The 72,089-nt window shown below is 33.5% G+C and overlaps 4 protein-coding genes across 4 annotated transcripts; 1 reads left to right on the top strand and 3 right to left on the bottom strand.

The window, feature by feature from the left end:
* Nucleotides 1-26,019: 26,019 nt before the first annotated feature.
* On the bottom strand, nt 26,020-29,048 carry LOC131653358 (cytochrome P450 716A67-like). The gene is made up of 5 exons (XM_058923470.1): nt 28,716-29,048; nt 27,767-27,984; nt 27,442-27,686; nt 26,898-27,285; nt 26,020-26,691 (listed from the first exon to the last, which is right to left on the bottom strand). The coding sequence occupies exons 1-5, from the start codon at nt 28,990-28,992 to the stop codon at nt 26,260-26,262; spliced, it is 1,560 nt and encodes a 519-aa protein (XP_058779453.1). The 5' UTR covers nt 28,993-29,048; the 3' UTR covers nt 26,020-26,259.
* Nucleotides 29,049-34,401: 5,353 nt separating this feature from the next.
* Nucleotides 34,402-37,254, bottom strand: LOC131653357 (cytochrome P450 72A68-like). Its single transcript, XM_058923469.1, has 5 exons — nt 36,912-37,254; nt 36,224-36,441; nt 35,855-36,099; nt 35,337-35,724; nt 34,402-35,142 (listed from the first exon to the last, which is right to left on the bottom strand). The coding sequence occupies exons 1-5, from the start codon at nt 37,186-37,188 to the stop codon at nt 34,711-34,713; spliced, it is 1,560 nt and encodes a 519-aa protein (XP_058779452.1). The 5' UTR covers nt 37,189-37,254; the 3' UTR covers nt 34,402-34,710.
* Nucleotides 37,255-47,563: 10,309 nt separating this feature from the next.
* LOC131653356 (cytochrome P450 72A68-like) lies at nt 47,564-50,277 on the top strand. Its single transcript, XM_058923468.1, has 5 exons — nt 47,564-47,976; nt 48,129-48,346; nt 48,438-48,682; nt 49,110-49,497; nt 49,669-50,277. The coding sequence occupies exons 1-5, from the start codon at nt 47,700-47,702 to the stop codon at nt 50,098-50,100; spliced, it is 1,560 nt and encodes a 519-aa protein (XP_058779451.1). The 5' UTR covers nt 47,564-47,699; the 3' UTR covers nt 50,101-50,277.
* A 4,311-nt stretch (nt 50,278-54,588) lies between these two features.
* Nucleotides 54,589-59,680, bottom strand: LOC131653355 (cytochrome P450 72A68-like). The gene is made up of 5 exons (XM_058923467.1): nt 59,300-59,680; nt 58,922-59,136; nt 55,765-56,009; nt 55,282-55,669; nt 54,589-55,149 (listed from the first exon to the last, which is right to left on the bottom strand). The coding sequence occupies exons 1-5, from the start codon at nt 59,568-59,570 to the stop codon at nt 54,718-54,720; spliced, it is 1,551 nt and encodes a 516-aa protein (XP_058779450.1). The 5' UTR covers nt 59,571-59,680; the 3' UTR covers nt 54,589-54,717.
* Nucleotides 59,681-72,089: the final 12,409 nt, after the last annotated feature.

Here is a 72,089-nt window from a genome sequence, read left to right as displayed (position 1 = left end):
TAGTATTAAAGTTAGAGTTAATGATCCAATTCGGTACAAATTTTGCGTTATGTTAAGCAATCGTAGATGTACTTATGTAAAAGTAGCATCTATAAGGCCAGTCAATTAAAATTTATGTACCATACTTGCTAGATAAATGATAAAGATCATTCTCCTAAAAGAAGTAGCACAAGTCAAAACAAAAAACAAGAGGGATCTAGCATAAGACAAGAAGATTGGTTCATTACTTCAATTAGTTTCTTCATGTTATCTTGAGACAAATTTACTATCAATCCAAAGTACCTCAAATGATCAAGTTATCACTGGAAGGTAGATTTGAAATGATAAAAGTTCATCAAACATCAATCTAAACCTAAATCAACAATATGAATCCATAATCATCCATTTGATCAAAACTAAAGAAAGAAGGAGGTGAAGAGGGAGGCAACCAAATTGAATCACAATATTGATCTAACTTATCATCAAGATCAATCTCCTGTCTTGGTGCATCAATGTGATAAACCTATCATTAACTCAAAGTACCAAAATAATTCATGTAATCATTTAATGGTAAGATTGAATTAATGAAGGTTCATGCAAACCAAGTATCACCCAAAGTCCATTGATATTGATGAAAATTTTGGTCAAATAAATCATGATCCAAGTCAATAAAAGTCAAAAAATATTTAAATGATAAAGAAAACAAAATAAAAGCATTAAAATATTTTTAAAGTCAAAGGATCAAGAATATCAAATAAATATCAAAGGAAAAATTCAAAACAAATATCAATTAATCACATAAATGATCAAGAATATTATAGAGAGTCAAGAAGAATCCAAGGATCATTGTCCAAAAAGTTAGACTCATCACCAATCAAAATTGATGGAAAATTAAATTAAGAAAGTAATAAAAAATTAAGGATTAAGTATGCTTTTGGTCCTTATAAATATGTCAAATTTCATTTTTAGTGCCTATTAAAAAAATGACACATTTTAGTCCCTATAAAAAATTTATGCATGCATTTTACTCCCTGCTATTTTTTAAAATGTTGAAAACTGTTTAATTACCCTTAAACTTTTAAATTTTTGAATAATTTTTTTTTATACGTGTGTAGAATACTATAAAATATTTCTTTACCAAATTATAGAATTTTTTAAAATGAGAAGAATTAAATACGAATTTTTAAATTTCAAAAGATAATGATAAAAGTAATGCAAATCTCGACTTAGAAATCAAATTTTGAGTTCCATTTTTTCGAGGAACTTTTTATAATGTTCTAAACATGTCTATAAAATAATCACTAAAAAATACACATCAGTTTAACAATAAGGACTAAAACTACGTGCATAATAATTTTGTAGTGACCAAAACATGTCATTTTTTTAATAGGACCAAAAAGAAAATTTGATAATTTTATAGGGACCAAAAACATATTTAACCCAAAAATTAAAGAGAAAATTAATAAAAATATATCAAGTAAATAATCATGAAAATTATGGAAGGTTAGAAAAACCCCAAGTATAATTGTCCAAAAAGTTGGACTAAAAAAGGTTTCAAAATGATGAAAATAAATTTTTTTAAATCAATTAAAAAATAAATAAAGAGATAATAATAAAAAATGTGAAAAAGCATTTTAAAAACTTGAGAAAATCACATAAGGTAGGAAAAACGCAATGGGCCCAGGGCCGCCCGATACGTTCTCCAAAGGGGGAAAATGCAATGGGCTCATATCGCGGGTACCTCGACTGCACTGCTCACGATGACATCTGTTGGACGCCGTTCACCAACTACCGTGTTGTTGTCCCATTCAACTGCATCGCGTTACACTCCGGATGGTTGGCATGCGGGGCCAACACCATGGTGAGGTATCTGCCGGAGCGATGAATGAGACAGTTTGGACGTGTGCAGATTGTAACATCCCGAATTTAATTAACTGACTAATTAAATTAAATAAGGATTTATTTACTTAATTTGGACGAAGTTTGATAATTAATTGGATCGTCGGTGTTATTGAGAAACATGTTCGGATTATTAAGTGAAGTTGGAATTTATTCGGTTAATCGAAGAATTAATAAAGTGGAGTATGTAGAGAAATAATATTAGAAATAATATTATTATTGGATTTTATTTATTTGAGATAAAGTCGGATTTAATTGGATTAATCGGAAAATAATATTAAGGGTAATAATATTACTTATTGGAGCATAATTATTTATTTGACTACTCTATTTTATTAATTGGGCCTATTTATTGGAGTGATAAGCAATTGGGGGGGGGGGGTGTTATTAATTTTTAAAGCCCAATATAATAAATAAAGATAGTAAGAGAGGAAACAAGGGGTAGAGACATCATTTATCATTTTTGCTGGTTTTTGAAGAATAGAAGTGGAGGAGAGGAACAAGAAGAGGAACTAGGGTTTTGGAGGAGAAATCAAGAGGTAAGGGGGAGAATCCCTAATCATTATGGGCTAGTATAATGGGGTGATTGGTAAATTAACATAGTTATATTTATTCATAGTGAATCTTATAAATATGTGTTTTGATTTCTATTGTTATACTGGAATTGGAAGAGGAATTGAATGTTTAACCGAAAAGTAATACTGGGAAATGAACACCCTGTGTTCATATGCTTATGAAAATGAAATAGACATGTACATGTAGTATAGGTTAATGAACCGAATGATGTCACCACAAATGTTGATGACCGACGGCAGTTGCTATGCAAGCGAGAAACGTGTCGTATTCCATTTTGTTGCTTTTCCTTTATTTCATTCGTGGCTGCCAGTGTTATTTTGATTAAATCTAACATGAACCATTAATACATTCACTTGCTAGCTGATATTCAAGTGGAAAGTGGGCCCTACTTCTAGTCAGTAAATGAACATGCTATTGATGTTATCTCTTGAATCCAAGTGAACAATATGAGCCACCACAATATTGCTTTGTTTTCCATATGTTTATTTTATTTTCCGCTACTGTGCTGCATAGAAATAAGAACCAGCACTTGAGAATGGGAACATGTTGGTGTCCACTAGCTATTGGTCAAAGAAAAGTACCATGATTCATTTGTTTATTCTCCTTATCCATTCCTTGGGCTAATGATGTTGATCTACTAAACAAATCACACGTGAACACCAACAACACTTCCTTGAATAGTGCCGCGGTAGTTGTATACTACTTAGTGATGAAAGTGGTACCAATTGTTTATATACTACCTCCCCTCAACTGTAGCGTTTTTTTAGTCTTTAGGAATAAGCATATAAGCTACCTTAGCATAGAAAAAAAAAGAAGAAGAAGGAAATAAAGAAAGAAAATAAACAACACTTGTGTATGTAAGCATTATAGGTATATGCTATTGACAGGTTCATATATATAACCTTATGGATTACATACTGTAGCGCATGGAAGGCCATATTGGTGGCCATTGACCCAACTAAATATGTGAATCCCTTTCACACTTCATTCATAGACACATATGATAAATATAGTTAGATTAATTAGTAAATAGGCATGTTTGAATGGATTGACTTTTATGCAAGATAATATGTTCCTAATAAAAATAGTAGTTGGACTGTATTTCTATTATGGCCCTATAATTGAAATTTAGAAAATAGCTAGATGATAAAAATACTAAATGTCTTGTTGGCTTAATATGCAAGCGAGTAAACCACATGAAATTGACAAATTGAGAGTTAGCCTATGATGGTGTTAAATTAACAGTGTTAATTGAAATGGCGAATTGGAATTGTGTGTTGACTATTATATGTGATTAATGCTTATGCGATGAGAATGTTGTGTACAATATTGTGGATAATTCATTGAGTGAATTATTGTGATATGCTAAATATTAAGATGGTAGAGATGATCTTAATTGCATATGTTTAATTGCATTGTACATACATTCATATCATGGATGCCTTGAAACAAAGGTGGTTTGCTTTGAAACAAAAGCGAGGCTTAGATTCTAGAGTGAATCGGAGGCGGTAAACTATATGTTTACGTTTGGTGGGCTTTGGTCTTGTCCGGATCGGAAGCGTGGCTTGGATTCTAGATATTGAATCGGAAAGCGGTGAAACTTTGGGTTCACAATTCGGTACCACATGCATAGCGTCACATATCTTGCATCGAGTCACATTAGAGTTATGTGATAGTTGATTGTGTGCATGTGATAGTGTTGTGACATGTAAGTGAGATTGATAATTGAAAATAAGTGATGTTTGAATATATGTTTGGTTAAATACGTGACTATGTGACTATTGTAGATGTGCACATAATTGAGAATATAATGTTGGTATTGAATTGATATTTCCCTTGTACGTATTGTTTACTTGTTAACATGCGAATTATATATTGTCTTATTATTATTTATATAACTATGTTTGATGTAATCAACTTCTGGAATTATTAATTTAACCATTGCATTCCGTTATACTTTCTTCATAATGGTTTGTATTCTCACCCTTCTGTTTTAATGTTGCCCTCGTTTGGCGACATGCAGGTTCTGGAGTTTAGTAGCCGCGTGTGACTTAGCCGGAGGTTCTTCCTTAGTTATTGGAGATTAGGTAGTGAGTCGATGCTCTGGTCATGTAACACTGGGTAGACTAGGTGTATTGAACTCATGTTATGTTGTGTATGTATTATGCTATGACTGGTGAACTTATTTGTTAGTTACATGTCTTTTGAGAGGCTTACAAGCCAAACCTTTGATTATGTTTTATGTTGGATTGAGACTACTAGTCGATGTATGATCATGGTATGGGACGTGAATCATTATAAATCACATGAGTATCATATATTTCCGCTGTGAATGCATATCCAGGTTAAATTGTGATTTGATATTGAGTGTTATTAAAAATTACCAGGAGTATTGTGCTGTATAGATAAATGCTGTCAGTTTTTTTAAGGTTTTTTTTTAGTTCTTCTAAAAGCATCAATGTGACGCCCTTTTGAATTATATGCATGTTATTCTCTGATTATTTGTAAATATTTTGGGGTATAAAAAGGGGTGTTACATTAGTGGTATCAGAGCATGGTCGACCAGTTGGTCAAGGTTATTAATGTCTTTTATCCTGTTGTATTTGATTCGTGTATCTGACACGATCGATACTATTTTATATGGTTGTTTGGTTGTTTAGGATGATGGCTACAGGAAGGAATGTTGACATTAATGTTGAGGAAATGATGAGGTGGACTGGTGCGATTGGACAAGCGCCGCAAGAGAATGTCGGTTATGGAGGAAAGGATGAGTTTCGTGCTTTTGGAGACTTTCAAAGGTGCAACCCGCCGATCTTTAAAGGAGGGTATGGACCGGACAAAGCGCATGTATGGATGAGAGAAATTGAGAAGATCTTTCAAGTCGTGAGTTGTACTGATGTACAGAAGGTACAGTTTGGTACTCACATGCTGACAAAAGAAGCTGACGTTTGGTGGAGTAATACTGTACGAAGATTTGAAATAGAAGGTATTGAAGTTACTTGGACTCTTTTCCGTGATGCATTTTTGGGAAACTATTTTCCAGAAGATGTGCGTGGAAAGAAAGAAGTAGGGTTTCTACAGTTGAAACGAGAAGGAGAACAGTTCCGTGAGAAATCGTATGATGACATGAGGGAACAATCTGGTCTTGACAAGAAGCCAAGTGGGGGAGGAGCTTCTATTCCGATTAAGTGCTACAGGTGTGGCAAGACGGGTCACAAAACTGTTGATTGTGGAGTTGGTTCGAGTAGGATTTGCTATAGTTGTGGTGAGCAAGGACACAATTGTGCCATGTGCGATAAGCCAAAGAAGGAGCAAGCGAAAGGAAAAGTGTTTGCGTTGTCTGGTGTTGAGACTACTTCTAAGGATAAGTTAATCTGAGGTACGTGCTTTATTATTGATAATGGTGCAATGCATTATTTTATTCTTTGGATTGTGCTATAAGATTGGATTATGTTTTATCTATTATGCATGGGAGTGTAGTTATTGATACAACTGCTGTGGCTTTGTTTCTATTTCTTTTACGTGTTTGAATTATCCGTTGAGCATCTTGGTAGAGATTTTGGGATTAAATTAGTTTGTTTTCCGTTGGACTAAGTTGATGAGAATTTTGGTATGAATTGTTTGGAGTTGGATCAATTAATTGTAACTTTAAGGGGAGATTTTGAATCTTGGTGTTTTAAGTGATTTCGAGTGAGAGTTCTGAAGGAACACTATTATAGTTTAGTAACGGTAGTTTATGTTTCATTATGATTGTCGATTGTCTATTGACAAATTGAGGACTTGATCACCCTTAATCTATTGTCGATAGGAGACGATATCGTATTGAACGAGATAGACTTGTCTTACTAACTTGGTAGCATGTAAAGCGACTAAGGAGAAGTTGAAGAGTAGATTTGAGGAACTGGTTGAGAAGAGGTTCTATGAGGTAATGTTTCTTGAAGACATTTGATTCTAAGAGCGACGATGATCATGTTGAACATTTAAGGATTGTGTTGTCGGTGCTAAAAGAGAAGGAGGATATGTAAAGCTTTCTGAATATGAGTTTTGGTTGGAAGAAGTGAATTTTCTTAGATATGGGACTTCGAGTTGAGGTGTGTTGATGCAGATATCGATAAGTGGTAGCTTATGCTTCAAGGTAACTTAAAGTTCATAAGGGGAATTATTCAATGTATGTATTGGAGTTGTTACCTTTGTGTTTGTTTTGGAATGTAAGAGTCATTGTTTGTGTGGATCAAGGTTTGATGTGTTGAGTGATCACAAGAGTTGAATATGAGGTAAACAAGACGAGTAGAACTTTGAAGGATTTAAATCTTTGGTTTGAATTACCATCCTGGTAAAGTGAAGATTGTGTCCGATGCATTGAGTAGGAAATAGTTTTATAAGTTATGTTGAGGATTCAAGAATTAGAAATCGTTAGAACGATTTAGAGGGTTGAGTTTGGTTGTGAAGCAACGTCTTCGTGTGTTAAGTTGATACGTTGAAGCCTACTTGGAATATTTTGACAAGATTTTAGAAGGTTAGAAATTGGATTTTTTTTTCAATTGGTTGACAAGATGATATTGATTAATCAAGGAAAAAGTAGTAACTTTTGGATTGTCGAGAATGGTGTCGTGAGATGTTGTGATCGAGTTTGTATTCCTGATGGTTAGAATTCGGACAAAGAGAATTTTGGATGAGGAACATCGTAATGATTTGAGTATTAATCATGGTGTTAATGATGTATCGAGGTTTGAGGAAATGTGTAGTAGTAAAGTATGAAGAGGGATATACCGGAATTGTGTATTTGAGTTGGATTTGTCAGGAACCGTTTCATTTGGTGCAACATTTATCTATTTTCGAGTGGAAGTGAGATAGTATCTCTATGGATTTTGTTTCGAAATTGCCGAGGCATCGAGTAATTGTGAAGTGAGGTGGGTCAGTGTGGATAGTTGACGAAATGTGCTCGTTTTATTCCAATGAAGATGGACCATTCGATAAGAGACTTTCTAAGTTGTGCATCGACAGGATTGTGTGTTTGCATGGTATTTTCTTCGGATGTTGGAATGACATCTTTTGAAGCTTTGTGTGGTCGTAAGTGTAGAACGTCTTGTATCGGTATGAATCGAGAGAGGGAGTGGATGTGGTTTTGGTGTTGAGATGGTTGTGTCGACTGAATTTTCGAGGACGAAAATCTTTAAGTGGGGGAGAGTTGTAACATCCCGAATTTAATTAACTGACTAATTAAATTAAATAAGGATTTATTTACTTAATTTGGACGAAATTTGATAATTAATTGGATCGTCGGTGTTATTGAGAAACATGTTCGGATTATTAAGTGAAGTTGGAATTTATTCGGTTAATCGAAGAATTAATAAAGTGGAGTATGTAGAGAAATAATATTAGAAATAATATTATTATTGGATTTTATTTATTTGAGATAAAGTCGGATTTAATTGGATTAATCGGAAAATAATATTAAGGGTAATAATATTACTTATTGGAGCATAATTATTTATTTGACTACTCTATTTTATTAATTGGGCCTATTTATTGGAGTGATAAGCAATTGGGGGGGGGGGGGGGTGTTATTAATTTTTAAAGCCCAATATAATAAATAAAGATAGTAAGAGAGGAAACAAGGGGTAGAGACATCATTTATCATTTTTGCTGGTTTTTGAAGAATAGAAGTGGAGGAGAGGAACAAGAAGAGGAACTAGGGTTTTGGAGGAGAAATCAAGAGGTAAGGGGGAGAATCCCTAATCATTATGGGCTAGTATAATGGGGTGATTGGTAAATTAACATAGTTATATTTATTCATAGTGAATCTTATAAATATGTGTTTTGATTTCTATTGTTATACTGGAATTGGAAGAGGAATTGAATGTTTAACCGAAAAGTAATACTGGGAAATGAACACCCTGTGTTCATATGCTTATGAAAATGAAATAGACATGTACATGTAGTATAGGTTAATGAACCGAATGATGTCACCACAAATGTTGATGACCGACGGCAGTTGCTATGCAAGCGAGAAACGTGTCGTATTCCATTTTGTTGCTTTTCCTTTATTTCATTCGTGGCTGCCAGTGTTATTTTGATTAAATCTAACATGAACCATTAATACATTCACTTGCTAGCTGATATTCAAGTGGAAAGTGGGCCCTACTTCTAGTCAGTAAATGAACATGCTATTGATGTTATCTCTTGAATCCAAGTGAACAATATGAGCCACCACAATATTGCTTTGTTTTCCATATGTTTATTTTATTTTCCGCTACTGTGCTGCATAGAAATAAGAACCAGCACTTGAGAATGGGAACATGTTGGTGTCCACTAGCTATTGGTCAAAGAAAAGTACCATGATTCATTTGTTTATTCTCCTTATCCATTCCTTGGGCTAATGATGTTGATCTACTAAACAAATCACACGTGAGCACCAACAACACTTCCTTGAATAGTGCCGCGGTAGTTGTATACTACTTAGTGATGAAAGTGGTACCAATTGTTTATATACTACCTCCCCTCAACTGTAGCGTTTTTTTAGTCTTTAGGAATAAGCATATAAGCTACCTTAGCATAGAAAAAAAAGAAGAAGAAGGAAATAAAGAAAGAAAATAAACAACACTTGTGTATGTAAGCATTATAGGTATATGCTATTGACAGGTTCATATATATAACCTTATGGATTACATACTGTAGCGCATGGAAGGCCATATTGGTGGCCATTGACCCAACTAAATATGTGAATCCCTTTCACACTTCATTCATAGACACATATGATAAATATAGTTAGATTAATTAGTAAATAGGCATGTTTGAATGGATTGACTTTTATGCAAGATAATATGTTCCTAATAAAAATAGTAGTTGGACTGTATTTCTATTATGGCCCTATAATTGAAATTTAGAAAATAGCTAGATGATAAAAATACTAAATGTCTTGTTGGCTTAATATGCAAGCGAGTAAACCACATGAAATTGACAAATTGAGAGTTAGCCTATGATGGTGTTAAATTAACAGTGTTAATTGAAATGGCGAATTGGAATTGTGTGTTGACTATTATATGTGATTAATGCTTATGCGATGAGAATGTTGTGTACAATATTGTGGATAATTCATTGAGTGAATTATTGTGATATGCTAAATATTAAGATGGTAGAGATGATCTTAATTGCATATGTTTAATTGCATTGTACATACATTCATATCATGGATGCCTTGAAACAAAGGTGGTTTGCTTTGAAACAAAAGCGAGGCTTAGATTCTAGAGTGAATCGGAGGCGGTAAACTATATGTTTACGTTTGGTGGGCTTTGGTCTTGTCCGGATCGGAAGCGTGGCTTGGATTCTAGATATTGAATCGGAAAGCGGTGAAACTTTGGGTTCACAATTCGGTACCACATGCATAGCGTCACATATCTTGCATCGAGTCACATTAGAGTTATGTGATAGTTGATTGTGTGCATGTGATAGTGTTGTGACATGTAAGTGAGATTGATAATTGAAAATAAGTGATGTTTGAATATATGTTTGGTTAAATACGTGACTATGTGACTATTGTAGATGTGCACATAATTGAGAATATAATGTTGGTATTGAATTGATATTTCCCTTGTACGTATTGTTTACTTGTTAACATGCGAATTATATATTGTCTTATTATTATTTATATAACTATGTTTGATGTGATCAACTTCTGGAATTATTAATTTAACCATTGCATTCCGTTATACTTTCTTCATAATGGTTCGTATTCTCACCCTTCTGTTTTAATGTTGCCCTCGTTTGGCGACATGCAGGTTCTGGAGTTTAGTAGCCGCGTGTGACTTAGCCGGAGGTTCTTCCTTAGTTATTGGAGATTAGGTAGTGAGTCGATGCTCTGGTCATGTAACACTGGGTAGACTAGGTGTATTGAACTCATGTTATGTTGTGTATGTATTATGCTATGACTGGTGAACTTATTTGTTAGTTACATGTCTTTTGAGAGGCTTACAAGCCAAACCTTTGATTATGTTTTATGTTGGATTGAGACTACTAGTCGATGTATGATCATGGTATGGGACGTGAATCATTATAAATCACATGAGTATCATATATTTCCGCTGTGAATGCATATCCAGGTTAAATTGTGATTTGATATTGAGTGTTATTAAAAATGACCAGGAGTATTGTGCTGTATAGATAAATGCTGTCAGTTTTTTTAAGGTTTTTTTTTAGTTCTTCTAAAAGCATCAATGTGACGCCCTTTTGAATTATATGCATGTTATTCTCTGATTATTTGTAAATATTTTGGGGTATAAAAAGGGGTGTTACACAGATGATACCGAGGTCACCGTTTGAGGTTGCTCCCGATACAGTTACCCGAGTGGAGCTCACTGCTATATTTGAGGATTGGGCGCATCAGTTGGTTCCGGATGAGTATCAGCGTATGGTGGCCACCCAGGAGTGGCACTGTATAAAGGGGTACGTGACATGGTTCTATCGGGTGTCACATCCTCCTATGACACCTGACGCTCCCGGAGCTCCTAGGCCAGCACATGAGGAGATCTTGGAGAACCAGCAGACCGAGGATGACCATGCCACTGATCTCCCGATATGCCAGCGGATAGAGATGCTTGGGTGGGACGCATTGGACCGAGGTATCATTGAGCACGGCGTTCCAGATGTAGTTTCCATCATGGAGAGGATGGTTGGGGACGCGGCCGGTGCGGCGGCATATACAAGGCAGAGGAGGTCCCAGGGAGTTACGATTAGACATACTCAGTAGCAGTTGCCTATTTATTTTTTATTCTTGACTTTTTTGTATACGAGTTGTATTATTTTGACATTTACGTACATTGTTTTATGTATATATAATATTAGTATTTTATTCCAATTTGTGTGTTATATTTAGTATATATCAAGCACTGTTTACATTAAGCATTGTCGTTTAATTTTAAATAAGGGACTAACCATTGTTTAGAAAACAAAAAAATAACTTCCTACATATTTCAGAGATGCATCTCCGAAAACACCAAAAAAATGTGAAAATGGGTGTTTTCGGAGATGCATCTCCGGAAACACCCCTAAATTGGTGTTTTCGGAGATGCATCTCCGAATTTTTAAAAAATCTAGAAAAATAAGACTCCGAAGATGCATCTCCGAAGTTAGGGGTATTTTTGGGTTTTCAGCAAGGGTTCTCCCCCAGAGGGGTCTATAAAGAAATTGTCCCTTACTATACATTCCGAATGTAAGGTTTACTCGGGTTTAGCATGCCTCCTATTTGCACCCCTGGTTTTTGAGCCCAATGACGCTGCCTATTGGATTTAGATCAAGGGAATATAGCTAACATCCCCCCTTTTTAGGCAGATTTGAGTATTTTCTCCATGTTGAGCTTTATAACTTTTGCTTAAAAAATTATTTTTGGTTCAAAAAAATTGTATAAAAATACATTTTAAATACTATAGTATGTTAGGATAATTGTTGATATTTTTCCCAATTTTTTTTAATTGTTTTGATATTTTTCTAACCCATTTATTTGCATGTATGCCTAGTTGATTAAGTTTTCTTGATTGATTTGTTTGAGAGCTTAAATCATTGTGTTTTGAACTCAATTTTTGGTTGTGACCAGATGCTTCATGTATGATCTTAAGTGTGGAATTTCAAGTCCAAAAAATATGTTTTGCTTGCTCAATTGATTGGATGTTTTTAGGCTCGATTCCTCCTATTTGTTATGTATACTTGTTTGTTTATGACAACTTTGAGGGATTGCATTTATGAAACCTTAAGGTCTATTTTTCTTGAAATAATGGGCAGGTCTTGAAGAGACTTAAATGACCTCTGATTTGATTTTTGAATCATCATCCTTGCCTTATTCAAGTCATTCTTGTAATATGATGAATATTTGGTTTTGGCCTAGTCTTGTGGCACATACTTGTTGTATTGACTTGAAAACTTGGGAAACCTTTTGGCGTGGTATCTTAGAGGTGTTGACAACTCTTTAGATGTTTTTTTCTTGACTTGATTGAATTTCACTATGGTGAACATGCTCCTAAACGGATTTCTACTTGATGCATACTTGCTAGACCTAAGTGATACTTGTTTGTACAATGAATGCTTTGGTTTGAAACTTGTTGGATAACATGAAATGGCATGAGATCTTGGACCTATAATGTGATTGATGTGGCTGCATTGGCTTGATATTCTTTGGATATCCATTTTCCCTAATCTTCATCTCATCTCAAGTTAACAAGGTTAGGGATTGTTTTGATACATGATCAATAATTGTACACAATACTTGGTGTGTGTTTTCCTTAATGCTTAAGCTTTCTTTGTGGAATATAATGGGGGTACCAATTCATGTGTTTTCTACTGCCCCAAGACTTTTTTCCATACATTTGTATGCTTTGAGACTATTCTTAAATGCCATATGATTGTCGCTTGAACAAATGTTGATACATGTTCTATTTGGACACAACTTATGGGCTCCATTTTTGTGTAATGTCATGAGATCTTTATACTTATTTTAAGGCTTTCCAATATGTTTTTTTCTACTTTCCAAGAGTGACTTTCACTCATCCATATGCTTTGACACTTCTCTTATGCATTAAATGTTTGCCAACTTGACAAGTCATGTATACTTGTCTCTTCTCCCACCTTTTGTGAGTGTTTGTATGAGATCAAGGGGATTAGAGCCTAAACCTTGGATAATATGACCCTTAAGCATTAGGGAGGTCTATTTAGATATACACTTTGCAATTTATCTCTTTCATTCAGTCGCCTACACCCTTTACCAATATGGTCTTCCCATTAAATCTCTTTAAATAAGATCGTAGTGGCTAATATTTCTTCTACGTTCTCAACCACAAGCTTTCTGGAAATTTTGGGTATTTATTTGACACGCTAAAATGGTTCGCGAATTTCTCGCACAATTCCTTCCATGAGTCGATGAACTTATCCCTCAAAACTTGAAATCATGACATTGTGTGTGTCTTTAAATTAAGAACAAATATTTTACATTTCTATGGGTTACTTGCCCTGCAAAGGTTTGGGTGGATATTCACCAACTCAACATATTCGTTAAGGTTCATTATCCTGTCATATGTTCCTTTCTCTAGAATTTTATAGAACACTCCATGGACATGATATTCATTTATTCTCATGGTGAAGGTATTTCTACTAGGAGAGTCTTTTTTCCATGGTTTCATCAAACATAAATGATGGCGACGAGTTCTCATGGTGCCAGTTATGATGGTTACAAAATCTAGATTAGGTAGGTCAACATTCTTGTGGTGTTGGAGAGCGTGTTTGGGTCTTCAGTGTCTGCGTGGTTGGTGATGATGAAATTATTTTTTATGTTACTCATCATATTAAACCCCCTTCATACCTTTCGATAGTGATAGTGATCGGTGGCCAAGATCTTCCATCTGAATTCTTTGGATCCTTTTGCTTGTCTTTTCTAATGTAATTGAATTCCTATGAAAGACAATGAACAAGTCCTAAATTTATTTCCTTGTTTACAGCAAGGGTCGACGAGAATTATAATGGTGAAGTGTTATCGTATCTTGGTAGATTTGGAGCATGGTTAGTGGTTTTTACAAGTTTATTTACCGTTTATTTTACTTATCTTTGATTTATGTCGTTAAGCGTTTCATTGCTTTATTCTTCATTTTATGCTTTGGTTTTATGTTTTAGTGTTTTTATGCTCAGATGGAGAAATCAGGATAAATCAGTGCAAAAAGTGCAAAATCAAAAGAAATATGAAAGCTACAGGGGTTCTGACACGGGTGCCCGTGTCACACGACACGGCCGTGTCAGACCTACTACATAAAAGGCGTGATTTGAAGTAGGGGACAAAAGGTGACACGGGCGCCCGTGTCAAATGACACAGTCGTGTCAACAAATACGCTAAAATTTTTATTTTTTGGAATTTTAAGTGGTTTGGATCCTTAAGGGTTCTTTAGACATTTTGCAATACTGAGGGATGACCTAATACTATTTAAACCTTATTTAGAGAATAAAGAAGGATCTTTGGTACACGGAGAATTATACGATTGAAGCTTATGCAATTGGGGAAGAACAGAGAACTTTCATGAGCAGGAGCGATTGAAGATCAAAGTTCATCATCCATATTTTAATGTCTTTATTTGATATTTATGTAATTTCTTTGAAGCCTATGAGTAGCTAACCCCCCCCCCCCCCCAATGCTAGGGGTTGTCCCTGATTAACATTTGTAATGACTTTGATTTCCCTGATTAGCAATTAGGCTGAACCGCCATTGTTAGGGTTTTTGTACAATTAGACTATCATAGATATTGCCTAGGAATAGGGATACCCTATAGTAACCATAATATTCTTGATAATTCAAAGGCTTGATTTCATCATAATTCGCTATGGAATTAGGAGCAAATATCCTTAAGAACCGGTAATTGATAAGTTAGAATTTTTTATTAAAATAAGGATTCAGAGTTGTTACATGATAATGCACACACCTACCCTGACATGTTACTCATATTTTGCCAAGTTAACCCTTTACATTTATTTGATATTTAATTCATAATTTTCCAAACCAAAACCCCAAGGGTTTTGTTTAATTGAATTGAAATATTACTCTACAACCTCATGCAGTCTTTGAGATCGATACTTTGGGATTTCCCATTTATTACTACATTGGCAAAATAGTACACTTGTTATTTTATCGATCAGAGCCTCATTGGAAAGGACGGAGGAACTGAAGTCATCAACAACAAGAAGCCTTTGATTACTATATGAGATGATGAAAATTCGGTAAACTTTGGTGGAGGCAAAGGAATTAACTTTTCTCCGTGTGACAAGGACTTAGTTTGTTATTCTTCTAGCCTTGAGTCATTATGACAACTTCGGTTACCTGAGACTAACATGGCCTAGTTATCAATGCCATTGAAATTAATATTCATTTATTCACCATTGGATCCTTTTTTATTAGTAAGGTGTGTAATGGTGAAAAATTGAGACTGGAGCCATTGATTTGACTCAACTTGTATTTTAGTGATGGTCGCCACCGTGCTTTATTGTTTATAAAGGAAATGGGAAAAGAACAAAGTAAAATCGAAAGAAGTTTTTAAATCAAAACCAATAAAAAAACATAATTCTTAGGTTTGGGGGTTGGTTGTATAAAGTGAAGGAATTGACACCCTGTGTATCTATAGTACTCTATAAGAACCTTTTTGAAATATGTATATTAAAGTTTATTGTTAGCATTTGGTCTGTGAAAAGAGTGGGATGGTGAGAAAAGAGTTTTATTATGCTCGACAAGACATGACATCTTGGGCCTACATACCCCTTTTGTGAAATAGGGAAGTCAGAGCATTGTAATCCCCCTTAAAAGGAAAATAAAGAGACAAAGTGGCAAAATATTTTTGAGTGCTAAGTTTTACAAATACAAATCATGTTTTTTTGAGTTGCTAAGCTTTAGAAATGCACAACAAGTTTAAAAGGGAGATAAGCTTTAGAAATGTAAAGCATGAGTTTGAAATGCTAAGTTTTAGAAATAAAAAGCATAAAGTAAATAGAAGGAAAAGATGTGAGTACCTTGACAATTTTACTCAATACTACATTCCTTTGGATTAATGACACAAGCAATATCAATGAGGAATCAAGCAAGCATAACATACATCTCAAGCAAGCATCAACGATGAACATCTCAAATAATATGTGTGAGATATGATATATGTATCATGAACACAATCACAATATATCAAATATAAATAAAGGAATAAATACATTCACAAGTAATATTAAGTATAAAAAGTCATGAATAAAAAGGAGAACATACCTTAACAAAGCCAAGCATCAACGTCATAATCATATCAAATATGTATGGATATGGGTGTCTATGAACACGTGAATGAGTATGTATGGGCATAATACTCTCATGGATAAGTATAAACATGTGGTAAATTATTAACAATGGATATCAAGTCAATCAACACAAAGGAACCTATACAAAGTATATATGTACACATAGTAGAGACACTACGTATATGTGAGCTAAACAAAGTATGAATAATCAAGAAATCAAAGGGATCATATCAATATATATCAAGTATATGAACATGGTGAGATCAAACAATCATTTGTTCATGATAACCATAATTAAGCATATAAGATTAAATCACAAAGAATATGGCAAGTTTATCATGGCATAAACAAGTTTGAACATCAAGGTATGCTATCAAATTCAAGTCAAGGTCAAGCATGGTTAGGGTTTAGAACATTAAGGGTTTTCACAATGAAGTTCATATTTAATCAAGCTTTTTAATCATTTAAAAGAATAATCCATGGTATAAACAAATAAGAAACAAAGTTTAATTTGTATAAAAGTTGTTAATATTAACAAGACATCAAAAATAATTGATTTAATCAAGGTATAAAATCAAACAAAAGTATTTAAGAAAACAAAACATATTTAATGATTTTTGAATATACTTCATAAGTATTAAATATACTAAATAAAAATAAATATTTTTATGATTTTATATGTTAGAGGGAAATAAATTAATAATCATGTTGAAAAAAAACTAAATCAAAAGGAATTATAAAAGAAATAAAAAAAGTAAAATGGTAAAGAAATGAGTGATAAAAATTTATTTGTGACCAAGGAATATTGAACTCAGGCCCTTAAGGTTACCACATTACAATTATACCACTGGGCCATCGTGCAATTAGTGTTAGTCATGTGCATTCAGTTCAATATGTGTTAAAACAAGTAGTAAATGCATAAAAAAGAAAACTAGCACAAAAGTCTGGGGCGAGGTGTATTTGAACCCCAGATTTAAAGGCGACGGACGCACACTCTTAACCACTAAGGTGGTGATACATTCGTTAGTTTAAACATAATCATTTGATTATATTAAAAAAAGACCTGAATTAAAAAAAAATGGTGCAAACAAACTTCATCTGTAACCCTGGTTCAATTAAAAAAAACTCAAAATCGTACTTCTGATTCAGGCATCCATCCACAAAAATGTAAAGACCAAACTTTCTCAGAATTTCATAACGAGTTTAAAAATGTAAACAACATAAATATATTTTAACTGTAGCTCTCTAATTGTAAAAAAGCCCAGAAAATCCTAGAAACTTCAAACAAAAATTAAATGGCATATAACATCAATCAATGGCAGATAAGTGGAGGCTTTCACTCCTCACATCATAACAAGTAGAATGGTATTGAGAAATGCTAAAAATGATACTTATAACTATGAACTCGGTGAAAGAAAACTTACCTTTGAAGTGAAAAATGGATATGGAGTTAGAACACTTCTCAATATAGCTTGATGATCCCTACATCTTCAGTGAGGTCCCAAGAACGTGTTGCAATGCTTACTTTTCTTTGAGAGTGCCTCAGTCCTTATGACCACCTAAAGTTGTAACTTTGAAAAAGTGAGTTTTGGAGATGTTGATGGAGGTTTTACAGTTGGTGTTTAATGCATACAAAATTTTCTATATGCTATATGGAATCTGTTTGGATGGTAATGTTATGAGAAACTTACAAGGGTAATGAATTTCGAGTTTTTTATTTTTGAAGATTCAACAATGGAGTTTTTATGTGAAACTTGGTGTGTTTGGTTGTGAGGCAATGAGCTCTATTTATAGAGGTTTCAAATGGATTATAGAACTGAAACAAACTGATCTCAGTCATGGTTCAAGGCTGATTTGCTTATTTGGTTTCTACAAGTTTCAAGAAGCATGGCTTGTCTTTGAAGAAAGTATGGAGTGATTTAGGGAGATAGGCATACTTTTGTTGAGCTTAAGGATTAATTCTGATGTTTATGTGAAGTAATATCCAAGCAAGGCCAGTTTAAAATACTTTAATCAAGAGTGGCTGAAGAAAGGTGATATTTATGGAAATGGCTATGAAGCTTTTTGGCAAAATCTTCCATATATGGCATGTTCAAGTGGATAAAGCTTGGATTAGTTGTGTAATGCACCAAGTGTTGAAGTAAATCACACACTTTGCTAAGATTTAGAGGATCCTTAGGTCTGCACTACAAGATTGTGAAGATTTGATTGGATGAACATGATCAAATTCGCTTGAACTTGACTTGAAAAACAACTTCAACATTTCAACCTCCTAAATTCGATTCTCCTAGCTCAAACATGATAAATTCATGCTCTTGAACTTTTTGTAAAGATGAGATTACATACTTCAACTTTCATGTTGGTTGCTAGAAGAAATTCAACTTGGATCCTCATGAAAATTGGCCAACAAAAATTGGAAAAAATTTGTTTTAACACTTGGAACAATTTGACAACTTTGAAACTTCATTTTGATCAATTCATAACTTCCAATCCTTATGGTATTTTTTATTGATTCTTTGGACAATTTTGAAGTATGAAGCGTCATTTTTTAGTAGAAACTTAGGCATGAAAAATAGTGACTTGTGGAAGAAGTTATAAGCTTCCAAAGTAGGTAACTTTTCATCTTTTGAAACTTTTTGTTGATTTTCTTGATTAAACTTGATCAAATGATTCCATTAATCATATTTTCATGATCCTTGACCTTGAAAGTACATGTTTGACCAAAAATCCCAAAAGTCAAAGTTGATTTTTGGACAGTTAACTTCTACCAATTAAACTGCAATCTTTCCAATATCAATGAATCCAGCTCCTCTAGCCAATTGAATGTCATAAGTGGGATATAATGAAGTACTGGAGAACCTTGTCCTTGAATCATGTTTTAATCCAAAAGATCATACCTTGACCAAAAGTCAACCCTTCCAATGCAAATGAAGTGGGATCTTAGGGTCAAAATTTGGGGTATGACAAGGTGGAAACATTGGAGATCACACATATGGTGCAAAATGATCTATGAAGTATCAATTAGGTTCTTCAATGAGGTTGTGAACCATAACCAAATTGCAAGTTTTAATGAATGTAGCTATGTCGGATGCTTTGGTAAAATGACGCGAAGAGGGGGTACATACAAACATTGTGATGCCAAAGTTAGTGTCGCCAAAAACTAAAAAATATCTAGAGTTAAAAAATGAAAACCTAGATGTGACACCTTTGTTAGGCCTTAGAATAGGATTCTAGGGTTTTAGAAACCTAGAACCTTTTACTTTAGATATATGTGAGATAAGATATATGTCGAAAGATATTTCACTATATAGTATGGCGGGTCTTCCTCTTTTAACTCCTCTAACTAGGTGTCCTGATAGAGAAAGTTTATTATAAGTTCCACATTGCTAGAATCTTATTTTGGATAACTATTTTAAGAGTGACATCATGGGTGACACCAAACGTGACATCATCATCCTTTAAAACTCAAACCCCATGATCCATAATTGGCTTTGGATATGTTACCTTTCCTATTTTGTACCTTTGGTACCTTTAATGTAAATTAGGAGATAAATGCATGATTTAAAAATATTTAATTAATAGAAAATGAATAATTAAGTGATATATAGTGATAAAGTCACAAAGTCATAGAAACTCAAAGACAGCCAATTCTTTCTCTCTATAATCCTCCTATCGATATGATTGATGGAAAATTCCGTATTGGGCTTGATCGAATCTGATTATGCTTTGGCTCATATCAAAATATGACCTACTTTAAATGTTTTAGAAATTTCTTTTCTCACCTTTATGGTGTGGGACACACATATGAAAATTCCAAAATACCCTTGAGTATTTTCGGAGATACATCTTTGAACGCACCAAATCCCATTTTTTTCAAAATTTAAATCGAATAGACATATCCGAATACATATGAGGTTAATTCTCATATACATCTCCAAAGTCACCTTTCTTCCTCAGTAAATAAAGCTGACATTCGTTTTTACCAACAAAAAAAGTTCGAAGATGCATCTGCGCATATTTTTGGGGTAAATTCGAAGATACATCTCTGAAGTCTTTCCTGGATGTTTCTTGCAAAAATATTATCATAAGTCTATAGATTTTTGAATCCAAAGTCATCTTAATTCGATTAACATTGCCATTATTTGATTCAAATATCAATAAACATGAATATTATAAAATAGAGTGATGCGTTAATTAAAAAAAGTCAATCATAGTACAAAAATTATTCTCAAAGTATGGAAAAACTACCAAAAATATCCCAAAATACAATCAAATGCATAATATACTAAGTATGTATAATCCCAATCGCTTGGATCCTTCTATGCCAACGTAACCCAAGGCATTACGTGCCTCGGTAATGGATTCTCTCAAACATTCTAGACTCTATGCACTTACATGTAATCCGCATAATATTCTGACAGATAGGCAATACATTAACAATATAGTCATCTCTGGCCTTCTCATTCTCTAGGATCTCCTCACGAGCATACCTATGTGGACGTACTGGAATGTCTGGTGTCATGAAAGGATGTGAAACAAAATAGAACCAAGTCATGTTACCCTCAAGAGAATGCCACTGAGATGTGGCTTGCACCCTTAGATACTCCTTCCATACCAGATGGCTCTTAAAATCTTATCGAATGTCATCTAGATGTTAGTGGATAATGCTCTAAAGAGAAACCTCAAAGGGGGCCTAGGAATGATATGCATGTACTTAAATTTTCACATGCAGCACTTTGGCAGATACCTGCAGATGATACTACTCCCACATGTCAGTTATCTGAGGTATAATGAAATATGGTCAAACGGAATTTTGTCCCAATGAGAAGTTTATGGCATCCATTCGATGTCATAATGTTGATTCCGGTTAATATAGACACAAAATGGTACAATAACATTCCTTATGCGGTGAAAGTGGGCAAGGATTCATTCCATAAAATGAATAAGAAAAAAACATTAGTAACAAGTGTAAAAAACTTATTTTTAAATTAATAATGGCTATGGAAATTACCATCAACAGTGTGCATGAGATTGTCGTTTGCTTTGTCCTCCAAAGAGAACCTTCGCTCATCTTGGAATACAGGTATACCAAGCATGTGGCTCTCCGGTTCCACTCGTGAATGGCTATCAAGTCGATGAATTACTTAAGGTATGCCACATCTACGTAGGTTGCACATTTTTCCACAAACATGGACGTGCCAACCAAGAATAGGAAGTAGCATCTCAATGCAAACTCCCTGTGGTATCCAATCTGTAGATCATTATCGTCGGGATCATCGGCCAAGAAAACTTAGCATATGCACCCCTAGTGTTCTCACACTGCATCTGGGCTTCCATTGGGTCAGCTCCCAAATAATTCACTATCATATCCACTGTCTCATCGCGTTTGATGCTAGAATGATCAAGTAACCCCCATTGATGGGAAGGTGTGGGAGGCAAGTGATATCATCTAATGTAATGATCATCTCGTCAATGAGGAAGTGGAAAAAAGATGTTTCTTTATGCCTGTCGCTACCGCGAAAAATGAACCAGAGTCGCCACTAATATATTTATCCCATCGAGGGAAAGGAATATCATAACACCTAGCAAAGAATAAGAACAAGGTCTTTCGACCAGAGAACTGAGTACGGGAGTCGGTTACGCAAGGGGAAGGTCTTAACACCCCTCACGTCCGTCGTACTCGACGATATCCACCTATGTTTGTTTTTAATCTAAAGGGTGTATCTATTACTACCTACTTGCTAATGAAGGGGAATGCAATGCATGATTAACTTAGAGTTTTTTAATAATTAATGTGCTCGCTAGAGTTGCCTCTATGCCTACGTATCTCCTTATGAAGAATCAGAGCGCCGTAGTTCTGCTCAAGATTTTCTATGTTTTTTATTGTTTGTTGTGTGTTTTTTAGTAGAACAGTTACATCATACTCCGCTGCTCGACCTTTGGAGACTTAAGTTGGGAATGAAATGGAAGTAACATGCTCTTAAAAGCAAAAGAAAAGTATGTCGAGCGTTTCAATTGACTCCCTTAAGCAAGAGAGACTTGAGTGACTCTTGGTTGGTGTTTTTTATGGTTGGGAACTTCCACTCAAGTGATTCCCTTAAGCAAGGGAGACGAGAGCTTCCATTCCCTTTTTATTATTTTCAACATTTATTAAGTGCTTTAGGTGTTTTATTGATTTTGTGTTTTATGAAAAAGGGGAACCTACATCTCTAATTACTATCCTAGTATTATCATAAAAATGACCCTAAGGTCAAGGATAAGGGAATCTCTACGTATGTTAACATGCATAGACTACAACCTAAGTTGTTCTATGTGACTAATCTTAATGAAGATTGAAGTCACCGCCCTAGGGGAACATGATAAGAATAGTAAGAGATAAGCGAAGATAATCACAAATGAAACCCATGGTAGGTGACTTAATGAAGCCCCTAACCAGGTCTACACTTAAGAGGGACTAAACCACGATGAAACCCAAAGGAAAACAATCCACAAAAGGTGGAGGGAACAAACAATCGTCGCCTCTTAAACTAATAACAATCAAAGTATGAAAGAAGAAGCAAAGCATGGGAATGAGGGAAGAAAGCCCTAGGGAAGTAGAAAACCAATTAATTGAGTGTCCTAAATCAAACTCAAAAGAACTATGGAATCACACAAAAACATACACAAGAAGTTGCCAAAGTATTGCATGCATCATTACTTAAACAAATAACGTGTATCAATTAGTCAAAGCAAAAAGCATATGAAAACATGAACTAAGCTAAGGGTAAGTAGCATACCAGTGCATTTATAGGTCTAAGACCTTATACCAAACCATGTTAATCAATTAGCTTGAAGCAACACAAAGTTCTAACAAAAAACTAGACAAAACTAGGTCAAACTAGGTAAACATTTTCAAATTGTTAATGAAGTTGGAAAAATATGAACATATGATAGAAGTCAGTATTAAGCAGCCTCTAAAAGGTGTCTAAACAATTATGTAATATTACCAAAATGTTCACACAAGATTACATGTTAATTGAAATAAGTTATGATACAATTGTTAACCAAAGAACAAGTCATTTACATGGGAAAAGGAAAATTCAAGCAAAGTAAAAAGAAGTGATTTAAAAATTCAAACTTCAGGTCCTAAGAACTCTAAAGGTCTCTAGTTGTATTCACAAAAATATCCTAGGCCATTACACAAGTACACTTCAAATTATGAACAAAAACTACACGAGTGTCATTTATGAATGTATAAGAATCGAGTCTAAAAACTTCAATCAAAACCTAATAAAAAATTGGAATTTTCCATTTGATTTTTACACATGGTATCCTGTAGATGTCTACTGTATTCACACAAAAGATTATGTCCAAATTCATTTATTAAGTCACTCAAACAAGACTATTTGCAAAATGTATCAAAACAAAAGCATTTATGGACACATCGAAGAAAATGGATTATTAAAAATACTAAAACAATTCATAAAAATCCACAAAAATCACCACAAATATCCTAAGACAATATTGTATTTAAAAAGTATTTTTTCACATTTTTAGTTTGAGTGAAAATTGATTTACCAATAAAAAATAAAGAGAAAAAAACAATTTTTTAACAAAATGCAAAATTTGCCTAACAGGGGTGCATTAGCAAATAGGTATTAAACTGAACTCAGTCAGAAGGCGCCTGGGCCTGTAAAAGGAGGGGTGTAGAAAGCAAAGTCTATGAGCCCATTGCATTTGATGAATAGTTCCATATTGACCCCTTGACACATCATGCCATAAAATCAACTTCTGATGAAATTGTTGACCAAAAAGTCAACTGAGTTGAATTTGATCAAAAACCTTGATTTGGGAAGACCAGATGAATTGAAACTTATATCTTCTAATCAAAACCTTGAACTGAAGATAGTGGAACCCTAATTCCAGGAGAACTTCAATGGGGATGATTCCACACAATTAGACCTCAGATCTTCTTCCTCTGATAAGGAATTCTCTTCAATAGAAACTTCTTTCTTGTCAGCCTTTGAACAATAACACTAGTATGAATGCATGCATTGGATAATGACCTAAATGAAATGTGTTTATGAATGTTATGTGAAACCCTTTTCAGGTAAAAAATTGGTGGGCAAATTTTGGGGTGCAACAATGCCATCTCTCGACAAATGACCCTTACATGTCATGGCTGATGATGTTGTACCTGGAAGAACACAAACCTACAAGACCGGAGTACCAAAGCACACTTAGGAACCACTTTTGTTAGGGTTGAGGGAGTCTGTGAATCTTTCGGGCATGGTTAATAGATTTCAAACACGTGTGTTCCTATAAAAAAGATAATATAACAATCTCAGTCGAATTAAATTTGGTTAAAATATAAAAATAAGAAGCATTAAGAAATATACCTCTCCAGCCAAACACGGGGAGCAACATGGTCTCCAAAATATATATGTAATGACGTGTTAGTGGGCCTTCCTTTAAAAGGGTTTACAAGTGGAGGGAGACCATCACGTGTAGCTGGAGCCTCCACCTCTAGGTGTACACGAGCCTAAGATGATGACCCTTATGATAGTTGGCTCCTAGAACCCGACGATTCCCCATCGTGAGATCTAAAGACGGCTCCCCCATACCTCTGGCCTACTGATGCTATTGAGCTATCTTGCAGAAAGCGGACGTAGTTAGGATTTCATGGTCGAGTCTCATACTGTTGTTGTTTGCAGCCATCATCCTTGAAAAAATCATCAAAAAAGACATTAGTGAATTACGAAGGAAAGAATTCAGAGATTCATCTCCAAACACTTGAAAGGACCTATTTCGAGATGCAGCTCCGAAAAAGCTTCGTTTTTTATTTCAAACGCAGAAACATATCCTACATTTTCCCTATCCATTCAAAAATCATCCAAATCATCCAAACACTCGTACTTATTACCTATTGTGAATGCTAATACTACCTAATGCATTGAAAGTTACCTATTTTACCTAATACATAAATCAAAACTCAAAATATGTTAAATGAGAAACGTACTCAAAAAAGTGTTGATGAGGATGCAAAATGTTGAATGTAGTAGATATAGTGAATTGAGATTGGTAAGATAGAAGTAGAGATTCTCATGTTGATTGAAAAAAATACTGGAACAGTGTTGGTCACAAGCTTCAATGGGGAAGAAAAACTTTCTAAAAATGAAGAGAGAGAGAGAGAGAGAGAGAGAGAGAGAGAGAGAGAGAGAGAGAGAGAGAGAGAGAGAGAGAGAGAGAGAGAGAGAGTCCGACACGAAGTTTAAATATATTTACCTAGTTCAAAAATGCATCTCCGAATAAATTTTTTGAATTTAAAAAAAAAAGGTTAATTTGGATATGTATCCAGGAACATACTCTAAAACACATTTGCATATATATCTCCGAATTTAATTTAGGTAAAATGAAAAAAATGTGTGTTCGAGAATGTATCCATGAAAAGTGGAGACATTTTTAACATTTCGACAAAGCCATGAAAGAAAATAACATGGTGAAAAAGAAATTCCCTTTTTTTTTTTCTTGTAAAATCAAATACCAAGAACGTGACCTACTTTCAATTTTTCATCATTAAGAATTGTTTAACTTAATGCATTTATCTTAAAATATCGTTTGATATACATTTTAAGAATTAAATTAGTCTATCAACAATGCATTAATCTAAATAGTAAGAAATTTAGACACAACTGCAAAAATAATAGTTAGGGACTCAATGACTTAAAATACCCCTTACTTTAATAGGAGTTAAATGGAAAAACTAATATTAATAATGTGTAGATGATATATCACTTAATAAGTTTATTGTAATACATTATACCATGCAACATTACTTCATCACCTGTAATATACATTATACAGGTTTAGCTTTCCAAACCAGTTCCAATACATATGATACATAGTATTCAAGGAATTTTCTTCTTAAAGTCGAAAACTAATCCATTTAAATATAGAAACCCATTTAAAGGGTTGATAAATCCTAACCAACAACACTCTTTTATTATACTATGAGCTTCCTATTTTACATTATTTTTCCACTTTACGAAGAATTATATGAGCACCATATTGCGGCTGAAGTGTAATTACCGTAGCAGGGGCATGAGCATAGGTTGGAGAGAGTTCAAATGTGAAATGCTGCAAAATCATTGCTATTGCGATCTTTGCTTCTATCATGGCAAAGTTTTGTCCAATGCAAATTCTAGGACCCCCGCCAAATGGAAAAAACGAAGTTTTTCCATTTGTTGCTTTTAAAACACCTTCAGAAAATCTTTCAGGATTGAACACCTTAGCGTCATCTCCCCATAGCTTTGTGTCATGGTGAACCAAAACTATTGATAAGAAAAGCTGCACTCCCGCAGGTAATGTTAGGTTTCCAAGTTTCATATCTTTGTAGACAGTTCGAGGAAGCGCGATTACTGGAGGGTATAACCGAAGAACCTCGTTCAAAATCATGGTGACCTGTTCCAAAAAAGGTATTATATCAATGGTAAGTGTTAAGGCATGGATTAGGATTTCAGGCAGACTATAAAAACTATGTTACGCACTTTTCGATCTCAACCATTGAATCATCTAACTGCATTTTTTTGTTTCCTATGGCAGATCATAGTTCTGTAAAGCATATACTCTTTATTATGAAGGGAAGAACATGATACATTGATACTTACAATCTTAAGATGACTTAGCCCATCAAAATCTGGTTTTTTGTTACCGAAAACTTGTAATACTTCCTCCCTTGCGCGTGCTTGCCAATCAGGGTACCTACTCAACAACACCATTGTCCAAACAAGCAAAACCGAAGTGGTCTCTTGCCCTGCAAAGTAGAATAGCTTGCATTCCTCTATTACATCTTCAAGACTCATTCCGACATTCTTATTGTTGCCATGTTCTTCGATTTCCTTGTGATTTGACTCCAAAAGTATGCCTAATAAATCATCCTTACTTGCTTCACCTGCCTTTAGTGCTTTCTCCCTCTTGTTAATCATATTTGTAAGTGAAGCTCTTACATCTCTGTCAATTTCCTTCATCCTCCTATGGGTAGGAGTTGGTAGAAACCTTCATAATAAACATAATTAGAACATACAGTACTATAAATAAACCATTGATTCTTAAATATAAACATTGGTTATTTCCTGGTAGAATGTAAAACCCGTTTCACAAGCTTGATCTTGCATTAATCAACAAGAAGTCAGATACACAAATTAGTCTTACCTCCATCCAGGGATGTAAACATTCGTCATAACTGTTTTTGTAAGTTCAGCTTGCTCGATTTGAAGTTGAAATATTCTCATTCCTTCTTCATAACTACTTCCAAATGCTGTTCGTGAAATAGCATCACTTGCCAAGTTTTGAAGGAACGGCCATACGTCCACTTCACATGATCCATCTGATGACAACATTGTTTCCCATTTGCCAATCAGGTCATCGCAACTTTTGAAGAAATTTGGTAACATGATCTGTGGTGTAAGAGGCAACCAAGAGTTAGAACGCGCAAGACGATTACATAAGATCTATATCTAGTAAACGAAAAACTTGCCTTCAGTTTTTCAACATGGAATGCAGGATTTATTAGTTTTCTGTGCTTGATCCATTGTTCTCCCTCGAGGTTTACTAGACCATTAACTAGTAACCTGACAAGCGGACTCACATTAGGCTTTCGGAAGTCGTTGTTTTTGTTGAGTACATCTTTAATTAGCTCAGGATCTGTGATGGTTACCCTTGGTATTGGTCCAAACCAAACAAAATAATTCTTCCCTGCATACCAAATATAGACAAAACAAAATTTGTATGTATCAGGAACTCAGTATCACGATTCACAAGCTACTTATTATAATCTGCTATTTGCTTCTGAAATCTTTGAACACAGACCCTGAGGTGTTTATTTCTCTCTCATCCCTAATTTCTGCTACAAATGGATCATTTGCAGCCTTTCTTGCAGAATCTCTGTCATTAACTATGAAGCATGACACCTCCCGAAGTAGACGTGACACAGTGTCCGACACCCATCGGTGTCTGCCACTTATATAACACCCGTACGATACGTGTAAGAAAAGTCAATGTTTGACACACGTATGACCCTTATAGCACAATTTACTCAAGTGTTTCAAACAAGAATTTTTTTTCTTTGCTTCGACACATCTTTATCCATTTTTTTTTATAAATCTGACACAGATCTAGTATGTTTAAAGTATTGAATCAATGTTATCAATAAATAATTAATTTTCAACTCTTTAAATAAAACTCAGATACTATCGTAAATGCAGCGGTGTCGGTGTCCTGTAACTATGTCTTTGAAATAATCTGACATCTGAGATAGCAATCTAAGTTTATAAAATAGTTTTATATGAACTAGTTGATTTGAGTGAAACTACTACAGTATGTTGTCCGTTGTAAATAAACCTACCCAAATTTCTGCACCTAACGTGTGTACGGAAAAACTCAATAATAATCATAAAATGAGATGGGAGGAATAAGAAGAGACATACCATGTTTTATAGCACTTTGTTGGAAATAGCTAAACACACGAGGAACAATATCATCAGAAAGATTCATGGGTTTAGATGTTGCTTCTTTTCGCGACTTCAAAATATCTTTTATGTCTCCAACTAAAAACCTATATGAATTCCCTTTAAGTCCTTGTTCTCTTAGAACCTTTTCTAGCTTCTTTGGCTTCAACCATAATCTATTCAGAATCTTCCATGACCATGTCAAAGCTAGTGTCGTCAAGATAGTGAAGACAATTATTGCTATAGTTGTAGCCATTTCTGTATAGAGTAATAATTGGTGGAGGAAACAATATAGGGAAAGATGATAAAACTAAAAAGATTTATACTGTTGTGCAGTGAATACAGTCCACAAACAACCATGACTATGCCTACCTCTTTTGTCTTGTTCACATTCAAGGATATTCACGAATTTAGAAATTAATCCAAAAAAAGAAAGGAAGTTATCTATACCTTATAAGCAAAAATCTATGTTTTTTAATTTATTTTAAAGAACTAATATACTTAATTTATATTTTAATAAATATTATATTAATTTATTAACTCTTCAAAACATAAGATTAATCCTTTTTTATTTAATTAACAATAAATTTAATGACTAAGTTTTAAAAAATTTCATCGTAATTTATACGAAAAAAAGACTAACAAGACATAAACTTTTTTTTTAATAATTTAAGGAACTAAAATAAAACTCGAGATTAAATCTTAATTTTTTAATAATAATAATAATAATATAATAAGAGATTGTAACTCTTTCTCAAACAATGATGAGAAATTGATTTTAATGAGTGAGATTATTTAAAACTAAAATTGATTTTAAAAAAATTAAACAAAATGATTTTTGTTGTTAAATATTTTATTTATGACTCATTAATAAAATTACTATTTTAATTATTTATAAAATACATAATTTAATTATTTTAAGAAATTTTATTATAAAATATATTAACTCACCTTTTACATTTTATTAATTGATTTTATTTTACTGTTTAAAATTAATTTTTATGTTTGGTCACTAAGTAAATTATGAAATATTTATCAATATTTTGTACATTATTAATCAAAGTTTGTTTAACACTAAAAACTTTTTTTTCAATGTTAACCACTCACTGTATAAATTATGAACTAAACTCATCAACCTTTTATACATCATTAAACAAAGTTGATTTATTGGGTAAGATTTTATTTTTTGATGTTAGAATAATAAATAATTAAACTATGAATTATATTAATAGCTTTTTATATTTAATTAATCAATTTTGTTTTATTATTTAAAGAATTGTTTTTAATATCAAAACACATTTTTATATTTAATTAACCAATTTTGTTTTATTATTTAAATAATTGTTTTTAATATCAAAACACATGTTATCCAAATATGGATTATATTAATCAAGTGTTTTATTTATTATTCTGGATCGTCTAAAGTCTCATTATGAAGGTCCAACTACACATAACCTATTCGAGATTATCCAATGAATATAGACAGCGCACGTGATGTTCAAGGTACACTTTCGGATCTCCACTTTTCACTATACTCATATGGGGACTGTAATTGAAGATCACACATATTGTTCAAAATGATCTATGAAATATCAATTTGGTTCTTCAATGAGATGGTGAACCAGAACTAATTGCTAGTTTTAATGAATGTATCTATGTCGGATGCTTTGGTACAATGACGGGAAGAGGGGGTACATACAAACATTGTGATACCTAAGTTAGTGTCGCCCAAAACTAAAAATATCTAGAGTTAAAAATGCAAACCTAGATGTGACACATTTGTTAGGCCTTAGAATAGGGTTCTAGGGTTTCACAAACCTAGAACCTTTTACTTTAGATAGATGTGAGATAAGATATATATCGAAAGATATTTCACCATATAATATGGCAGGTCTTCCTCTATTAACTCCTCTAATCACGTGTCCTAATAGAGCAAGTTTATTATAAGTTCCACAGTGCTAGAATCTTATTTTGGATAACTATTTTAAGAGTGACATCATTGGCGACACCAGACATGACATCATCATCCTTTAATACTCGAATCCCATGATCCATAATTGGCTTTGGATATGTTACCTTTCCTATTTTGTACCTTTGGTACCTTTAGTGTAAATTAGGATATAAATGCATGATTTAAAAAATATTTAATTAATAGAAAATGAATAATTGAGTGATATATAGTAATAAAGTCACAAAGTCATAGAAACTCAAAGACATTCAAATATTTCCCTCTATAATCCTCCTATCGATATGATTAATGGAAAATTTCGTATTGGGCTTGATCGAAGCTGGTTGTGTTTTGGCTCATATCAAAATATGACATACTTTTAATGTTTTGGCAATTTCTTTTCTCACCTTTGTTGTGTGGGACGCACATATGAAAACTCCAAAATACCCTTGGGTATTTTCGGAGATACATCTCCGAACGCACGAAATCCCATTTTTTGCCAAAATTTAAATCGAATAGACATATCCGAATATATACGAGGTTAATTCTCATATACATCTCTGAAGTCACCTTTTTTCCTTCGTAAATCAAGCTGGCATTTGTTTCTACCAAAAACAATAGTTTGAAGATGCATCTGCGCATATTTTTTGGGGTAAATTCGAAAATACATCTCTGAAGTCTTTCCTGGATGTTTCTTGCAGAAACATTGTCATAAGTCTGTAAATTTTTGAATTCAAAGTCATCTTAATTCGATTAACATTGCCATTATTTGATTGAAATATCAATAAACATGAATATCATAAAAAAGTGATGCGTTAATTAAAAAAAGCCAATCATAGTACAAAAATGATTCTCAAAGCATGAAAAAAATACCAAAACATTCCAAAATACAATCAAATGCATAATCTACTAAGTATGTATAATCTTAACCCCCTGGCTCCTTCTATGCCAACGGTAACCCAAGGCATTACGTGCCTCGGTAAGAATGAATTCTCTCAAACATTCTAGACTTTATGCCCTCACGTGTAATCCACATAATATTCTGACAAATAGGAAACACATTAACGATATAGTCATCTCTGGCCTGCTCATTCTATAGGATCTCCTCACGAAAAGACCTAGGTGAATGTCCAGGAATGTCTGGTGCCATGATAGGGTGTGACATAGAATAGAACTAAGTAATGTTACCCTCAGTAGAATGCCACAGAGATGTGGCTTGCACCCTTAGATACTCCTTCCTTACTCGATGACTCTTAAAATCTTCCCGAATGTCATATAGATGTTTATGGATAATGCTCTCAGGAGCAACCTCAAAGGGGGCCGGGGAAAGATATGCATGTACTCAAATTGTCGCATGCACCACTCTGGCATATACTTGCATAAGATACTACTCCCACATGTCAGCCATCTAAGGTATAATGAAATATGGTTGAACGAAATTATGTCCCAATGAGAAGTGTATGGCATCCATTCGATGTCATAATGTTGAGTTTGGTCAATATACACACAGAATGGTACAACAACATCATTCCATTTGTGCGGGCGACACAGGCAAGCACATGTGTAATCTTTAGTATACGTTCGTACACGCTCAAACTCGTGTATGCGGTGAAGTGGGCAAGGATTCATCCCTAAAAATGAATAAGAAAAAAAATTAGTAATAAGTGTAAAAAAAACTTATTTTTAAATTAATAGTGGCTACGGAAATTGCCATCAACTGTGTGCAAGAGCCTGTCGTTTGTTTTGTTCTCTAAAGAGAACCTTCGCTCATCTTGGAATATAGGTATGCCAAGCAGTTGGCTCCCCAATTCCACTCGTGAATGACTGTCAAGTCAATGAAATACTTGAGGTATGCCACATCTACGTTGGTTGCACTTTTTTCCACAAACATGGACGTGCCAACCAAGAATAGGAAGTAACATCTCAATGCACATTCTCTGTAGTATCCTACCAGTAGATCATTACCGTCGGGATCGTCGGCCAAATCCAAGTTTTTTTTTATATGACGTTTCAAACCAATACAACTTAACATATGCACCCCTGGTGTCCTCACATTGCATCTGGGCTTCCATTGGGTCAGCTCCCAAATAAATCACCATCATATCCACTGCCTCATCGCGTCTGATTCTAGAATGATCAAGTAACTTCCCTCTGATGGGAAGGTGTAGGAGGTAAGCGACTTCATCTAATGTAATTGTTATCTCGTCAATGGGGGAGTGGAAAGAAGATGTTTCTTTATTCCATATCTCAACAAATGACCCTTGCATGTCATGGCTGATGATGTTGTACCTGGAAGAACACAAACCAACAAGATCGGAGTACCGAAGCACACTTAGGAACCATTCTTCCTGGGGCTGAGGAAGTCTGTGAATCTTTCTGACATGATTAATAGATTTCAAATACTCACGTTCTTGTTAAAAAGATAATATAACAATCTTAGTCGAATTAAATTTGGTTAAAATATAAAAATAAGAATCATTTAGAAATATACCTCTATGGTCCAGACATGTGGAGCAACATGGCTTCCAAAATATATATGTAATAACGTGTTAGTGGGCCTTCCTTTAAAAGGGTTTACAAATGGAGCGAGATCATCACGTGTAGCTGAAGCCTCCACCTATCGGTGTACACGAGCCTGGGATGACGACCCTAATGATAGTCGGCTCCTAGAACCCGGCGATTACCCATCGTGAGGCCTAAGGACGACTCCGCCATATCTCTGGCCTGTTGATGCTGTTGAGCTCTTTCGTGGCAAGCGAGCGCAGTTAGGGTTTCATGGCCGAGTCTTATACTGTTGTTGTTTGCAGCCATCGTCCTTTAAAAAATCATCAAAAAAGATATTAGTGCATTAGGAAGGAAAGAATTTGGAGATTCATCTTCAAACACCAGAAAAGAATCATTTCGGAGATGCAGCTCCGAAAAAGGTTCGTTTTTTTATTTCAATGGTAGAAACATCTCCCACACTTTCCCTATCCATCCAAGAATCATCCAAATGCTCCTACTCATTACCTATTTTGAATGCTAACACTACCTAATGCATAAAAAGTTACCTATTTTACCTAATACATAAATCAAAACTCAAAATATGTTAAATGAGAAATGTACTCAAAAAAATATTGATGAGGATGCAAAATGTTGAATGTAGTAGGTAGAGTGAGTTGAGATTGCTAAGATAGAAGTAGAGATTTTTATGTTGATTGAAAATAAGATTGAAACAATGTTGGTCACGAGCTTCAATGGGGAAGAAAAACTTTCTGAAAATGAAGAAGGAGAAGATGGAGAGTCTGACACGAGGTTTAAATACATTTACATAGTTCGGAGATGCATCTACAAATGATTTTATTGAATTTTAAAAAAACTAATTCGAAGATGTATCTGCAAACATACCCTAAAACACATTCGCATATACATTTCCGAATTTAATTTACATAAAATAAAAAAATAGTGTGTTCGGGGAAATGTATCCCTACAAATTGGAGATATTTTTGCCATTTCGTCTGTGCGAAAAGAAATTCCCAATTTTTTTTCCTTCTAATCAAATACCAAGAACGTGACCTACTTTTAATTTTTCATCATTAATAATTGTTTAACTTAATGTATATATCTTAAAATATCGTTTGCTATACATTTTACGAATTAAATTAGTCTATCAACAATGCATTAATCCAATAGTAAGAAATTTAGACACAATTGCAAAAATAATAGTTAGGGACTCAATGACTTAAAATACCCCTTAGTTTAATAGGAGTTAAATGGAAAAACTAATATTAATAATGTGTAGATGATATCACTTAATAAGTTTATTGTAATACATTATACCATGCAACATTACTTCATCACCTGTAATATACATTATACATGTTTAGCTTTCCAAACCAGTTCCAATACATATGATATATATTGTATTTAAGGAATTTTCTTCTTAGAGTCGAAAACCAATCCATTGAAATATAGAAAACCATTTAAAGGTTGATATATCCTAACCAACAACACTCTTTTATTATACTATGAGCTTCCTATTTTACATTATATTTCCACTTTATGAAGAATTATATGAGCACCATATTGCGGCTGAAGTGTAATTACCTCGGTAGGGGCATGAGCATAGGTTGGAGAAAGTTCAAATGAGAAATGTTGCAAAATCATTGCTATTGCGATCTTTGCTTCTGTCACGGCAAAGTTTTGTCCAATGCAAATTCTAGGACCCCCACCAAATGGAAAAAACGAAGTTTTTCCATTTGTTGCTTTTAAAACACCTTCAGAAAATCTTTCAGGATTGAACACCTTAGCGTCATCTCCCCATAGCTTTGTGTCATGGTGAACCAAAACTATTGATAAGAAAAGCTGCACTCCCGCAGGTAATGTTAGGTTTCCAAGTTTCATATCTTTGTAGACAGTTCGAGCAAGCGCGATTACTGGAGGGTATAACCGAAGAACCTCGTTCAAAATCATGGTGACCTGTTCCAAAAAAAGGTATTATATCAATGGTAAGTGTTAAGGCATAGACTATAATAACTATGTTACACACTTTTCGATCTCAACCATTGAATCATTGAACTGCATTTTTTTGTTTCCTATGGTAGAAAGAACATAGTTCTGTAAAGCATATACTCTTTATTATGAAGGGAAGAACATGATACATTGATACTTACAATCTTAAGATGACCTAGCCCATCAAAATCTGGTTTTTTGTTACCGAAAACTTGTAATACTTCCTCCCTTGCACGTGCTTGCCAATCGGGGTATCTACTCAACAACACCATTGTCCAAACAAGCAAAACCGAAGTGGTCTCTTGTCCTGCAAAGTAGAATAGCTTGCATTCCTCTATTACATCTTCAAGACTCATTCCGACATTCTTATTGTCTCCATGTTCTTCCATTTCCTTGTGATTTGACTCCAAAAGTATGCTTAATAAATCATCCTTAGTTGCTTCACCTGCCTTTAGTGCTTTCTCCCTCTTGTTAATCATATTTGTAAGTGAAGCTCTTACATCTCTGTCAATTTCCTTCATCCTCCTATGGGTAGGAGTTGGTAGAAAACTTCAAAATGAGCAAACTTAATTAGAACATACAGTACTATAAACCATTGATTCTTAACTATAAATATTGGTTGCTTCCTGTGAGAACATAAACCATGTATCAACAAGTTCTATACACAAATTAGTGTTACCTCCATCCAGGGATGTTAGCATTCGTCATAACTGATTTTGTAAGTTCAGCTTGCTCGATTTGTAGTTGAAATATTTTAATTCCTTCTTCATAACTACTTCCAAATGATGTTCGGGAAATAACATCACTTGCCAAGTTTTGAAGGAATGGCCATACGTCCACTTCACATGATCCATCTGATGACAACATTGTTTCCCATTTGCTAATCAGATCATCGCAACTTTTGAAGAAATTTGGTAACATGATCTGTGGTGTAAGAGATAATAACGCGTTAGAACTCTCCAAGAATTAAAATCATTTTTTGAAACATGTTTTAAAACGGCGCACAAGACAATTACATAAGATCTATATCTAGTAAACGAAAACTTGCCTTCAGTTTTTCAGAATGGAATGCAGGATTGATTAACTTTCTGTGCTTGCTCCACTGTTCTCCCTCGAGGTTTACTAGACCATTAACTAGTAACCTAACAATCGGACTCACATTAGGCTTTCGGAAGTCGTTGTTTTTGTTAAGTACATCTTTAATTAGCTCAGTGTCTGTGATGGTTACCCTTGGTGTTGGTCCAAACCAAACAAAACAATTCTTCCCTGCATAACAAATATAGACAAAAATAAATTAGTTGTTTCAGAAATTGAGGATCCCAAGCTACTTATTATAATCTATGTAGTTAATGTAATCTCACATCTGAGAGAACAATCTCTGATGTTAGATTACTTTAACGACCGAGAATGTTGGTCCATTTGACATGTCTGTATTGCCCATATTTTAGTTCAGGCCGGTCAAAAATTTAGTCCTACCACTCCAACATTCTCTAATGTGCCCGCTCCGTACTATGCCGACCGTTTGTCATCCCTTAAGTACAAGTCCATTTAACCCTCTTAGTTAAACAAATCTAAATTTATAAAAGTTTTATATAAACTAGTTGATATGAGTGAAACTACTACAGTGTGTTGCTCCTCGTGATTTCTTCAATTGATAAATAACTATTATTAAGAGGTGTACAGAAAAACAGAATAATAATCATAAAATAAGTTGGGGGGAATAAGAAGAGACATACCATGTTTTATGGCACTTTGTTGGAAATAGCTAAACACACGAGGAACAATATCATCGGAAAGATTCATGGGTTTAGATGTTGCTTCTTTTCGCGACTTCAAAATATCTATTATGTCTCCAACTAAAAACCTATATGAATTCCCTTTAAGTCCTTGTTCTCTTAGAACCTTTTCTAGCTTCTTTGGCTTCAACCATAACTTATTTAGAATCTTCCATAACAATGTCAAAGCAAGTGTCGTCAAGATAGTGAAGACAATTATTGCTGTAGTTGTAGCCATTTCTGTGTAGAGTAATAATTTGTGGATGAAACTATGTAGGGAAAGATGATAAAACAAAAAAGATTTATACTGTTGTGCGTGAACATTATACAGTCCATAAACAACCACGACTATGCCGACCTCTTTTGTCTTGTTCACATTCAAGGATATTCACGAATTTAGAAATTAATCCAAAAAAAGAAAGGAAGTTATCTACACCTTATAAGCAAAAACTTATGTTTTTTAATTTATTAAATAACTAATATATTTAATTTATATTTAATAAATATTATATTGATTTGTTAACTCTTTAAAACATAAAATGTTAATCCTTTTTTATTTAATTAACAATAAATTAAATGACCAGTTTTTAAAAAATTTCATCGCAATTTACACGAAAAAAGACTAACAAGATATAACTTTTTTTTATAATTTAAGGAACTAAAATAAAACTCGAGATATAATCTTAATTTTTTTAATAATAATGATATAACAAGTGGGTGTAACTCTTCAACTACCTAACTAAGAATAAAACGCGCTACCAAACCGTCTAAATTACCCTTCATTGTTTTTACATTAACATTAAAAAAATGTCTCTTATTGTAATTTACTAATTGAATTAATTCCAACAAATGAAAAGAGTCATTTTGTCCAAGTGGCATTCAATTTTTTCAAATTTCCTTTTCCCTCTCATTCTCCTCTATCCACCCTCTTTCCATACTTTTGTCATTTTCAACACTCTCTCACTATCTCTCTCCGGTTTTCCCACTTCTCTCTCTAAACACCACAAACCCTAACACCTATCATTCTTCATAATTTACATAACTATCTTCTTAATCCTCTCTCCAAAACACATATGTCTCCTTCATCTCCTTCATCGTTTCCAAGTTCACTCGTCTCCATACATATCGTGAATCAGGCATGAGGTATGCATATCGCTCTGCTTTTGAATCATGTGTTTTATGGTTAACATATATGCTTCTTCTAGTTTGTTTATGATTCTTCTGTTTCTTCTCAAGTTCGGTTTTTTTTCTTATTCTGATTTTAGGGTTTATACTACCAAGCAAGCTGCAGAACAATGGAAGGAAGATCACTGTTAATAATTCTAAGGTTTACAACAAGCTATGTAATAGTTAATTTATTGATTAATTAAATAATGTGCTTTTGTCAGTTGCTGATATGTTTCTTTTTGTTGTTGATTGTAGCTTGAGTTTCAGCTTTTGCAAACATCTGTGTTGGGGCAAGCCATTTTCGACGAAGGCTTAGGGTTTGAAGATTTTGATTTTTTTATTACTGATTCATAAGGGATGATACTTTTCGTGGTTGATTTATGACTGTGTTTATTGTATGGCCGGGTTGGTATTGGAATTGTTCTGTCGGTGTGGAACTGCTTTCAGGAAGAAGAAAACTTTGCTTTCAATCTTGCTTACAAAGTGCTCGATGAAATGCCTTCGTCGGTTTCTTGATTCTTTCTCTTCTGTTTTTTATGGTTTTTCGTTATAGCATTGTTGTTGTTTTGACATGAGAAACCTGTTCAGGTTGAAGCAATTATATCATTGAGATCGTGCATCGAGATCTTCAGGGTGGTCCGAACAACACTTTCCAAACTCTTGTAAATCCTCACTGCTTCCCACACTTGAAGTAGTTCGCAATCATATATACTTTTGCACTCAGATATGTGATGCCCAAACTCACCACAATTATAACACCTCACAAAAGATGGAGTTCCTCCTCCACTTGAATTTTTGTCATCAAAAGTCTTCTACCACTACGCCAAATTTGTCTTTTAGCAGCACCCCTACTAAAGCGCTTTTAGGAAAAAGCGCTGGTATAGGTTTCGCTAAAAACAAAATAAAAAAACACGCAAAGAAAGCGCTCTTAAAGGGGGGGTTACGAAAGCGCTTTCAAAAAGCGCTCTTATAGGGGGTACGAAAGCGCTTTCAAAAAGCGCTCTTATAGGGGGGGGGTACGAAAGCGCTTTCAAAAAGCGCTCCTATAGGGGGCTTATGAAAGCGCTTTCAGAAGCGCTCTTGAAGGGGGGTACGAAAGCGCTTTTACCCTAAAAAGCGCTGGTAAAGGCAGGGCTACCAGAGCACTTTTTAAAAGCGCTTTCATAGCTGTTTCGTTAATTAAAATTTTTAAAATCAAAATAATTCTGATATGCATTTCATAATCCCTAAATCTTCTTTCACTGCCATCGCTGCCCAGAATGAAGAACTCCATCGCTGCCCAGAATGAAGAACTCCATAAAAACTCCTCAAAACTGTATCTCATCCTCAAAACCGCAACACTTAATCTCCATAAAAACTCCATTGCTGCCCAGAATACAAAGCTAGACGAAGAAGAATCACTGCCCAGAATACGAAGACGAAGAGAAGACAAAGGAGGTACACGATTTATAGTTCTGTTTTTGACATTTGAAAGATTAGTGTTTATAGGTATTTTATTCAAAGGACACGGCCAGAATAAAACCTGAGAGTATAACACTGAAATTATATTTTTTTCATTTCAATTGAATAACAATGTTGTGGTTTGATTCTGGTTTGATGCTGGTTTGATGCTGGTTTTATCCATCAGACACTATAATCTGAGAGTATAATATGTTTGATTTCTGGTTTGATGTCGAGAGATTACTATGTCGTTATGCTGCCAAATCGATATGTTGATGTGAAAATACTTTTACACACCCTACTGCTGCAGAACAAAATTATATATATATATATATATATATATATATATATATATATATATATATATATATATATATATATATATATGAACATGATTTTAGTGTTTATTCATATGTTTTTTATAGTTGAAATTCTGTTTTTATCTTTGATACATAACTATAAAAGATTTTTCTTTCCTTAGATTCTTGAGGTGATAAACTATCTATGGAGTTTGTTGAATTAGTAATTGCCTGGTATTAGTTTCTTGAGGTGAATCTTGCCTTTGAAAGGTTCCAGTTGTTATAAGTAATCTAGTAATTTTGATAAATGAAATGTTTTGATTAGGAATTGTAAAATTCATACGCGGAAGCAACACTTTTCTAATCTTTGAGAACTTATTAAACTTCTTGACATAGCTTAGTAGTTGTTATAAATTGTTAGAAATTGTGTCTAATATGTCATGTCTAATTAGTTTCAATTCAAATTGAATTGTTATTATAATATTCTTATATAATTTCAATATGTGTTAAGATAAGATTCAATAGGTACGTTACTCAATATACAAGGAAAGTCTAAGGATGGCGTTAACATAAGGAATGACATGGTAAACATGGGGATGAGAACTGAATTGGGACACGTGACGAAAGGAAGACGAACATATCTGCCACCTGCTGTTTACACTCTATCTAGAAAGGAGAAGAAAACATTGTGTAAGTTCCTCAGTGAAGTTAAAGTTCCAGAAGGCTACTCTTCAGATATTAGAAGACTTGTGTCCATGAAAGACCTTAAGTTAAAGAGTTTGAAGACGCATGATTGCCATGTTATAATGGAACATTTTTTACCAATAGGTATACGTTCTATTCTGCCAGAAAAAGTAAGAAGCGCAATAACTAAACTGTGTTTTTTCTTCAGGTCAATTTGCAGTAAGGTGATCGATCCCGCGATCTTACCAACATTGCAAAAAGAGATAGTTGTTACTTTATGTGATCTTGAAATGTATTTTCCTCCCTCGTTTTTTGACATAATGGTTCATCTAGTCGTTCATCTTGTGAAAGAGACACAATTGTGCGGACCAGCTTATATGAGATGGATGTACCCTGCTGAACGTTATATGAAAATATTAAAAGGGTACGTGAAAAACAGAAGTCGACCGGAGGGTTGTATTGCCGAACGATACGTTGTTGAAGAAGCGGTTGAGTTTTGTACTGAATATCTGTCAAATGTTCAATCAATTGGACTCCCTAAATCTCATATTGTCGAAAAAAAGAAGGAAAAAGGCTAATTGGAAATAAAGTTGTGACAGTATCAATGGTCGAACGGGATCAAGCGCACTTGTATGTTCTGCACAATGAGATTGAGGTTGAGCTGTATGTTGAAATGCACAAGGTTGTTCTCCGAGATTTAAATCCGAATAGAAATGAGAACTGGATAGTACGAGAGCACAATCAAAGTTTCATACCGTGATTTAGGGAGCATATTTATTCAAAGTATCGTTCAGATCCTGCTTCAGTAACAGAAAGGTTGAGATGTTTAGCCTATGGTCCAAGTATAATTGTGTTTTCTTATAGCGCATACGCAATTAATGGATACACATTTTATACCAAAGAACGGGATGATAAAAGTACTATGCAAAATAGTGGTGTTACCTTGGTAGCTGAAGCAATGCACATATCAAGTGCGAATGACTTAAATCCGAAATTTGCAAATTTGTCATATTTTGGGGTTATCGAGCGCATTTTGGTGTTTGATTACACGAAGTTTCAGATTCCTGTATTTGGTTGCAAGTGGGTTGAAAATAATAGTGGCATACGAATGGATAAGTCAGGATTTTTGCAAGTGGATCTCAATAGGGTAGGGTACAAAGATGAGCCTTTCATTCTAGCCTCTCAAGCTAAACAAGTGTTCTATGTCAATGATCTGACAAGTACAAAATGGTCTATAGTGCTTTTATCTAACAAAATAGTTGATGAAAACATTGAAGATCAAGGTGATATTGGTGTTGGCATTGAATCTTGTACAAGAAACGATCAAAATGAGAATGAATCTTGTACTAGAAATGATCATAATGAGGGTATTTGGATCAATCCAACCGTCCGCGTTGTTAAGAGACGCGTAGAACACAATCCTACCAAGAAAAGAAAGAGACGTTAGTGATAAAGGTAATAGTATACATATTCCGACTAATTTGCTTTATTCAATTTGTACCGATTGTTATATATTCAATTTGTATAGTTTTTTTCAACCATGTATACATATTCCGACTAATTTGCTTTATTCAATTTGTACCGATTGTTTTATTCAATAGTATACTTATTCAATTTTGGTGCATATTTTCGTTTTGTACATAACTTTTGAACCATGTATCCGTTTGTCGAATTCTTTACATGTAACTATACTATTTTGACGATTCCGGAGCTGCTCATGCACTTATCTTTACATTTCGGGACTGTTTTTTTATCGGTTTTGCTTCTGCCCGTAATCAAAAGTCGGGCTTAGGGTCTGAATTTCGGAAAACCGACTTTATTTTTGAGTCCGTGGGGACGTTTTACCATAGCCATGTAAATTTCGTTCAATTCCGACAACTTTCTTTTTTTGACGCTTATTTTGATTTCACCGATTTCGTTTCCGATTTACTTGTACATGCATGGTTTGACTTCCATTTGACTTGTATAGATTGTTATCTTATTAATAGTGTACTAATGTGCTTTAGTTTGTTTGATACAGGTTCAATGGCTCCGGATAGAGATGCTCCACCTGAAAACGCACAAGAAAACTCACAAGAAAGAGATGCTCAAGAAAGAGATGCTCCGGATACAAATGCTCCACCTGATACTGAAGCAAAAGAAGTTGCACGAGGCATCACCATTATGAAGGGAATCATTCGACATAGAGGCCAAGGAATAATATACCATTTGGAATGGAATTCTGATAACCAACCAATTGGTCCTAATTCTGCAAAGTTGACAAGCTATATTGGTACACTTGTTCGTATGCATATTACAGTCTCCGTAGCTAAATGGAATCTGAAAAGCGAAGAGTTGGATGCGAAAAAAAAGCGATTTGGGACGAGCTTAAGGTATCATATATGGTTGTTCTTATTATCTTGACGATAATTTGTTTAAATTACTTATACTAACACACTCTATGCGTATGTTTTTTTGCAGAGGACTTTTGACATACCAGATGAGCGTAGACGCTACATACTTAGTTTGGCCGGAAAAAGATATAGAGGGTGGAAAGCTTTTTTGACAAACACCTATCTTAAGGATAAAGATGGAAACTTTCTTGAAGAGGCACCGAGACGGCCAAAAAAATATGAGCTATTCATTGATGAAGAAGATTGGGCTAAGTTTTTAGAGCAAAGAGATGAAGCTTTTCGGAAAAGGAGTGCCACAAATAGTGCGAGAGCATCAAAACCCGCGTATCCATACAAAAAAGGGCGTTTGGGATATGCACGCTTAGAGGATAAAATTGTAAGTAAATAGAAATGCGTTTTAATTAATTGTCTAAATGTGTTTTATTTGACGATTTTATCATTTGTGTCAATGCATAGTTAGAGGAGACTAAAAGTGAGGAAACCTCACTTCTTGTACATGTGTTGTGGAAGGAAGCTCGTGTGGGCAAGAATCAAGCTGTCGATCCCGATGTTCAAAGAGTTTATGCTGAATGTGTAAGTATAATACTGTGTTTTTAATTAAATCAAATGTTTTTTAATATATACATGATTTTTTATCTCCACTAATAATTATTGAAATGTAAATGAATTACAGGAGACCTTGTCGCAATCGGTATCCACCGGTGAGGACCAGGATGATAGGAGCGTACTTAGTAGAGCACTAGATGCTCCTGAGTATCCCGGTCGGGTGAGGGGTAAGGGTCATGGTGTGACTCCAACCTCTTTTTACAAGCATCCTAGGAGAAGAAATCCTTCCAATGAAGAAGTGTTGCAAAAATTGCAGGAATTGCAAGCACAAGTCTCTGAATTGCAAAGAGATAAAGATATGTATATGAGAGAAAAGTGCAATACTGCATCGGTGAAAGAAACTAGTGATAAAGCTAGTTTCAAATGTCAAAGAAAACTTCCCGAGGTAATTATAAATTTATTTTCCTTACAAATTGTTCTATTTTATTAATGATAATGACTTTATATTTACTATTGGTTTAGGGCATTTCTTCTTGCCAACTATACTTATCGTCGCCGAATTATCGCCTAGTTGGCAAGGGAAAAGTGCACAACACTGTGGGAGATTTACTTCACCATAGACTGCTCCCGGATGGATACCTGAAGGTATCAGTTGATGTTGTATTAGATCATGATGCGGTGCTACCGGTACCTGACATGGTCTCAGAGACAACATTGATGCGAGATGCAATAGGGTCATTTGTTGCATGGCCCTCGAAGCTCATTATCATTGGTGATGAGGTATATTGAAAACCATTATGAATCATTTAGTTTTTGAATGTCAATTCTGCACCGTTACGTTAATTATTTTTTACATTTTAATTTTAGACTGCTCCTACAAAACCCGCAATTAAGGGTAAAGGGATTTTACAGGAGGAGGAGTCTGTTGCATCACTAAAAGAGGTACATTTAAGGTGTTAATATATAATTTGAATCTAAAACTGCATGATTTTATATTTTACCGATTGTTATATGATTTTTAGGCATCTGCTCGGGGGTCACAGCAAGTGACACAGCAAGTTCGTAGCGTACCACCTAAGGGTCCTCCGAAGCAAGCGGCAAAAAAAGGTGGTGCTTTTGTGCCTCGATACCGGACGACGCTCGGAACACTTGTTGATATGTCCGATTTGAAGGATGATGCTCTCCGTAATATCAATATGGATGAAGGTGTCTTTGGTGTTGAATTCATGTCACATATTGCAATAGATGACTTGGAAGAGATTTTTACGCATGAACAACTAGGCGTCGCTAATATGCACTCATACATCCGGTAATATTCACTCATCCGATATATTATTTAATTAGTCGAACAATTTATTTACACATTTCAATGAAAATAATCTAATATGTTTATTATGTTTTTATTTAAGGTTGTTGCATGACAGAGTGTTGCGCGGGACTGCATTGTCAAACAGATTCCGTTTCGTGTCTTCCGCCCATTGAAGCGGAATGACAATTGCTTCGGAACCGGAATCAGTTAGACAGCGCTTAGTCGATAGATTCATGTCCTCCGGCAATGCAGAAAGTCTGATTCTTTGGGCGTATAATACCCGACCAGTAGGGTTAGTTTCTCATTCTTGGTTCATCTAATCTTTGTTTCTTATGCGAAGCAAAATTTTCATATAACCTATTGTTTTAATTTATAGAGCACACTGGTTGTTGCTTGCTATCAACCCGATAAGAGAAGTGGTATATTTTCTGAATTCGGTAGATGGTGAGTGGAGCAATTATCCGGCTATGAAGGAAATGATTGATTTGTAAGTGGGATCGTTCTAAATATTCTTGTATATTTATATATTTAATTATTTGTGAGATTGATCTAAATAATTGCTTTTATATTTTTGTTAGATCAATACAAGTGTTCCGAAGTCAACGAGACGCACAGGTATCCCGGACAAAATCAAACAACATTACTTGGATCAAAGTGCAGGTACATTATTTTTCACAATTTTTCTTATAATATTTATGCTACTTGATAAAACAAGACGTACAACTATAAAATGTTATTTGTTTTTCTATGTAGTGTCCGATACAGCGAAACAGTTCAGATTGCGGATACTATGTTTTGAGATTTATGAAAGAAATCCTTCAAATGAATCAATTAGAGATTTCAATCACGGTATGGATTTATAACTTAATTAGATAAATTCTTATAATTTATTACATTTAACTAAATCATTCATATTATGTTTTTGTTCTGTAGTACTTTGACGAATTCCGTGCTGCTTCTTACACGAAACTTAAGTTGGAAGAAATCAAAGAGGATTTGTGTCAATTTTATATTCATCAGCTATTCATGTAAGATTTGTGTCGATTTGAAGTATCAAATTATAGTACTCTAGGATATATGGTTACTAACTTTGTTCATACTGTTGCCAATATTTGAAGTACTATAATATTGTTGATGTTACAGAGAATAGTTTGTTTGACAGGAATTATAATGATGTATATATATAATTTTGGATATTAATTATAATGGTATTATATTAGTATATATATATATATATATATATATATATATATATATATTGTCCTACCTATGGTTGAAAATATATCGTCGAAAATATATTACAGGTCGAAAATATTACAGGTTGAAAATATATTACAGGTCGAACTGGGAGGCTTAAATTACAGGCTGCACTTTAAAATACCTCATTTAGCAACGACAGCGCTTTTAAAAAGCGCTCTTAAAGGGCCACATACGAAAGCGCTTTATAACAAAAAGCGCTGCCAAAGATTAAAAAAAACATAAAAAATTAAAAAAAAATGCAACCTACGAAAGCGCTTTTGAAAAAGCGCTCTTATAGGGGGGCTATCAGAGCTTTTTTTCCAGAAAAAGCGCTCTCATAGGGTGGGATACCAGAGCGCTTTTCTGGAAAAAGCGCTCTTATAGGGGGAGCTACCAGAGCGCTTTTTTCAGAAAAGCGCTCTTATAGGGGGGTCTACAAGAGCGCTTTTCTGGAAAAAGCGCTCTTATAGGGTATCTACCAGAGCGCTTTCAAAAGAGCTTTTGTTACCTACGGCAGCGTTGGCTTTTACAGCGCTTTAAAGCGCTTTTAAAGCCCAAAATAAGCGCTTTAGAAGGTCTTCCGTGTTGTAGTGTACTTTCCCTTGTCGGCTGGAGCATTATACGCTTCCCACAATTCTAGTTCTTCTATTTATTCTCACTGAGATTCTTATAATAGGAAGACCAGACTCTACTATTCTCATAAAAAATTCTGCACTTGTTCACTAGAATAGAAAATGGCGAATCTCTTGATATCCAATCACATGAAAACAACGTTAGGACAATGCAACACAGCCAAAAAAGAGCTACACAAGCGAAAACAACAAGAAGAAAATGAATACCTTTTTTTGAAAATAATGACCTTAAAAAGATTTGAGTTTGATTTTGCATTTTATAGCATATGGATTTATCACAAAGCTTTGGATGATTTTTCTAGCATATGGATTTATCACATAGGTTTGAATGTTTTTCTCTAATCTCCTATTTAATTACCCCCTTCCATTGTACATATCTGATACAGATTGAGATAGAAGAATGAACTTTCTTAAGAAAAAAAAAAGAATACATGGAAGATTGACAAATAATGAAGAAGTGAACAATCAATTTTTCAGATTTATATCTCTGGGTGTTCTTGTTTTACACTTCCAAATTTCATCTCTAGTATTTTATTTTTACATTAAAAAGGCCGGGCTTCTCTACAATAGTATAAAAATTAAAATCTTTTTCTTTTATTTAATTTTTACTTAGTTTTGAATTCATTTGATTTAATATATCATCTGCCATATGCCACATCACACAACATAATGGCCACATATTAAAAAATATATACAAATCAACAACTTTTTCGTTCAAAATTATTTAAATACAATAGAGACTCATTTGGTAAAAAGACAATAATAGACGAAACAAAATTGTAATTTAACTAAAATAAAAAATACTTACATATTTATATATTAGTAAAAACAGAATTTGGTAAAGGATACGTGGATTTTATCTTGAGAATTTGGTCAAGGATACGTGACAAAGATGCATGTACGGATAAGATCATGACGAAAATGTCTTAATTCAAAGACAAGGAGTGTTCCGTTTACAACTTCAAAAATTATTATAAACATTTTTGTTTTATCATCTTCCCCTATTTTCTTTCAACTTGCAATTACTACTCTACACAAAAATGGTTACAATTACAGCAATAATTGTCTTCACTGTCTTGACGACACTTGCTTTGACATGGTCATGGAAGATTCTGAACTGGTCATGGTTGAAGCCAAAGAAACTAGAAAAGATTCTGAGAGAACAAGGACTTAAAGGGAATTCATATAGGTTTTTAGTTGGAGATTTGAAAGATATTGTAAAGACGCGAAAAGAAGCAACATCTAAACCCATGAATCTTTCCGATGATATTGTTCCTCGTGTGTTTTCCTATTTCCAACAAAGTGCTATAAAACATGGTATGTCTCTTCATGTTCCTCCAAAATCTTGGTCTTTAAAGTAATTCATATTGGTTGACTTATTAGGGAGTACCACGGTTCGATCCCCACAACTGCGATATGTGATCCTCGATTACTGATAGACAAATTTTTTGTCTATATTTGTTATGCAGGGAAGAATTCTTTTGTTTGGTTGGGAGCAACACCAAGGGTAACCATCACAGATCCTGAGATAATTAAAGATGTATTTAACAAAAACAACGACTTTCAAAAGCTTAATATGAATCCGCTTGCCAGGTTACTAGTTAATGGTCTAGTAAACCTTGAGGGAGAGCAGTGGAGCAAGCACAGAAAGATAATCAATCCTGCATTCCATTTTGAAAAACTGAAGGTAAGTTTCCGTTTACTAGGTATTAATCTTATTGCGCAAGTTCTTGGCTTGACATGCAGAGTTCTAACTCTTGGTTATCTCTTACACCCAGATCATGTTACCAAATTTCTTAAAAAGTTGTGATGATCTGATTGGCAAATGGGAAACAATGTTGTCATCAGATGGATCATGTGAAGTGGACGTATGGCCGTTCCTTCAAAACTTGGCAAGTGATGCTATTTCACGAACAGCATTTGGAAGTAGTTATGAAGAAGGAATGAGAATATTTCAACTTCAAATCGAGCAAGCTGAACTTACGAAAACAGTTATGACGAATGTTTACATCCCTGGATGGAGGTAAGACTATTTTGTGTATCGAATTTCTTGTTGATTAACAAATATTTACAGCTAGGAATCTAATAAATGTGTTTTATGTGACAAAGATTTTACAAAATATTGTACTATTAGCTATTAACATAACCATCATTAAGAATCTGATCTGTGCCTGTTTATTACTGATCATTGAGAAGGAAAATCTAGACACAATGAAACCAATAATTGTTTCGCCAAAACATTCGAACAACAAGTGATCAAAAAGCCTGTGATATAGTAAATGGAGAGTTGGCTCCTCTAAAGTTGATTTGTCATACATGTGCTTGTAAAACCTATTGATTTATAGTACTGTATGTTCTAATTAATTTGCTCACTTTAAAAAAATATAATCCAGGAAATGGAAACCTCTTCATATCATATGATTACAAGACTAATTATGTTTATTATGAAGGTTTCTACCAACTCCTACCCATAGGAGGATGAAGGAAATTGACAGAGATGTAAGAGCTTCACTTACGAATATGATTAACAAGAGGGAGGAAGCACTGAAGGCAGGCAAAGCAACTAAGGATGATTTATTAGGTCTACTTTTGGAGTCAAATCACAAGAAAATGGAAGAACATGGCAACAATAAGAATGTCGGAATGAGTCTTGAAGATGTAATAGAGGAATGCAAGCTATTCTACTTTGCAGGGCAAGAGACCACTTCGGTTTTGCTTGTTTGGACAATGGTGTTGTTGAGTAGGTACCCTGATTGGCAAGCACGCGCACGGGAGGAAGTATTACAAGTTTTCGGTAACAATAAACCAGATTTTGATGGGCTAACTCATCTTAAGATTGTAAGTGTTATGTTCTTCTCTTCATAATATAGAGTATTTGCTTTAAAAGACTTTTAATTTGAGATTCAATGGTTGAGGTCGAAAAGTGTGTAACATAGTTTTTGTAGTCTGCACCAAATCCTAATCCATGCCTTGACACTTACCATTGATATAATACTTTTGTTTGAACAGGTCACCATGATTTTGAATGAGGTTCTTCGGTTATACCCTCCCGTAGTTGCGCTTCCTCGAACTGTTCACAAAGATATGAAACTTGGAGGCCTAACATTACCTGCTGGAGTGCAAGTTTTCTTATCGATAGTTTTGGTTCACCATGATTCAGAAATATGGGGAGATGACGCCAAGGTGTTCAATCCTGAAAGATTTTCGGAAGGTGTTTTGAAAGCAACAAATGGTAAAATTTCGTTTTTTCCATTTGGAGGGGGTCCTAGAATTTGCGTTGGACAGAACTTTGCCATGATAGAAGCAAAAATCGCAATTGCAATGATTTTGCAACATTTCTCATTTGAACTTTCTCCAACCTATGCTCACGCCCCTACTGCGGTAATTACCCTTAAGCCACAATATGGTGCTCATATAATTCTTCGTAAAGTGGAAATATAATGTAAAATAGGAAGCTCATAGTATAATAAAAGTGTGTTGTTGGTTAGGATATATCAACCCTTTAAATGGTTTTCTATATTTCAATGGATTAGTCTTGGATTCTAATGAAGTAATGTTGTTAGATGGTGTAATCTTACACATTTTATTGAGACATTCATACCTTTTTTGTTGTTGGAATGTTTGTTGCGTGGAAAGCACCCTGTTTTAAAAGAAACAAACTATTTTAACTTCAATGTGTTTGCAATTCCTCTAGATTGGGAAAGGCTAAGAAAAAGTTGATCATAGATGTAGGATGGAAGAAACTGACATCCTCCAAATGAATTGTTGGTTGAACACGATCTTAATAGCGGCTTAGGAAGGTCAGTAATCCTATCTTTGGTGGGTTGAACACGATGGCAATTGAGATAGAGAGTGAGTCAATATGGTCACCAAGCATAATGATCTTATATTCGGGCCGGTCAATAATCCTATCTTTGGTGGTTGAACATGATCTTAATCGCCGGTTAGGAATGTCACTAATCCTATCTTTGGTGGTTGAAACTGATCGCAATTGCAGTTGCAAAATCAAAAGTAATGAATACTGGTTTGGTTAAACAAGGAGAAGCCTAATACTTCATATAAGGAGGACAAACTTAATTCTGAAACAAATCTCAGCTAATAACAATACGGAATCTAAAATAATCTCAACTAAAAACAATACAGATCTAACAAATCTCCACTAATTCTGAAACAAATCTCAACACAGATCTAACAAATCTCCACTAATTCTGAAACAAATCTCAACGAAAAAGAATATATCAAAAGAGAAATAGAATAAATCTCAACTAAAATTAATATATCAAAAGAGAAATAGGGAGTAATAAAATCATATTTGTGAAGGATTTGTGAATGTGGGATTCAGATTCTGATCACGTGGATGAAAAAGTTTGTCACATTATTTCTGTTTTTTTTTTTTTTTCTGGAAACAAAGTATGTTCACGTTACCATTTTTTTTTTTTAATATACACTTTAAGATTTTTTTTTTTAAAATAATGTTTATATTTTAAGTAATTATTTATTCTTTTATAAGTTTAATTGATATCAACATTAAATAAAAAACCATATTTTGATAAAATTAAACAAACTTTTTCCTCGTTTAATAAACTTATTAAGTTTGATAAAATAATTGACTGGCATGATAATATACGAGAAAGAAAATTGTATCATATTTTAAGGGTGGACATTCGATTGGGCCAGTTCAGTTTCGGGATCTAAACCCTAAACCCTAAATCCTTTTTTTTCCGAAGAATGTATTTATTTTTTGTTCATATGTTTTATTTTTCAGCTTTTACTTTCAATCCATTTTAACCCTAGCTCGAAACTGTTGAATGACATTCTAACGACCATTATCTATGGACGCGATAATTCCTAGATTAATATTTCCGAATCTTTTGTTGCTTGCCGTTATACAGCTTCAACAAGAATAGAGAATTAAGTGTAGAATGGTTAAAGAAATAGAGAATTTGGAGGATAAAATTGGAATTGAGTCAAAACAACAATAAAATTTCAATGAGGCAAAACAAAAATAAAATTACATATGGAGATCAGATTTATAAAATTAAGTGACTAAAATTACTCAAAACACACCAAAAAATACAAGTAATGTTACATAACCCTTGCAAAAGGGTAAGGGTATGTATTGGACAAAATAGTATAATGCAATTCGTTAAAGTATTGTACGATATAGTACAACTTTTTGTATTGTACAATATTTGACAAGACAAATAAAATAAAATAAAATTTACTACAATACTCTTTATAAATGTAAATTTTAATAGACGATGAGAGAAAATATTTTTAATAGAAAATAAATATGTATTTAAAATAATTTATTCTAAGGACAAAAAGTATTTTCATAATATGAATATTAATAGAGAAGAGTGAGAGACAGAAAGAGAAAAAATTTATTTTTAATAGAAAATAAAAGGGTATTTTCATATTTTAAATAATTTATACTATAGAGAAAATGTTATTTTCTTATTTTTCATATTGTAAATTATTAATAGAGAAGAGAGTATTTCTTAAAAAAAAAAAAACAAAAAGGTATTTTTATATTTTAAATAACTTGTGCTAGAGACAAAAGTGTATTTTTTATATTTTAAATATTAAGGGAGAAAGATATGAGAGAAAAATTATATTTTTAATAAAACATAAGAGGGTATTTTTGTATTTTAAATAACTTGTGCTAAGGATAAAAGGGTGTTTTCTTATTTTCATGTTGTAAATATTAATAGAGGAGGATCAGGGAGAAAAAAAATATTTTTATTAGAAAATATAAAAGAATATTTACGTATTTTAATTAACTTTTACTATGGACAAAAAGTTGTTCTCTGGTTTAGTGAGGGACAAAATTTTTAATTTTTGTCCAGCCCCTAATCGTGATTTTTGTCTTGTCCCGTGAATATCTTTTAAATCAAAGACATACCAACTAACGTTATGTTGTCCAAATCCATATTTTTTAACAAATCAAACACACATTAAATTTGATAAATAATTGACATGGTAATATATGAGACGAGAAAATTGTATCATATTCTACGGGATGGACATTCGGCCAGACCGATTCGTTTACGAGATCAAAACCGTAAATCAGCCTAACCCTCAATTTAGAAACAACAGTCAAATTCTGTCTGATTCAACAATGGGTCTTTTCCGAATTGGTTATTTTCAGATTTGGTTTTTTAACTTAGTTTTTTTCATATTTTAATAATTGGCCCATTTGAAAATAATTGGATAATTTTATAATTGGCCGATTCAATAAATATTTTTTTTATTTATTTCTAATTTTATAAATTTGGGTATTAACAATGTTTTCCATCCTTTTTTTTAAATTTATTGATATAATTTGAACAATGGTATATTTTTGTTTCTTTAAAAACATAATAGTTTAACTATGCTAATTACAATGAGACAAAACAATAATAAAATTACATATGGAGGCCAGATCTATAAAATTAAGTGACTAAAATTACTTAAAATACATTAAGAAATACAAGTAATGTTACATAACTACTGTAAAATGGTAAGTATTGAATAGAATAGTATAGTAGAAATTTTTTAAGTATTTAAGAGCAATTGACAGAACAAATAAAATACTCTTTATAAATGTAAAAATCATAGATGAGGAGGAGAGAAAATATTAATAATGGAAAATAAAATTAGTATTTAAAATAATTTATACTAGGAACAAGTATTTTCTTATGCTAAATATTAAAAGAGGGTGAGAGACAGAAAGGGAGAAAATCTATTTTCAATAAAAAAATAAAAAGACTTTCATATTTTAAATAATTTGTACTAGGGAGAAAATGATATATTTTTTTATTTTTCATTTTTCATATTGTAAATATTATTAGAGAAGAGAGTAATTTTTAATAAAAAGAATGTATTTTTGTATTTTAAATAACTTGTGCTAGAGACAAAAGTGTATTTTCATATTTTAAATATTAATAGATAAAGATATGAGAGAGAAAAATTATATTTTATTTAAAAAAAATAAAAGGGTATTTTTGTATTTTAAATAATTTGTGCTAGACATAAAAGGGTATTTTCGTCAATCAAAATATACGAAATATCACAGTATTAGGGAAAAAAATAAAGGTCAAATTGAGAGGAAAATGAAAAGTTTTAAAACAAAATAAAAAGATAATACCTACACTCCAATTTCCCTTCAAACTCGTGAACAACCAGAAAATATGTAGGAAATGAAAAATAGATAATTAGTGAAGATGACAAAGGAAATGAATGAAGCAGAAAAGGCAATAAAAATATTAACCTATACCCATATTAAGATTGAAAAAGAGACACATTTCTAAATGGTTGAGGTTGAACTTCGAATGGTTGAATGGTTGAGTTAAATTCAGTGTCACTCCTTCAACTTTGTGCGTTATAATTTTGTGAAGTTGTGATTGTGAGATAAAGGGAAGAGGAATAGATCGTAGCGGCTAGGGTTTTTAGTTTTCTTCACCGTGTTAGGTTTATATGGTATATAGATAGGGTATATCTTTTGGGCTTCATAAACAATTCAGTTCAGTATGAATATTAAATAAAATAATAAAAATAACATTATTATCCACTATAAACTGAAAGGTTCACCTGTTTGACCCGAAAACTCGACCGAAAGAATTCAAATTTAATGGGTTGGTCGGATACTAATGGACAATTGATTTTTGTCCACCTGTCCCAAATCAATGTTTGTTACAATAATAAAATATCATAAATTAACCTTAAACCTATTAGTAGTATTATGTATCTCTAATTCAAAAAGACATCCCAAAATATATAATTAACAAATTTTTACAAATTTTGTCACAATCAATTGACACATCTTTAATCTTGTTTTCAAAAATGTCATTTATAACTCATTGTTGTATATGATTGGTTAAACTTTTCCTTTTCCTATCGTATGTACTTTTCAAAAATTTGTCGTCTCTTATATTTTTATATACTATATTTTCCTTTAAAATATTTAGATAAATAAAACATGATTACCCCTAAGAGATGCATGTTTTAAATTACAAGATGACATTTTTAACAGTAAATAAAAAATTCACACCTTATCACCTTACAATGATTATGTTTTTATGTTTCCACTTTACGTATAATAATTTGAGCACCATATTGTGGTTGAAGAGTAACTAAATAGGATGGAGCATGAGCATAGGTTGGTGAAAGTTCAAATGAGAAATGTTGCAAAATCATTGCAATTGCCATCTTTGCTTCCAATAGGGAAAAATTTTGTCCAATGCAAATTCTAGGACCCCAACCAAATGGAAAAAATGAAACTCTACCATTTGTTGCTTTGGAAATTCCTCCAGAAAATCTCTCAGGATTGAAAATCTTAGCATCATCACCCCAAAGCTCGCAGTCATGGTGAAGCAAAATAATTGGTAAGAAAACTTCCACTCCAGTGGGTAATATTAAGTCTCCAAGTTTCACATCTTTCTCAATATTTCGAGAAAGGCCAGACACTGGAGGATATAACCTAAGAACCTCATACAAAATCATAGTCACCTGTCACAAAAATGTTTACATCACCAATAAGTATTAAGGTTGTTAGAAACACCACTAAGCCAAATATAAAGATAAGCTTTTAAATAGAGACCAAAAAGTGCATTTAGGACAACATAATAGTATAATACTTACAATCTTCAAATTATTTAGGCCATCAAAGTCTGGTTGTCTGTTGCCAAAGATAATTAATACCTCCTCTCTTGCACGTTGTTGCCATTCAGGGTACCTACTCAACAATATCATTGTCCAAACAAGCAAAACTGAAGTAGTCTCTTGTCCTGCAAAGTAAAACAACTTGCATTCCTCGACTACATCTTCAAGAGTCATTCCCACATTTTTGTTTTTTGTATTTTCTTTAATTTCTTTGTGATTTGATTCAAGAAGAATACTCAATAAGTCATTCCCAGTAGATTCACCTGCCTTTAGTGCCTTTTCCCTCTTGTTAATTATATCTTTAAGCGAAGATTTTATTTCTTTGTCAATTTCATTCATCTTTCTATGGACAATAACAGGTAAGAACCTACAAGAAAATATGTTGAAATAAAATTACAAGTAATAGAGAAAAAATGAAAATACTAAATGGATAAGTGTAGGATATGTAAAGATAAGTCTTACATCCATAAAGGAATGAAAGATTTAGTTACAACTTTCATTAGATGTTCAGCTAGCTCTCTTTGAAGTTGAAATATTCTTTTTCCTTCTTCATAGCTACTTCCAAATGATGTTCGAGAAATAGCATCACTAGCCAGATTTTGAAGCGATGGCCATATGTCTATTTCACATAACCCATCTGAAGACAACATTTCTTTCCATTCGCTAATCAAATCATTGCAACTCGCGAAGAAAGATGGCGTCATAATCTGTAATGTAATAATTAAAAATAACCAAAAGTTTAAACTTCACGTCATACTTTTTCTTCTAATAACATGTATCTTCTACTTTTTCTTGGATAAATTATTCCACTTGTACTGCTTTGGAAGCTAATTTTTTGGTCATGGCAAATTTGTTCGATTAGTTTCTCTCTTTGGTGAAGATGAATCACAATGATGGACTATTGATTCATATATACATCTGGAAATTGATCTGAATACTAAGGCTAGTTAGTTGCACCTAAGAAATCCTTAATGTTCCGTCATAGAAACATTAAGTTTTTATCTTGTGGACTTGAGAAAACCTTATCCACTTAATATCACAAAAGTGTTGTGTAGGTATCATTATGGTTAAGAACGTTTGGTTTGGTCTTCTCATTAAGTTTTTGAGAGACCCTTGGGTTGATGTTATTCCTCTTAGAACTAGGTTTCCCGGCTTTTATCTGTCTCTGAATAGAAGTATTATTCAATGGTAGAGGTTGGTATGTGGGAGGGGAATGCTTGGGTTTAGGACCTTAAGTGGAAAAGATCTTTCCTTTTTTTACCATGAGGAGGTTTTGACATCTGATATCCTCTTAGAAGTTAGGGACTTTATCCCTTCCTAGTTGTTTGATAAGTGGTGGTAGGACCAATCTAAATATGGTTCTTATTTTGTGGCTTTCACATACTCTTTTCTTCTCTCTCATGAGTTTCCTAAAAGACCACGAGGTCTTGTTGTTGGAGTCGGTTCTGTCTAGTAATTGAAGTAGATGGGCTCCCTCTAAAGTAAGTTTTTTCTCTTGGCAACTCATGCGGGATAAGATTCCTACTATAGATAATTTACTCAAGAGAGAGATCTCCATTGGTTCAGATAATGTCTCTTGCCCTTTTTGTTCGAGTTTTATAGAGTCTTCCTTTACTCTATTTGTGACTTGTGATGTAATGGTTTCTGTTTGGTATAGAATTTTTAATTGATTATAATGGTTTGTAGTTTTACCTAGGGATTCCTTGACCCCTTTTTAGATGTTTTTCCCTATTGGATGCATGTCTAGTCTTAATGGGAATGTCTTATGATTTGGAATATTATGATATGGTCGATCGGAAAATCTCATAATGATATAGTGTTCTCACGTAAGTTGGTGTGAGCGAAGGACGTGGAAGATATGATAATTTTTTTGGTTTAGAAATTGTATCTTAGTAGGTTTGTGGGTAACTCCTAGGCTTTCCCGTGATGGCTCTAGAACCCTATCCAGTATCTGAGCCAATAGCAGCTTGAGTGTCTTCGATCTCCTTTGGGGGTGTTCTTGGATCTCGATGAAGATTGATGTCATTTTTTTGCAGGTCTTTGAATAGGGAGATCCATGTTGTGTACCTATCTGGTGCTATTGGTTTTTGCCTTCTTACGATTTTCATCTCTTGTATTTTTTTCCTTCATTTTTTATTGGCTTCTTTTGGTGTTTTCCTTTTTTGGATGTTTTTTTTTCGTTTTTTCTGTTTTGTTAGTTGCTTCGGTACTTTCCTAGCCATTTTTCACTTATTGTAGTGTATTTTAAGCCCTTAATGTTATATATATATATATATATATATATATATATATATATATATATATATATATATATATATATATATATATATATATATATATATATATATATATATATATTTTGTGTATTTCTATTTGCTTTTTAAAAAAGACCTTTGAGTAGTAATGTCTGTCTAAATTTTATATCTGCCTTCATGTATAATTTTTTTTCTAATAAAATATGTTGTCGTTACCAAAAGATTTTGGATGATCACAAAAGTTGGCATTTAGTGTGTTTGTGGAGGTTCATCGAGTCATTGTTGGCCTAACCTCATTAATAAATATAATGATGGATGATGCAAACTTCTTAGGCTCTTTTTGCACTACGGGTGCATACACCTAACAAATTATTGACTTAGTGAATGAAATTTTTCAGTGGTTCTAATCCTGATGCCCTATAAAATATGTCAAACTTGTTGTCAAAATTGAAAGTTAACGAAGTCAATCTACTAATAGATTTCACTAGTGATCCCATTTTCATCAAGTAATTACATTGAGGAAGAAAAAGAAAATGTTTTTATTAGCTTTATTAGGTTCATTAACAACATCAAAAAGTGTTAAGTGTGATGTGTAAAGATGTTTAGTTACTAAAGTACCTAATATATACAAATATTTTAATGTAAAAGAGATTAAAATGTATAAAATAACATGATTAGATAAATTCTCTGATGTCAAAAGATTACCCAGTTGAATATTTATAGACAAACTCTATTGTATATTGATTGGGTATAAAATCTTGGTGGCCATGATAAACCTCAACAAATTTGAAAAATATTTGATTGTATTAATATTGTGTGGCTTACTATTGGCTAATGAGAGTTTATCTATCTATTATCTCATGTCTTGTTGATTTCGTCTAACATGTAATTTACTTTACGTTAATATAATAAAACATAAATCAAAATATTTTAGCTAATGTATTTCTTTATAATGTAAAATGTTAATTATTACCAGCCGTTTTCCTTAATATTTTAGCTAAATTACACAACTTTCAACTAATTAGCTATTAGTAACAAATTAACAACTTACATGGAATGTTTTATTATACTCCCTTCGTTTTCTATTATAAATCGCTTTGAAAAAAATTGTATTTTAATATAAGTCATTTTATAATTTCATAATTAATGATATTTTTCCTATTATATTTTTAAATATTTATTATTTTTACTTTTAATTATGTAAATTTATCTTTCACATGTTATTAATGATAAACAATTTTGTAAATATCTTCATAATTTCTCATTTTCACACTAGAGTTATTATTTTTTTTTAATATGTGTGAAAAGTCCAAAACGACTTATAATAAAAAACGGAGAAAATATACTATCTAATAGAAACTAACCTTCAATTTTTCTAGATGGAAAGCAGGGTTGATTAGTCTTCTATGCTTGCTCCACTTTTCTCCCTGATGACTTGCAAGACCACTAGCTAGCAACTTGAAAATCTTATAATTAGTCTTAGGAAATTCAGAGATCTTGTTCAATACATCTTTTATTTGCTCAGGTTCTGTGAGTGTCACCCTTGGTTTTGTTCCAAACCAAATAAAAGAATTCTTCCCTGCATACAATTACCAATTCTATAAGCTTTGAGTGTGTTGAGAAAGATATATACAACAAAACAAAAAAGATATATGAAACTATATATTTAAAATTATGTAAGATAATAGAAAGATTTCATGAAATAACTTCTATTAAGATGATTGAGAAAAGAACAAACGTACCATGAATTTTAACACTCTTTTGGATGTACGGACTGACACGTGGAACTATATCATCAGAGAGATTCATGGATTTGGTTTTAGCTTCCTTTTCCATCCTAAAAAGGTCCTTAACATCCCCAACCAAAATCCTATATGAATTACCATGAAGACCTTGGTCTCTTAACAGCTTCTCTAGCTTCTTTGGCCTTAGCCACAACCAATTCAACACACTCCAAGCACATATCAAACCAAGTGTCCATAGGATGAAAATTATGCCTGAAAACCATTCCATTTCTATGTTTGTTATTGGTGATACAAAAGAAGATAGAGAATGAAACAATAGGAAGTGAGGGTGTCTACATATAAGTAAATCAGAACCATGTATTTTATAGAGTTTGGGTGGCTAAAACTATGACATCCGGCACTAATTTCTATGTTATCTTTTGTTCTTTTCTATTTGGCTTTGTTGTTTTGTAATCGACATAGGAAACAATTGTCAATTTGATGAATTTATTTATTGATTTTTTTCCTTATGGAATTGTTAGGTGGGTAAAAGCTTGAAACGGACTAGATTTTACCTAATCTATTATTTAATCCGTTTAATTTTAGGAAATTTTTTTATTGACCCTACCTTCTAGGTCATCCGTGACGAAAATCTCAAAATATCCATAAACTTCGGAAATACATTTTCGAAGTCACCTTTTTATGAGAAAAAAAGTGGTTTTGGAGATGCATTTCCGAAAATATGTTTTTTATTTGAAAAAAACTGATTTCGGAAATGTACATCCGAAATAATGTTTTTTTTTTCCAGAAAATAGGTGAATTCAGAAGTGCATCTCCGAATTCACCCCCTTGTAAGAATTCGGAAATGTACTTCCGAAATAATGTCTGATACAGAAATAAAATGACAAACAACAACAGTTCGATTTATTTAAAGTATGAAGATTACAAACATCACATTACGTAAAATTAAAGTTACATATTGTTAAACACGGGTTTGTGATGATGAGTTCGATTAGATTCGGAATTTGACGGATCTAAAATAATTATCCGAGTCCGACCGAAACAACCATATAATATCCAAATTAAACAACTAAATTAACCCGACACCCACTCCAACACGATTGATTGCACAAAATAACCAACAGTCAGTCGGTTTGAATCGGGCGTACAATTTGTTTGTTGTTGACTGATTGATTGATTCCTCTTCTCCTTCTTTGGCGCCATACTTTCTTCTCTCTCTATGTTCTTTTTAGTACTCTTACCAACATGCCTTTCTCTCTTCCATTCTTAAAGTATCTCATCACATCACATTCCTAACGCTCTGTCTTATTCCACTTTTTATCTCTCTCTCTCCACTAATGCAAGCAATGGTAAACTGGCGTCAATTAAACCCATACAAAGCTAAAGTTTTTTTTCTTCTTTTGTTATTGTTCTTGTGTTTGTCACAATGGCTGGTGTTTCGAGTCGTACTAAAAGTAGGAACGTTCCACTCTTCGATAGTATTCCATTTCATGGCTCATGTGTGTGTTTGTTGAAATCTAAGCGTAGAAAAAGTGATATGGGTTTGAGCTCTAAAAAAAGAAAGCCAAATGAAAAGCCTTTTGTGTTGCATGAAGATGTCATTTGCATTGACAGTGACAAGGAAGGAGATCAAGAGGGGTTGAAGTATTCTGATAAGAAACTTTCTGAGGCATGTGTTGAACAAGTAGAAAATGTTGATGGTGATGCTAATGAGGTTGACGACATTGATGTTAAAAATGAGGAACAAAGTGGAGATATTGTTGATATTGGTGGTGAAGGAGGGTTGGGAGATTGTGAAATGAACAGTTTTGAGGGTTGTGTTTATGCTGATGGTGATGATAATGGTGATCTTTCATTTTCTGGCTCGTGTTCATTGAAATCTAAGGGTAGAAAAAGTGTTATGGGTTTGAGCTCTAAAAAATGGAAGCAAAATGAAGAGTCTTTTGTGTTGCATGAAGATGCTGATGTTATTCGCATTGGTAGTGACGAGGAAGGAGATGAAGAGGGGTTATGCTGATGTTATTAGCATTGAAATTTCATGCATTTTGGAAATGCATCTCCGAAAACACCAATTTTTTAGTGTTTTCGGAGATGCATTTTCGAAGTATGAAAAAAATCTTTAAAAAAATAGTTCGAAGATACATCTCTGAAGTATGGGCAAGTTGGAAATTTCGCTGGGAGTCACCCCCATAGGGGGTCAATAAAGAAATTCACTAATTTTAATAGGTCAAATTCATTATCCAACTTTAATTTCAATGGTCAAAATTCAATCAAATCAATTCTTTTATTTATGGATTGGATTGAGTTGAATTCAGATATTGTATTTCAAATAAAAAAATTATAACACAATTAAATAGAAATACAATCATTTCTAATACTAAAATTGAATGATATATATATATATATATATATATATATATATATATATATATATATATATATATATATATATATATATATATATATATATATATATAAAATCATTCACATAACTTAACATTCGAAAATAATAGTAAATTCAACAACACTAGGGGTATTCAAAATCAAACCAACTCAATAGAAAATCGCAAACCAAGCCAAACCAAATCAAACCGAAACCGTAAAAAACCGCATTTGGTTCGGATTTGTTTGAGTCATCTTTTAACAAAACTCCATGGTTCGGTTCGGTTTGCGGTTTGTATTTGTAAACCGAATCAAACCGCGTTATGTTAAAACCTAACTTTTACTTAACTCACATTTAACCCAAACTTAAACCTATTATACCTTAACCTTATGATTACGATCAATTTTCTCATCCTTACACATATGATTTCAGTCCCGATATTCTCAAAACTCTAATAGCATTATCGCGCCTTCTTTGCCACATACATCTTCCATCTTTTTCTCTAATCTCTACTCTCTTACATTCTTTCTTTTTCACCTTCTCATTTTTATGCAAATGTTCCCTATTTCAATTTCATTTTTATCGCACATCTTCTTCTCTAATCTCTCAACTCTTTTGTTTTTTCTTTTTCATCTTCACTAATCTCTCGTCTCTTCTATTTTTTATTTCATTATAATAATTTTTATATTATTTTATACTATTATTTTATGTTTATTATTCCACTTTTGTCTAATTTAATTTTTACATATTAAATAGAAAGTTGTTGTCAAAATATGACGACTTTTGTTGTTATTTGATAGTGTATGAATGTCTAAATACAAAGTTATGTTGTATCTATATGTATATGTATGGGTCAACCAAATATTTATAAAAAACTGAGCCAAACCGCATTGGTTTGGTTTGGTTTTTTTCTAAAAGTCAATCGAATCAAACCAAATCACACGATTTTTTCTCTTGCGGTTCAGATGATTTTTTTCGTCAAAACCGCTCAAACCGCACCGCGAACACCCCAAAAAGACACATTATTTCCATAAAATACTTGAGTTAAAAATGATTAAAAAAAAGACAACACTTAATCATAAAATTACATAAACTCATTAGTTTAGTAGTAATATTGATGGTGAATAATTTTTTTAAGCCAAAATTGTAATAAAGGGTGCTCATGGGTTGGGTTGAGTCTAATTTGATTAAATCCAATACCTGACCTAATTAATAGTCTTTGGTTTGGGATGAGTGTTCAACCCGTACTTCTAAGACTAAACTCGGACCAAACCAACCCACTCATCAATGGGTTGGGTTCGTGTCACTCACTAAATATAATTTTTATATTCTAAATAAAATATCAATTTAATTAACACATTTATTTTACAAAAACACAAAAAAAAACATAAAATTTTGTATTTATTTTTAATAAAATTTGTCATTTAATACTTACAAATTCTTTTACGATTCAGATCAAGTAAAAAAAATGCAAATGGTGTAAAGTATAATTTAAAATGTAAGATATATCTCTCTTCGAATAAATAAATTTGATCTCTCAAATTTAATTTAGACTTAGACTTTTACAATTAATAAAAACTATAATTATATTTGAAAAAATATATGCATTGTAAGATTTATGATAGGTAATTTATAAATAGATTAAAATAAAAATAGACATGTAAATGAGTTGGGTTCGCGGGTTCGTGGGTTTAAAACTTTAAACCCATTACCCGAACAAAATACTAATGGGTGTTGAATGCAGTATAGGGCAAGCAACAACAAAAGATTTGGAAATATTGATCCGGGAATTATCGTCCTCAGAGATGGAGAGATGCCATTCAACAGTTTCTATGGTTTCGAACTTTAGATTGAATGGGCAAAAAGTAAACAAAGATATAGACAGGAAAAGAATAAACACATTCTTAGAAGAGAAATAACTTATCAGGAATGCAAATATATTCACTCTTCACAAACATACACTTACCAACCCGTTATACTCAACCTACAATACTCATCTATGTTATCACGTATCTCTCACATAAGCGTCCATCTCTGGAGCACAAACGAGATCATCTCACAACTAAGGTTATCTCTAACGCGAAGTCGCGAGAACATCCGTATTCTCGCGTCGGCGATCTCTCGCGCGCCGCTCAAACACGAAAGCATTACGTATAGATACAAACGGTGAATGCTAGCTCTAAATCTATCTCTAGAGTTCAGAACCAACAGATAATCATCCTAGATAAGGATTCAAGAAGTTTATCTCTAAAGCACCCCAAATCCTCAGCATAGAGCAAAAATCCAGAACAACATCAACACAGATTCGTAAAGCAAGTTAAATATAACATTATAATCGGTAAATATACATAAGATTCAAGTAAATATACAAACAAACCCAACCAAAGAGAAATACACAAAGAAGAAGAGAAATGAACCGAAGATCTCCCGGTTTGTCAGCTCCGTTCGACGCTCAATCCACCCCCGATCATCCTTATGCAACCTCTGAAGTTGTTTTCTAAGCCAGTTCTACTCTAAGAATGAAGTTGATGGTGTTGGGACTCAAAAATACCCAACCCATGACCTAAAAATTGTGTTTTGGCCCCTTTTAACGAGCTGCTGTCTTAGCAGGTCCGCTTAGCGGACCCCCTCCGCTCAGCGGACTCAAAATTGCTTCCAGACGCTGATTTGCTCCGCTGGAGCTCCGCTCAGCGGACCCCCTCCGCTTAGCGGAGTCTGCTAAAAATCAGATTTTGTTTTCGCCATAACTCGAGAACCGTAACTCCGAATTGCGCCCGGTTCGAAGCGTTGGAAAGCTTATTCAATGATCTATCCAATAATGAATGAATGGAAACCAAAATGATGATTTTGGTCATCCTTATTTTGAGTCTTTGGAAGTCCGCTTGATGGTGGCTAAGCGGGCTTTCACCGAAATTGCGAAATCGAAGCCGTGCCTTTGACACTTTATTCCACAAGGCTCCAATAAGCATGAATACCTATAAAAACAAAGGAAAAACTATCAAATGGTATAAAAGTATATGAAAATACAACTATTCACAAAGTATACGTATTTATACATAAAACGGGAAGTTATTCAAACGGTATTAACAAAAGTATCGATAAGTGCCACTATTTACATACACAAAATAAGTACATTTTGGCAGTTATCAAACTCTCCCCAACTTGAAACTTTGTTTGTCCTCAAACAATGTCAAATAAATCGAAGAATCAAAAGTAATAAACCAAAGAATTGTGAATCAACAAGTTTTGAAAACCAAAAACAAATGTATGGTTCAACACAAAAACGTATATACAAAGTAAATACTTACCACTATCCTACAACGACAACATGTAAACGAAACGAATCCTAAGCACAAAAAGCATACAAAACATTCTAACACAATACAAGCTCACATCATGAATCACACCTAGCAAAAATTCATCAATGGATGAAGAACACACAAAGGTGAAGGACTTTTAACACTCATCCAACAATCTTGCAAACAAAAGATTAAATTATGCATTCATCCAAAAATCACATTGAAGATACAAAAGCAAGAATCACAAGGGCTTTTCAAGGTTGTAATGTGGCTTGGTTAACAAACAAGGGATATGTCCTAAGGCTAATCGAAACAAAAACTTGCCTAAACCTAAGGGAGTGATCAATCCACCAAAGATTCAAACAACAAAATCTCGATTAAACTTCTTCCTTAACCACAAGTTTCTCAAACCAATCACAATACTTATTAGCACAATTATTCACTTCTCTTTTCTTTTTGTTTTTCAAAACTTTTTCACATTTTTTTCTTTCTTTTTCTTTTCTTTCTTTTTCACATTTTTTTCTTTTTTCTTTCTTTTCAACCTCATAGCAACAACCAAATAAGTAGCAACCATTTCTCTCCCCAACTTGAATTCAACCACACCATCATATGAATACTCCATACTTTCTAAGGCAAGGTAAAAATTCATACCAAAAATCATGGTTGAGGGTTCAAGAAAACAAAGAATCAACCATCCATGCAAAAATGAGAACTAAACACTCAAAGATAAGCATTTAGCAAAAACAACATGGACATTGACAAAAAGCTCAAAAGGGTTAACAAATGATCACACACTCACAAGGTGAATTGACTATTTGGTTATGGTGGTTGTGCTCAAAATGAAACAAAATGCCTTGATCCTTTTCATGCTTTCATAAAATCAACATAAACAAAAGATTAAGCATAATAAAATCCAGTTAAAACAAAGATTGTGGCCTCCAGCATATATGAACAATGGAAAGCTTCCTCACATTTATGGTTTGGGAACTAAAGTGATTCAATCAACAAGCAAGTAATGCAAAAGAATGAATGGTATGGTAATTGTACAAATGAAAAGTTTCCTAAACATGTTATGCTGTAGAAAGCGATAAATGAGTACCTTGAATGATACAACTTCAAAAACAATATCCTACCATACATCCGCAGGTTGAAACACTCAAGCTTTGGAAAATCACCTAAAAAATCTTCGAATCACCGACAAAATTCGAGTACAAACAACCAACAAAAGAATTAGAAAAACAAAACTAATATATACTACTAATTATCCTTGGTGAGAGTGGGAAAAATGAGTGAACCAAGTGGAATAGGAACCCCACTGGTACAAAGCAAGAAAACAAAATTCTGCTATGCCCGCTTAGCGAGCTTTGCTCCGCTTAGCATACACAGAAAAAACCAGAAAATCATAACAGAATCTGGTGTTCTAGCTCTCTCCACTTCACCTAAATACCTCAAATACTGAAATATAGACAAAAATTTACAATCGTTGGGGTGCCTCCCAACAAGCGCTTGTTTTACGTCGTTAGCTCGACGCCTTTATTGTTTCGGTGTTTGGAAAGTAGCTTCCTTCTGTCATGCCATGGTGACGTCTCACCGCACAAGCCTAAAGAAAGTGTCCTAACCAAAACACTCAACAAACGTTACGAGTACAAATATATACAATAATTATACGAACATAAAAGAAAACACAAGTATACAAATATGTACATGAACAAACACATATATACAAACATGAAACACATATAACTATTAACATACACAAAGAGAAAGTTGGTGAATGTTGGATTCACAAGTTGAAAAGTGAAGATTTGTTATTAAAGAGCTCATCCGAAATCAACATGTTTCACCAACATTCACCAATAAAAGTATACTTATATGTAACATATACAAGAAACTATATGGTGAACATAAACAAGTAAACATGTACAAGTAAATATATACACTTGAAACTATACAATATATACGTTATATACAAAGCTCAAAACCACGAAAACTATTGCGATGCAATCCACAACCATCCCCGGCAACGGCGCCATTTTTGTTGAATGCAGTATAGGGCAAGCAACAACAAAAGATTTGGAAATATTGATCCGGGAATTATCGTCCTCAGAGATGGAGAGATGCCATTCAACAGTTTCTATGGTTTCGAACTTTAGATTGAATGGGCAAAAAGTAAACAAAGATATAGACAGGAAAAGAATAAACACATTCTTAGAAGAGAAATAACTTATCAGGAATGCAAATATATTCACTCTTCACAAACATACACTTACCAACCCGTTATACTCAACCTACAATACTCATCTATGTTATCACGTATCTCTCACATAAGCGTCCATCTCTGGAGCACAAACGAGATCATCTCACAACTAAGGTTATCTCTAACGCGAAGTCGCGAGAACATCCGTATTCTCGCGTCGGCGATCTCTCGCGCGCCGCTCAAACACGAAAGCATTACGTATAGATACAAACGGTGAATGCTAGCTCTAAATCTATCTCTAGAGTTCAGAACCAACAGATAATCATCCTAGATAAGGATTCAAGAAGTTTATCTCTAAAGCACCCCAAATCCTCAGCATAGAGCAAAAATCCAGAACAACATCAACACAGATTCGTAAAGCAAGTTAAATATAACATTATAATCGGTAAATATACATAAGATTCAAGTAAATATACAAACAAACCCAACCAAAGAGAAATACACAAAGAAGAAGAGAAATGAACCGAAGATCTCCCGGTTTGTCAGCTCCGTTCGACGCTCAATCCACCCCCGATCATCCTTATGCAACCTCTGAAGTTGTTTTCTAATCCAGTTCTACTCTAAGAATGAAGTTGATGGTGTTGGGACTCAAAAATACCCAACCCATGACCTAAAAATTGTGTTTTGGCCCCTTTTAACGAGCTGCTGTCTTAGCAGGTCCGCTTAGCGGACCCCCTCCGCTCAGCGGACTCAAAATTGCTTCCAGACGCTGATTTGCTCCGCTGGAGCTCCGCTCAGCGGACCCCCTCCGCTTAGCGGAGTCTGCTAAAAATCAGATTTTGTTTTCGCCATAACTCGAGAACCGTAACTCCGAATTGCGCCCGGTTCGAAGCGTTGGAAAGCTTATTCAATGATCTATCCAATAATGAATGAATGGAAACCAAAATGATGATTTTGGTCATCCTTATTTTGAGTCTTTGGAAGTCCGCTTGATGGTGGCTAAGCGGGCTTTCACCGAAATTGCGAAATCGAAGCCGTGCCTTTGACACTTTATTCCACAAGGCTCCAATAAGCATGAATACCTATAAAAACAAAGGAAAAACTATCAAATGGTATAAAAGTATATGAAAATACAACTATTCACAAAGTATACGTATTTATACATAAAACGGGAAGTTATTCAAACGGTATTAACAAAAGTATCGATAAGTGCCACTATTTACATACACAAAATAAGTACATTTTGGCAGTTATCAATGGGTTTGATTGTGTTGGTTCTGATTGCACCCGTACATGATTGGGTTGGGTAAAAATAAGGGTTATGTTGGGTTGGTGAGTGGGTTTGCGGGTGGCTCGTACCCATGAACACCCCTAATTGTAATTGATAGTGAGTTATTAATTTTATATTTTTATTTACAATAATAATAAAATTTATAAATCACTAATGTCACATAAACAAGTTGGGCCAACAAGTCCGTAGGTTGAAAAACTCGAATTTGATAACCGAACCAAAATTATATAGATTGTTATTTATTGGAGTGGATATACTCGTAAATGAACGAGTTTAAATAATTTATGAATTAGTTCAATTTGTGTCATCAGATTTGTGAATCGATCAACATCTATGAACACCCAAAAAATTGTCATATTAATATTATATTTAAATATCATTTCTGTTATGAAACTGAATAAAATAATAGAACAGAGAAAGAGAAGAAAATGGTTTATTATATTATTCATATTATGAGTGTAAGAGATTCTGATACAATATGAGTCCTATTTATAGGACATATGTAATAAATAGAAAATTAACCTGAAATCTCCTAATTGATAGACATCCATAATCATACCATTTATAACACTTCCACTTGGATGTTCATAAAGAATATGCCTCGTTAAAACCTTACTAGGAAAAACCAGTGAGAAAAATTCAAGTGAGTGAAAAAGAGTACAATATCCTATTAAGAAAAATTAATTTCCCCCCTCAGCTGAACAAATTCACTTCTCCCCTTCAGTTGAATGATCATTTCTTCGATGATGAAGATCAATTTGTTGCATTGAAAAGTCTGCAAGATTATCACATGAACAAATTTGTTGGAGCTTATATTACTATATTTCCGAAGATCATGAGTGAAAAAGAACTTTGGAGAGACATGTTTTGTTTGATCTCCTTTAATGTAACTATCTTTCAATTGAGCGATGCATGCAGTATTATCTTCATATATGGTCATTGTATTTATTTTTCCAGAAAACAAACCATAAGTATTTTGTATGTGTTGGATTAAGGATCTCAACCATATGCATTCTCGACTTGCCTCATGTAGTGCTAAAAGTTCTGAATGATTAGATGAAGTTACTGTTATTGTTTGTTTCACTAATCTCTATGAAATAATTGTACCACCACATGTAAAGAAAAACATTTTTGTGATCTACCATTATGAGGATCTGACAATTAACATGTATCTTGCATAACCTGTTAATTTGAATTTGGATACTTTATTATAAAACAAATTCATGTCTATTGTACCTCTAAGGTAACGAAGTATATGTTTGACTATGTTCCAATGTCTTCGTATAGTTGAAGAATTGTATCTTGCTAATAGATTATTAGAAATTGATATAGCGTGGTCTGTATATTAGCAAGATAGATTAGTGCTTGAATGACACTTATATATGGTACTTTCAGGCATACGCTGACCGGTTGGTTTTTGATGATATACACTTTCAGGCATACGCTGACCACCGTGTCACAATTCTATTCAACGACATTGCTCTGTTTTTTGGATGGTTGGCTTGCGGGTCGCGCAAGACGGCTGTTCGGGTACATGCAGGATATTTCACGGGATCATGTTGTTTTTGCTTCTCCCCTCGTGTAACAGAGGGATATGGATGCCTTATTTGATGATTTTGAAAATCATCTTGTGCTAGATGAGGCCCAGAGTACCATAGCACCAAACGAATGAAGCTACGCTGACAGTTATATCATTTAGTTCTTCAAGTGTCCCATCCATACCTTACACATGATGCTCTAGGAAACCCAACGAGACCAGCTCATCAGGAGATTCTAGAGGAGGAGCAGGCTAGAGACGATCATACCACTGATGTGTTGCCTCGGTGCCATCGTATCATCGAGATCGCATAGGCGGGTATTGATAGAGGATTGTTTCCTGATGGGTCTAAGGTTAGAGGTGTACTAGATGCCATCATCGCAGAGACTCAGGGGGCTTTGTTGTATAGGAGGCATCAGAGGCATCGTCGGGAGGGTGACGGACCGACTCACAGTCCGCCATACCCAGTAGATTTCATATATCTTTATGTATTTTGGTTTGGATATTATATTATGTGTATTGAGTTTTTGGATTGTATTAGGATATCATTTTGATTAAATTTGACACAATTTGTATTATATATATATATATATATATATATATATATATATATATATATATATATATATATATATATATATATATATATATATATATATGCGCTTGGATTATATTCAAAATTTGTTGTAACTGGTTAATTTTGTAACTTAGAAAAACATTTGAAACAAAAATTGTATTTTCTGGAAGATCATAAATGTATTTGCTGCAAAATCAAAAATATAAATTCGGTTCCAAAACGGAGATGCATCTCCATAACTAATAAAAATTTAACAAAAAAAATGTGTGTTCCGAAAATATATTTCCAATTTTACATAGATATATTTAAAATTTCATAGGAAGTTTTTCACCTTATAGAGTAAATAAGAAATTTTCTAATTTATTTTATAAACAAAATAAATTAATGGTCAAGATGTATTATTTACAAATATGATTGCCCATATACAACTGATAGCACTGATTGCACCAAACAATGACTGCAGTGGAGAAGTGAAATTTTGGTCCACCATGGATCAGTCACTTTTTACCTACTATAGCATATTTTAACCGGCAACTTTTTTTAAATTTTCTTTTGTAATAATATTATTATATATTCCCCATTTGTCATTTGGTCTTTTTTTTAACAAATTTTAAAAATATTTAATATTATTATATTATCACTTGTAATTTCTTTGGCACTCACCCTTATGCATTCCCATAAAAAAAATTGTCGTAAAATCATTACACTTTCTTCTTTGTTAGCTTAAATGTAGTTTTAGTCTTTTATATTAATTTTAATAAATATTTAGTTCTTATTTAAAAAATTTTAATTTTTTGGTCGTTTTTTATCACATTTTATATTTTTATGGATGATCCTTCTTCACATAAGAGACTCGTTTACAGATGTGATATCTCAACTTATGAATTATCAAATTTTTAATCCAAAATTTTAAAAAATTTACTAAGAATTAAAATACTTTCAATTATTAATGAAAAGTATTAGCCCTTTAATATTGGCCACTAATTAAATACTTTCAATTTATGTTTATCATCCCTTACGTATCTCGGACACAAACGGACAATACCTTCTCATCCATCAAACTTTTCAACCCCATTTTTTTTCATTTACTTTATCAGCATATTCTCTCTCGGAAGATAAACAGACTGTGAAGCACGGGTATTCCATTTTAGATAAAGTACCGGTATCGGGTACTGGTACACATACGGTACGCACCGGAACCGTACCTAATTTTTTTATTTTTTTTTAAGTTGGTACACGAACCAGTACACATTTGATACCACGTATCGAACTTTTTTAAATTTTTTTATATAGGTGGAACTTGAAATCAAAGGAATGATGGGAATTTATGAATTCCTTGAGAAATAGTAAGGTTTATAATTAAGAAGCAATAAAAATGTGAGATATTGGTGGAGATGAGTGAGATATAGGTGATGGAGTTGGTATTCTTGAAGTTGCTAGTCTTTCTCTCGATAATCCTGAACTAGAAGTCGCTCTTTTTAATGATACTAGAGAAAAATATAC

This window comes from Vicia villosa, linkage group LG2, assembly GCF_029867415.1.
Source record: "Vicia villosa cultivar HV-30 ecotype Madison, WI linkage group LG2, Vvil1.0, whole genome shotgun sequence".
Taxonomy (NCBI): Eukaryota; Viridiplantae; Streptophyta; class Magnoliopsida; order Fabales; family Fabaceae; genus Vicia; species Vicia villosa.
The sequence above is the reverse complement of the archived record's forward strand: the minus strand, read 5'-3'. Positions and strand labels throughout refer to the sequence as shown.

Bases quoted from the DNA above. Each gene is read 5' to 3' on its own strand.
- LOC131653358 (XM_058923470.1), bottom strand. From the start codon at position 28,992: ATGGCTACAACTATAGCAATAATTGTCTTCACTATCTTGACGACACTA. The intron at 27,687-27,766 runs GCAAGTTTTTCG...CTTACACCACAG, and splicing joins TCCATGTTGAAAAACTGAAG to ATCATGTTACCAAATTTCTT. The intron at 27,286-27,441 runs GTAAGACTAATT...TTTATTATGAAG, and splicing joins GTTTACATCCCTGGATGGAG to GTTTCTACCAACTCCTACCC.
- LOC131653355 (XM_058923467.1), bottom strand. From the start codon at position 59,570: ATGGAATGGTTTTCAGGCATAATTTTCATCCTATGGACACTTGGTTTG. The intron at 55,670-55,764 runs GTAAGACTTATC...ATTTTCTTGTAG, and splicing joins TCTTTCATTCCTTTATGGAT to GTTCTTACCTGTTATTGTCC. The intron at 55,150-55,281 runs GTAAGTATTATA...TTTTTGTGACAG, and splicing joins GCCTAAATAATTTGAAGATT to GTGACTATGATTTTGTATGA.
- LOC131653357 (XM_058923469.1), bottom strand. From the start codon at position 37,188: ATGGCTACAACTACAGCAATAATTGTCTTCACTATCTTGACGACACTT. The intron at 36,100-36,223 runs GCAAGTTTTCGT...CTTACACCACAG, and splicing joins TCCATTCTGAAAAACTGAAG to ATCATGTTACCAAATTTCTT. The intron at 35,725-35,854 runs GTAACACTAATT...CTCATTTTGAAG, and splicing joins GCTAACATCCCTGGATGGAG to TTTTCTACCAACTCCTACCC.
- LOC131653356 (XM_058923468.1), top strand. From the start codon at position 47,700: ATGGTTACAATTACAGCAATAATTGTCTTCACTGTCTTGACGACACTT. The intron at 47,977-48,128 runs GTATGTCTCTTC...TTTGTTATGCAG, and splicing joins ACAAAGTGCTATAAAACATG to GGAAGAATTCTTTTGTTTGG. The intron at 48,347-48,437 runs GTAAGTTTCCGT...TCTTACACCCAG, and splicing joins TCCATTTTGAAAAACTGAAG to ATCATGTTACCAAATTTCTT.